Source organism: Chenopodium album, chromosome 6 (assembly GCF_948465745.1).
Source record: "Chenopodium album chromosome 6, dcCheAlbu1.1, whole genome shotgun sequence".
Lineage (NCBI taxonomy): Eukaryota > Viridiplantae > Streptophyta > Magnoliopsida > Caryophyllales > Amaranthaceae > Chenopodium > Chenopodium album.
Window position 1 is genome coordinate 69348854 of NC_137839.1, and position 72089 is coordinate 69420942.

General features: G+C 34.9%; 2 protein-coding genes and 2 pseudogenes across 4 annotated transcripts in view; 2 read left to right on the forward strand and 2 right to left on the reverse strand.

Moving 5' to 3' along the window:
* Positions 1 to 11340: 11340 nt before the first annotated feature.
* Positions 11341 to 11841, reverse strand: LOC145637120 (protein LIGHT-DEPENDENT SHORT HYPOCOTYLS 10 pseudogene; annotated as a pseudogene).
* Positions 11842 to 30764: 18923 nt separating this feature from the next.
* On the reverse strand, positions 30765 to 40530 carry LOC145637122 (senescence-specific cysteine protease SAG12-like; annotated as a pseudogene).
* Positions 40531 to 42841: 2311 nt separating this feature from the next.
* LOC145637123 (uncharacterized) lies at positions 42842 to 43471 on the forward strand. The gene has a single exon (XM_081688623.1). The coding sequence runs from the start codon at positions 42842 to 42844 to the stop codon at positions 43469 to 43471; it is 630 nt and encodes a 209-aa protein (XP_081544749.1).
* Positions 43472 to 60654: 17183 nt separating this feature from the next.
* LOC145636208 (uncharacterized) overlaps positions 60655 to 72089 on the forward strand; it is a 16266-nt gene continuing 4831 nt past the window's right edge. For 2 of the 3 annotated variants that reach the window (XM_081687700.1, XM_081687701.1), the window contains exons 1-6: positions 60655 to 61571; positions 66850 to 67013; positions 69525 to 69648; positions 69724 to 69856; positions 70198 to 70265; positions 70391 to 72089. The exon at positions 70391 to 72089 is cut by the window's right edge and continues 2220 nt beyond it. In XM_081687700.1, the coding sequence (XP_081543826.1) occupies positions 61414 to 61571; positions 66850 to 67013; positions 69525 to 69648; positions 69724 to 69856; positions 70198 to 70265; positions 70391 to 72089 (2346 nt within the window). In that variant the 5' untranslated portion in view covers positions 60655 to 61413. Of the gene's footprint in view, positions 61572 to 66849; positions 67014 to 69516; positions 69649 to 69723; positions 69857 to 70197; positions 70266 to 70390 lie in introns of those variants that run through there. The other variant, XM_081687702.1, reaches the window with a different exon arrangement.

The window sequence follows — 72089 nt, forward strand, 5'->3', positions numbered from 1 at the left end:
TTCATGGATCAAGAAATCTCATGCCTCACAAGGGAAAAGATACTAAATATGCATATTAATCAGAAGAGAATAACAAGCATATAGTTTTTAAAAAATGGCAAGGAGTCATTTGATTTATATTTTGATCGGTTTGCTAAATAACAAGCATTTTTTGTTCAAATTACTAAATGTTCAAAAAAGCAACCCTAACACATATGTTCGGGTTCTGATATATGTAATTTTGATTCGATTATTTTGGTTATATATGTAATTTTGGTTCACACTCTATATATAATGAGTGTTGAGGGAATTGAAGATGGCCACATTCTCTTGTCTTTGAGGGTCTCAAAGATATCTTGTTGTTGTAGATGTAGGGCTTGTTCACATTCACTTAATTTCAATTCAGTTCAGCTTTAATCAGTTCAGTTCATTCAGTTCAGCTCCAATCAGTTCAGTCCTAATTTCCCGGCCTTTCTCATAAAATATTCAGTTCAGCTCAGTTCAATTCAGTTCAGTTCAACTTAGTTCAGTAAATGTGAACAGGCTCGTACTCTTTGTCTCTCAATATATATATATATATATATATATATATATATTCCTTTTTCGGAAAATTTGTAATTATTAATCCCAACTTTGGACCATTTATTTTAATTAATCCCAACGATTGATTATTCCTGAATAATCCAAACTTTGGGGGGCATTTTCTTTCATCAGGTCAAATGACCGGTGACCTGATGAAAACGTAACTTTTTTTTAATTTTTACTTTAAATGCCACGTGTCGCAATTTTATTAGTAAAAAAAATTACAAAAATAAAATTAAAAAAAAAAAACCTAACTACCTGACCACCTCCATCCCATCGCAGCCCCACCTCCCTTCCTCCTCAACTCCCATCGTTAAACCACCATCTCCCTTCCGAGTGCCTGCCTCACCCATATCCTGACAACCACAAACAAAAGAGTTCCGACAACCACAAACAAAAGAGCTCCACCCAGATTCCGGCTACCACAAATAATCGAATCGTCGCCACACCTTGTCGAAGTCGGAGCCCGTTTGATGTCCTTGATGAATTGGGCTTCTTTAGCGACGCGTTTGAGAGCCATGAAATACATGATGACGCCGCCGTGGAGCAATTAGGCGTCAGATCCGGATCCCTGGGTCGTTTCCAGCAAGACGACGCGAAGGGGAGATGGTTCGTTTTCCAGCAAGGGGAGATGAGGGGCGTTTGCGGGATGGAGGAAGGGAGTGGGAACGCCGGTCAGCGATTTTGGGGATAGAAGAAGGATGGGGCTGGGTTCCGGCAGACGGGGAAGGGGAGAGGTGTACTGGTGGGAGTTTTTCCGGTGAGGGGAATTGAAGGGGAGAAGGGTGGGTTTTTTTTTTAATTTAATTTTTTTTTTTAAAAAAAATATATTTTGGACCAATCACATGTTGACACGTGTCCAATAACTTGGTATAACAGGTCATAGACTTTTGTTAACCAGTTTGGGTCTGATGAAAAAAAATGCCTTCCAAAGTTGGGATTATTCAGGAATAATCAATAGTTGGGATTAATTAAAGTAAATGGCTCAAAGTTGGGATTAATTATTACAAATTTTCCTTTGTTTTTTTTGTTTTCGGTATTTTTTTTCTTTCTTTGTTCATGATATGGCTTTTGGTTTTTCCTAAGATAGGGAAACCATTAGCTGCTTTTGGTTTTTCCTTAGTGATAAAGAGATCATTAGCAGATGTATACCTTTCCTCATATAAAAAAGCTTGCAAGAATAGTCTGGCATAATTAAGCTAAAGGAGAACGACATATGATTTATGTTATGGTCAGGACAAACCCTATGTATCAGAAATTCCAATCAAGCGACTTTTCATTTCAGAATTCTGGTTAAATTAGTTGTTGCATGTGGATTGTGGATTCTTTTTGAATAAAAGCACTTGAAGTTAATAAAGAAAACAGAGTTATTAGGGGTTTTTGCAACGTTCATGTATGTATTTTTTTAGTCATATATTTTCATAAATGAAGATCATAGTTGAGAATATCTACATCTATATTGTGTTCCATTGGAGATTATAGGTTACTTTCCATTCTAAACTACGCTTAGGCCTAGTTATTGCCCTTATTGGATTTGACATTAAATATTTTTAAAGAAAAACGATTTTTCATGGAACACATATATTGTAGAGAAACCATCAATCAGTCAATAACTATATATTAAAACAGACACCGGGAAAAAAAAAAAAAAAAAAACCCTAGCCTCCTCTCTCCTAAACTTTAGCCTCCATTGTCAATTTTGAAGGGGCTTCCATCGGATTTCATCGGTGGAAAGCCCCAATCTTTATTTTCTTTTAAGTTTTTTGTTTCTTAGGTTACAATAATGTATGTCTCCTTCGAAAGACAAGGTTTTTCGGACTCCTTCGAAAGACAAGGTTTTTTCGATCTCCTTCGAAAGACAAGGTTTTTCGGACTCCTTCGAAAGACAAGGTTTTATTTGCGCTTAATTTGATCTCTGGTTGTGCGGGGCTACTATTGATTATGGCTCAGATTCGGGTTACGGAATCAACACAAGAATTTACTTTCTCACAAAATTGCGAAGCGGCGACGGATCCACTCAAAAAGTTGTATGAGACAACGAACCGAGAATGTGCCGAATTGTTATATTTATGTATTTGGATTTTTAGCCCTTCCCTGATTAATTCTTGTTTGATTTTGTTAAATTCGTTTTCATTATCGTTAATTGTCAATTGTAGATGTCATATGGCTATTATTAATGAAATTTAATGTCCTTTAGGACTTCTTTCAAAAAAAAAAAAAAAAAAAAAAAAACAGACACCGGGAGTGATACGTATCACATCCTCTAGTGTTGTTTTTTTCCCTCCAAAGCTCCCCCTCCCTTTTAACCCTTTTTTTAATTTTTTTTTTTTAAATTTTGATTATATAATAATACCATTTCAAATCTTTATATTGCCTTTATGACAAATATATTCCTTTATTTTACTTCGTGTTCATAATTTTTCGAGAATATACAAGTTTATAACCTTGATAAACAAAAATTGTTTATCAAGGGGTGTATATGTAAGTTATATCTAACTTTTGATTAACTATTATTTTCTCTCTTCCTTCAACCTTTTGGTGTTTTCCTATTTTCTCTCTCCTCCTTCAACCTTTTGTTGTTTTCTCTCTCCTCCTTCAACCTTCGATTTCAATGGTGGAAATCGGAAACCCAAAGTCCCAAACCCAAAAACCACTTCTTCCTCCACGGTACCACCACTTATGACAGTTCAAAATGCCGCTGCGAATGAAAGGCTTTCTCCAAGGGGTTGATATGCCTCTAATTTACACCATTTTCTAGTAGGGTGTCTTCTTATTTCGCCGATGAAGAAGAAGAGGACTACAGGAAGGAGAGAAAACGACGGACGAAGAGGAAGGCTTTTGTGGGTTTGATTGGCGGAAGGCGGATAGACGGTGGTGGTTGTGATGGGTTTCGGATGGTGGTCGATGTGATGGTGGTGGACCAGATGGTGGCTATGGTGGTGCTGCCGGTAGAAGATTTGAGAAAAGGTGGGAGAAAGAAGATAAATAGTAACAAATGGTGAATTAATACCGTTAACTCCAAAAAACTTGTCATAGTGGCCCACAAACAGTATATATATATATATTAATAAGAAAAACACAATTTTCAATGCAATTATTTACGTTTAAACATAATTTGCTTATCAAAGTTATAAAATGGGGCTTGCTCTAATTTTTCTACACACATTACCTAAGTAATTATTCCAAATCCTTTTTAATTGTCTTTTAAATGTAGTGTTATTAAATTTTGTCAAAAAAATAATAATAAATTGATTTATATAATAGATGTTAAAGAAGTTACTTTAAAAAAAACTTAACTTTTTTTCCCAATTCCTCTAGCTAATATTTTATTTCAATGTAAATTTCAATATGACTATATATTCAAATTAATTATAATTTTGTTTCTAAAATTGTACTACTACGTATATATCATTACAAATGAAAGACTTATAGAGTATAGTATAACTGTAAAATAAATGTTGTGTTTGAAAATTAAATCATATGTCTAATTCTAGGGAAAGGTGAAATATCAATCAATTTTAGTCTATTGTTTGATTAATTTTTGAATTTTATTAAAAATGCAGTTATAAATAAGTATTTACTAATTTGGCCTCCAGACCTGATCAAACCAAGCCCCGCTAAATTCTCGGATTTAGGAAGCCTAAAAAATCCATTTTTGTTTAATTTTTTTTTTGCTTGCCTATATTAATATAGATTATGACATTATAATTTCTATATTTGATGTGTATGTTTTATCAAATTTTATTTGTTGGATATTCTTACAAAAATTAGACTTACCGTGCATGGCCCGGGCCTTAAGCTAGTAGTGGCAAATTACTAGTTTTCCTTTGTTTATTTCCTTACAAATAATATATGATAAATTGAAAATGAATGGAAAGGTGAAGATGGATGAGAAGAAAGTAATACGAGTCAAGGAGGAAAAAAATGGGGCTTTCTATTCTTTTGTTAAGGAAGATTAATTTTTTCCACCATTGAGAAAATTATTTTTTAACTCTTTAGAAACCAAAGAAAGAAAAACAATGGAATATATGAAAAAATCATTTTCCGTTGAAACAATATTTACATCATATGATTCATATCAAACACCCTACACCCTAGTTTATTCTCATTACCGCAATTTGTTACTACTTCCTCTGTTCTTTTTTTACTTGACCTGTTTATTTTATTACGCTTGTCAATGCAAAATTTTAGTGATCAATAACTTTAATTCTTCATAAGAAAAAATTATAAAAGTTGTATATTACGATAGTACTTATTGAGACAAATTAAAAAAATATATCATATGAATATATTTTTCCTTACATAACATTCACAAAAGACGGTCAAAAGAGAGGTGGTGAATAGTGTAAAACGGGTCAAGTAAAAAAGAATGGAGGAAGTAGGTACCAAGCAAGCAGTTAGGGGTATGCAAGTATGGTAGACCTGAAAAAAGACAAATTGTGTCATATAGTTTATGTAAAAGTGTGTATGAAATGAGCATTAGGGTATACTACCTCCATTTTGTAATAATTGCGATATTTTGTTACTTTGACTATATACCAATATATTAAAGACTTGATCGGGCCTCAATACGCTCCGGACTATAGATTTGGTGCAGCCAACACCTTGGACTTTAACTAGTTGCTAGAACACCATCAACTATGTATTGATTGTGGTGTAATGTGTGCCATCAATTACCCTTTATTATCGAAATGACACACGTTGCACCCAAATCAATAATTCTATTACTTAAAGTTCGGGGTGTTGGGCATAAGGCCAAGTTTGCTTTAGATAAAAAAAAAAACATATGTTATCAAGTCAATTTTTTAAATTAGTCTTTATGTACATTTTTATTATATAAACCTTTCATACTGATTAAAAATATTAATGGTCAAAATTGTGCATTGACATGTATGTTAGTCAAAGTGTTGCCATTATTATTAAACGGAAGGAGGTAGATGAGTTAGATTGTATGTCTTATTTGAGGCTTAAGGAGAACATATTTCCTTATACAGAAACTTTGTTATTACATACTTCCTTCGTTTCTTTTTAGCTGACACGTTTCTTTAGTCACGTTTGTCAATGCACAAATTCAATCATTTATATCTTTAATTATTGATAAGCAAAAGTTATAAAAAGTTGATATTTTGAAAGAATACATTGTAACGAATCTAACAAGATATCACTTGACATATTTTTCTTCACATATAAATCACAAAACATGGTCAAAGGGAGGTGTGTGAATAGTGCTAAAGTCAAAACGTGTCAACTAATAAAAAACGGAGGTAGTATCTCTTATACAGTTCAAACATGTCTTGTGGTGAGAAAAACCGGCGTATGAAAGTTTATTAATGTTATTATTATAGAATGATAAATTTGTTAGAAAGGTACTTATATATTCATTTTTTTGTGAAGAAGGACCTTATATGTTCAAAGTGGTAAAAAAAAGCCTTATACGTCACTTTTGTTGTGAGGAGGGACCTTGACATCGGAATATGGCCATTGATTTTACTTTTCCGGTATTGACCATCACTCACATGGCACGTGATGTTTTAATTTTTTTTTATCCAAATTGTCACCAGATTAAGTTTTTTTTTTTTATTTAATTGTCGCTAGGGATCTTTTTTTATTTACTAATCTGGTCAATTAGAGTAAAAAAAAAAATAAATCAATCTGAGCTTTGATTGTAAACAGTTCACAAATTGTATAGTTTGGTCCATGTCCACCCTTATATTAGAGGACATCGTACCATACATTTGGGCTATTAAGTTCCTCCCTTAACCCTTCAAATTAAGGCAATGTAAACATAACCACTTATAATGTAGGTTTTCATGTTATGTAATTCCATAATTGTTATATAGACCCAATCTAGGTATTTTTTAACGTGTGTACACTGCATTTAGCATTTACGTGCATGTGTATATTATAGATTTTTATATGATAAAATTTTGAATTGACATGTATAGAACAGTACAATACCGTTTCAACCTACTTACTAAATTAATTACATGATTTATAAAATTAAAAAAAAAATTAATCCAAAGTTTTGATGATCCATCTTGAAATAATTTAGAGTTAGGCTCCGTTCTCTTCACCTTATTTTGGTTGAACTGAAATTATTTTTATTGAAACAAAATTATATTTGCCTAATTTAAATTATTTTACTGAACTTAAAATAATTTTACTGAAATGAAATTATTTTTGCTAAACTTAAATTATTTTTACTGATTTTCTATTATAATTCTTCTGTAAGAAAACTGGATTTTACTGAACTGGACTTATTTTTACTGAACTGAAATTAATTTTACTGAACTGAACTTATTTTTACTGAACTGAAATTATTTTTACTGAACTGAAATTATTTTTACTTAATAAGGTGAAGAGAACAGGGCCTTAGTTTTGTACTCCATTATTTCTTAAGATATAATAGATTAAACAAAAACAAAACACAAGCAGAACTAGTGAAAAATCCGGATTGTTCTTCAAAAGTGGAATTAATTCAAAACTGAGTAAAACATGAGATTAGCTTTGTGCTTTGTGTTTATCCCTTTATTAGCTTTCTTAATTTTATTTGTTTCAGCATTATTTCAGGTTGCTAATAAAATTTTGTCTAATATACCTCCATCAGTTTTTAATCATCTTCATCATTCTCTAATTTATGGTAACATATTAAAAAAATTCCGGCCTAATTGAGAAAATTAAAAGCTCAGTTAAACTCAACTCGAGCTCGAATATAAATCTTTATGTCAAGCCTAAGTCAAACAGGTTAATATCATGTCAATTCATTCATATTATCAATTTATCAGAATATCAGTATCCTTAGCTAAGCTATATATAGGCCATCCTCTTCCCCTTGCTTCTAAATCTTTGACATTCAGGCCGTAGCAAAAGAATAGAAGGAAACTTAACAAATGAATCATCATTGATGACAAATTTTCCATAATCAATAATAAAAATGAACCATTATTGATGACAAATTTCTGGCCTAAATAATTTATTAAACCAAACCATTAATATTTGTTAATAACATTATGTGTTTTTTTTTTTAATTTTTTTTTTTGGCCTTTAGTTGTTGTTTCTTACATAGCAGCTTAGCCAGAGTACTCAGATCATACAACTCACCAATGCAAGCTAAGTCATCAGATAATCTCATACTAAGTAGATACTTTTACAACCCAAGGAGCCAATTCATGCAACCCTATCTTGAGTGTCAAGACAAATAAGTAAAATAAGAGGAACTTTTTTTTTTTCCATTATACTGATGAAATTTATAAACTCATGTTTTGTTATGATTAAAGGTGAAGCTGTTTATTCAAGCTAATTAATTAAATCAAGTTAATTTTCCTCAAAAAAAAATTAATTAATTAATTAATAAATCAAGTTAATCAAAAATTGGGAAAAATAATTTATGGATACACTTCCCTTTACACTCAAAAAAGGAACAATGTGCCTACATAATTTGTATTACAAAAATCAAGTATATATGAGTAAAATTACCATCAATGGGGTAATTAATCACAAAGGTGCATGGGGAATTCCCGGCCCATTTAAATTAAAAACTACTTCCTCCAATTTATTTAAATGCATCATTTTCTATAGATAAATGGAAGTTTCAATTTATATGCATTACTATGTCATATATATATATATATATATATATATATATATATATATATATATATATATATATATATATATATATATATATATATATAGGGGAAGACTCTCGTGAGAAATTTTCTTATGTGAGAATTTTTCTTATGTGAGAACACTCTTTATGTTCTAAATTTTTACTCGCATGTTCTAAATTTTAAATCTGATGTTCTAAACTTTTCCTTAGGTATTCTAAATTAAATCAAATGTTCTAATTTAGTACTCACATGTTCTAAACCATAAATTAGTTAAGTTCGATGTCATAAATTTTAAATAACTTGTTCCAAAATTTTAACTTGTATGTTCTAAATTTTAAAACGTGTGTTTTAAGATTTTTAATTATATGTTCCAGATTTTAAATTGTATGTTCTATTTTTTTACTCGTATGTTCTAAATTATTTACTCACACTTTCTATATTCTATACCAGTTTGTTCTAAATTTTTATTCACATGTTCATAATCTTAAGTCATATGTCTAAATTTTACTCATATGTTTAAAATTTCATAAAGCAAATTTTATAAATTTTTAATCACTTGTTCTAATTCTTAAATCAGATGTTCTAAACATATTACTCACACAAATGTTCTAAATAATTACTCATATGTTCAAAATTTTAATTTGAGTCACATGTTCTAAATTTTAATTCACATGTTCTAAATTTTTATTCACATGTTCTAAATTTTAAATCAGTTCTCATATAAGTATGAATTCTCACATATAGACCTATTCTCACCGGATCCCTCCCCTATATATATATATATATATATATATATATATATATATGTGCATCACTTACCAATTGGTTGTTGGTGTAGTGGTGATTGGGTCTACACTTGGTAGGGAGGACTCGTGTTCGATCCCCCGCAACAACAATCGGGAGGGGACTGGAACCTAACCACCCAGAACTGATCCCCGAATCCGGATTAGCCCAAAGGGTGAACCGGGTAGAACACCAAAAAAAAAAATTATATATATATGCATCACTTGCCTTTCTAACTAATAAATTCTCTATATCTATATCATATTATATTACATGGACCCTCTTTATTTTTTTGTTTTGCTACATTTATCTCTACTCCAAAAATTGCCTAGGACTCCGTAATATCAAAAGCGATGCAACTAAAAAAAACTAAGGAGTTATAATATATTGTTATATGAATTATTTTACATTTCATGACACCCAATGCATCATAGTGCTTATCATTAATGAGTTTTATTATGGTTCTTCTATAACAGATAAAGTTAAGCAAGATTCATCATCAAGAAGGATGAAGGTCCAAATAAAAGGAAAAATTAATAATTTTGAAATATTTAGTAAGATAATCGGTAATGAAATGAACTAATGATGCATTGAAGTATAATGGGATGCAAAGAGCTGAGGAATAGTCATTTAGAACTATAATGGGATGCAAAGAGAGTGGAAATTTTGTAAGATTTGCTACTTTATGAAAATGTTGTTGTATTTATTCTAATAGTTTATGCACCACCTATTCAACTAGATCTATTTTTAATGGAATTCTTTTTAGACTTAACATGCTTAAATATGATATAAAGCATTAACTCTATTGGTAGGGATTGACTTATATTGTACTGCAGGGGTTTATTGTATCATAGATATTGTGTGCATGCATTACAAAATGTTTTGGTTATGTATTATGAAATATAAATCAGCTTATGAATAGGAGTGTAATAAGTAGAGAATAATATCTTATATATGTGTATGTAACTTAACAAGTTATTGACAATATGATATTGTTGCTATAAGTTCATGAATTTACATAAATATGTATGTATATGCTAAAAAAGTGTTGGGTTTGCCCCCTCTTCATTCATTTTTCATTGTAAGAAACTTCATCGTAGCATATAATCATACAGGATTAGTCTGATGATAGCAAGACTACTCATCACTTTTGAAGTCGCTAAGGGTTCGATCCTTACCAGCAATAAATGGTTTAATTAAGATCGAGTAGGCCGGTAGGGAGAAGTCAAGTAAAGTGTGATATTAGTGTGGGCCATGAAAGAGGACAACCCAAAGATTTTGTATATAATATCCGTGATTTTGTTACATTGATTTTAATTACTTGAATGAAATTTGTTCCTTTTAATTTTATTAGACAACTGAATCAAATTTAGGCTTCTTTACCATTTTATGTTTTGTACGATGTGTCTTAATATGTCTCAAATTAAGGTAAGCAACTTGCGACAAACTCACACAAATATACCTGACCACCATTGCTATGATAAAACACAGAAAATATAAAGGGGAATCTTTTAAACTTTTTGTCTCAATTAACAAGATTAATTAACAACACTAGAGTAGTAGAACCCATTTCCTACAGTATTAGACTTTCACTTTCAATTTGAAGCTATATATTAGTAAATATTAATCTCTCATTTACAAAAAATGTGATGCTAGATCAATACACTTATAGTTAATTTCGGGGATCAACCATACGTATAATTGCAAAATTTCGATACTAAACATTATATATGTTGAACGATAAGACAAGAAAAAAAATGACATCGATTGAAATAAGCAACAAAATTGTGCAAAACAAGTTTCCTAATTTAGTAAAGATCATCTAAATGAAAAGATCACCTAAATTTGTACTACACAAGTACATACGTATATAACAATACTATGTAATCACATGCATAACATAACATAAGATCTTAATAACAGTATTTTTCGCATGATAAGAGAGAGAATTGCTTATCTAACTAGAAATTCCTCTCTTAACAGTGAACAAGCACTACTTAATTATTTGGATTTATACACCTATAAAATATATAATTCATTACATAATTATGTATAATAATAACTATAACGTTAGCCTAATGTTCAAGAAATTTAATTAAATTAGGGTTTTACTCTGTTCAATTAATCCATATGACTTTTATTTCTTTTTCATTTTTTATTTTATTTTATTGAGTAATAAGTTCAATTTTAATGAATAGTAAATCTTGATCATGTCATTTATCTTGTTTGGAAAAGGGATTATTAATAGATTAAATAATTAAATTCAATTAATTCAACAGCTAAGAAATAAATAAAAGAACAATAAAAAAAAGGTTAAATATGTATTATGTCAATTTAAGATATATACAAAGTTATAATTTATAGATAAGATAAAGATGTTTATACCTTAAAACCGACGATTTGAAGAAGATCCATCACTTGTTTTTAAAACCTTTCTCTTCTTCTTTTTCTTCTTGTAAGGAATTCCTCTAGCTTTAGCTTGACAATCCTTGACCTCCCTTAGGTAAACCCGAATAGTCCCGTTTCCGAACGGATTCGACTCGGGTGACCCACCGTGCTCCTCGTAAGCAGCTCGTAGCCGTCCGATCAAGGCATCGAGGCTACCCCAAGCCTGCCGGAGCGGGCAGCTACAAGGAGCAGGAGGGTCAGGCTGCCCATAAAAAGTACACCCATGTAAGTGAACCTTAGTTTTTCCAAACTGATCAAGGTACCTAAGAAAATCCAGCACGTGATGGCACGTGCACTGAGTTACCGCCACGGGCGGTCTCATGTTATTAAGGTACTGCCCAAAAGTGTTCCAGTCCCTACGTTTCTGGGACTCGTAACGACTAAGCACTGGGGCGGCTGGTGGAGCACCAACCGCCCTGGCTTGGTTATCGGAACACATCATTGACACTAGTGGTGAGGGTTCGGATGTGAATTTTGTGATGGTCTCCATGGAGTCCATGAACATATATTATGTAGTACCTTTTAAAGAAAAAAAAATATAGGGATTCTTTAAATTTTATTTTATTTTTAGTACTATTTGTTTTGAAAAAAAAAGGAAAGAAGTGAGGAGACAAAATTTGGTGAATGAGGGTAATGAAGTGGGGGAAGAAGATGATGGAGGTCACATCTTAAGATTTGAGAGAGGGAGGATCAGACAATATTTGAATGGACCCCATTTTTGAATAAGAGGGCTACTTTTTTTGGTTCGTTGCTTTCTTTTCCTCTCCTCCTTTGTCTCTCATTTCATTTTTGTATTTGGTTTTTATGCCTTTTTTGTAATATCATTGTTGCTATACCTATAGCTAGATAGGAAGTTTATAGATGTATGAGGAGGATCAAATTTGTGTCCTTTTTGAGCCAATTAGGTGATTAGTTTTCGGTGGTAAAGGTAATTAATTAGGCGAATATTATTTACATATATAATAGGTCTTGTATCAAACGATATGAATATCAAACCGAATATTAGTTATTTAAGCAAAGTATGTAAATATTTACTAGGTATCTTATGCAAGAATTACCCATTGTAAAAGACGATTCATAATAAATTACCATTGCTATTGTACATAAAAAATTCCAATTAGTGATTCTTTTTGGCGTTTTAATTGTACAAAAACTTAGATTGGCCAAGGAGTCGTTCTAGGTTTTGGACATACAATTTACTACGTATTATAAAACATAAGAGCTAAAAACAAGTCTTTATATAATCATAACCATTATGTTCCTTAAAACACATGAGTCTCATTACTCTCATGCACCATAATAGCTAGTAGTTGCTTAATAGAAAAAGGATTAAATAAAGGCCGAAAAATTAAGGACTATATATAAAATTAAAAAAATAATCTAACGATCAATGTATTTTTTTATGATTAATATAAGTCTTTTTTTTTTTTTTTTTTTTTTTTTTTAAATGTGACACTATTGTAAATTCAAACTTATATTTAAAGAAAGAAATAATTCTAGCAATAATTAATACTTTATATACATATTATCAAAGTTACCCAACTAAAAAAACTACTAAGGGCATGTTTTGTTTACCTTAATTTCACTTATATAAAGGGTCTGTTCACATTTACTTAATTTGAGTTCAATTCAGTTCAGCTTTAATTAGTTCAGCTCCTAATTTTCCTCTCTCATAAAATATTCATTTTAGCTCAGTTCAGTTCAGTTCAAATCAGTTCAGTTCAGTTCAGTTCAAATCAGTTCAGTTGAATTCAGTTCAGCTCAGTTCAGAAAATGTGAACATGCCCAAAATCTAATAAGTTCATATTAATTCAAGAAATATAAGTTTTGATAAGGTCGGATAACCAAGTTCAAATTACAACTAATTAATAAGGCTTAATAAGATAAGTGAAAATCAGTTGAATAGATAAAGTGATCCATATCATAATATACTAAATTGAAGAAATGAGTTTAGTATTCCTCTCATGAGAAGTGAAGAGAGTTTTCTAATGTTTTTTCCTTTTTCTTACCTTTAAATAAAAGAAGAAGAAAAGTTTAATTTGTCATATTCTGTCTTTTTTTAGACGGATAAATTGCATACTAGTACAGACTTCAAATTAAATTTCCAATATTATTAGAGGTATGAAATATAATCAATACCTTATCTTTATGCATAGTATGTTTAAGAGTTACCCATAGATAAATAATTCAACCCACCACAATTCACAAGTTTCCCAACCCAAAGTCGCCTGAAAGAAAATTCACGCCATCATACAATCATACATCGTGGGAAAAAGTTTGGAAATTTTAAGGATGGTGGACCGTGGACTGTTTGGGCCAATTATTTATTGTATAGCCAATTAGATACACGAATCCAATGGAAATATTTCATCCAATCCCAAAGTTTGAGGACAAAATTTTTCACAGTGCTATAATTATTGCATTATATCATTCCTATGATTCCTAATACAACCCTACAAACTACCTATTGCGCTTAGAGGTGGGCATAGGCCGTACTGGCCCGCGGGCGGCACGAGTAGGGCACGGTGGTGGCATGGCCTGACACGGTGACTAAGGAGTAGGCCGTGCCATGAACACAATTTTAAAAAATTGGCACGGGCACGGTCAGGCCCGTATTTGGACCAGGGCGGCCGAGGCAACTGCCCAGGGCCCCAAATTCGGAAGCCCAAATTATGTGAAAAAAAAAAAGTAAAAGCAAAAGAAGAAAATGCGCAGGCATTGAGTCGAATGTATGGAAATTTTGTCTTCATTCTTGGAATGTTGAATATTCCAATTTCCAAAACCATAATCAATTACTCCCTCCGTCCCTGAAAGAACAACCCATTTGAGTTGATTTCGCGGGTATTAAGAAAGTTAAATAAATGGAAATAAAAGTATATTGAAAAGATAAATTTACATGGGGTTTGTAAAAAAATAGAGAAAGAAAGTAATAAAAATACATAGGGAAACAAAATTTTATATGGGGAAGCTAATTTTAAACAAATTTATTGCAAATTGGTGGGGATTTAAATGCAAATGGGTCATTCTTTTTGGGACTAAAATTAGACCAAATGGGTCGTTCTTTCGGAGACGGAGGTAGTACAACTTACAATCTTCCACTAATTAATATCTTCTCTTTAATATCCTTCCCAATTTATTCTCCAAATCAATTCCCAAACTAACAATATAAATTCCATATTTTCCCCTAGTCAGTAGTCACCCATAAACGTTTAAATCTTAATTGGAATAAAATTGTTCTTCACATTTTGTATTTCTCATCACTTTCCTATCATTTATGTAATTTGTCACTAGAAATTTGGATTTCTAGTTCACGACTTTTGATTTGATGCTCATAAATGAGCTCTAGACAATCATGAAATTGGCGACCAATAATCATATATATATTTGGGTAATTTTTCTAATTTCTTATTTAATTTGTTCCTAATTTTTGTTATTCAATTGGATAGATTTAATTTCCATACTTATTTGTGTGTTAATTTTCAATATTTTTAATTTCAATTTAGGTGTTAATGTTCAAATATTTATTATTTTATGAAGATTATACGAATTGAACAAATTCAACTTGTTGATTTCGTTATTTAATGTGTTTTTTTCATATTATTCAACTGTTATTTTAATTTTTACAAATCTATATACTCGTAATATTTGCCCAATAATAATAAATTAATAAATATTGAGGATTTTATAGATTGAACTGATTATATTATATTCTGTTTTCTTTTGTTTTTCGTGAATAATCAATTTACTTATAGTAGACACCCATTTGTGTCTCCCCAAAACCAAACCCAGTGATGAATACCTTTCATGTCATTTGATTATCGAATGAAGCAAAAGTGTGAAAAGTCTAGTGATGAGGATGTTTTTATTAAAATATCTCTTCTTTCTATTTTGAAAATATTCCTTTTTTTACCTTATTTATGAAAAACGTGCATTCCAATTTAGTTTGGTCCATGATAAGGGTCCAATAATAGTGTAGTTGGATGGGGCTTGAAAAGACCTTTCCAACGATATATTATAAGCCCAATTCCGATGAATAATGAGGAAGTTATGGCCAAAATACTAAACTGGGCCCGGTTCGGTTTTTATATGCGGCCCAATGATCTAGAGGAGGGCCTATTATTAATTGTCATTCCTAAAGCTATTAGGATTTATTATAGTCTTCTAGAATACTCTAGAAGGTTCTTTTAAACTCTGATGAAGTTAGGATTGATAATTATGTTTCAAAGAGTTTGAAATTGAATAAAACTACTCTTTTTTAGAATCGTTGTTTTGTAAGAAGTGAAATATATTCAGATTTTATTTTCGTGCATCATAATCTTTATCCAAATTTTATATGGTTGGATAGATCTTGAAATTATCTTTCCAATGATATATTATAATATTAAATCCGAGCTATAACGAAAAAGATATGATTGAGATATGAAACTCTATCCAAAACTGACACCCTTCCACTATTTCGGCCATATCTTTTTATCTACAAAAGATTTTAATCTGATTTTATTTGGTTTGGAAAGTAGATTTCACGAGCTTTCCAACGACATATTATATTATTTAGACTTTTAGATCAAAAGATATGATAAAAAAAAATCCGCAAAAAAAACTGTTTTGCAGCGCCGGACGCCAAGCCTTGCGTCTGGCGCCAGATCTGGCGTCTGGCGCTAGACTCCGGCGTTTGGCGTCACGCGCGTGTTTGACGTTGCGATCGTGTTTTATTCTTTTCGAAACTCTGATTCGTTTTTTATCACATCCGGTAGATTTTCTCTATAAATAGCCTCCTAAAATTCTGTTTTCAATCATCAATTCTTTAATTCTTCTCACCAATTTTCATCAATTCTCGTCAACTCTCATCAAGAATTTCGTAATTCTCTCTCCCTCTTTCTAGCCTAGCCTTTTACAAACACAATTCCTCATACATTAGATCTAGAAACACCTAGCCAAGTTCGAAGTTGCCTTCACCCTAGACGTGAAAGGTTTTAATATCTTAGGGTTTGGTCCCAAATCTCTCTTTCAATTATTTAATTTAATTGTTTGATTTTATATTTTCCTTGAAGCTACTAACGTGTGTATTTTGTTATTAGAAAGAGATACGAGGCATCCAAGTAAGTGCTTTAATTGTTTTCATTGTTATAATGATATAGAAATCATGTTTAGATTGTTATTTTGATTCCTAGTATCATGTTTAGGGTGACAACAATAAGTTCCTTATATCAATTATTATTTCTATGATGCTTCCTATTTTCTTTCATAATATCATGTTAGTATCATATTAGGGTTAAAGCTTTGATCTTTGATGTTTAGTGACATGCTAGGGTTTGTTATTAATCTTGTTAGTATCATGTCTAGGATCTGACAAGGGAATAAACGCGTCGTCAATTGTCTATCCCTAGATCAAATACAATTTATACAACCTAAACAAACCTAATACGAGTATAAGGCAAACATAGGGGTCGAGCCACAGAGAACGGATAAACACCACCAAATGTTATCGACAATTAAGCTAGTCCGGAATAAGAGATAAATAAACTAAAGTCTAAAGATGCTAAAACAAGAAATAATACATTAAGGGAAGTGGTTTAGGTATAGCATTCACTTGAACATAAACAAAGACATAGAAATTGAATTAATTATGAACTAAACATGCTCGAATATCGAAGTAAAGGATCCAATCTAGCCGCCTTCCGGGGTCAATTGGCTTCTCCTAACATAGCCTCTATGTTTCCACATTAGAACCATATACTAGGAGGTACTATTAAATAACAATCGATAGTAATGAACCTTAACTAAGTCAACTTCCGTTCCTTGTTAGCAAATATTCACCTTTAATCAACCAACAATGTGCACTTGCAAGAAGATTAAAGAATATCAAGCATATAAAGACTTAAATCACAAATAAATTAATCCTAAAACCTAGGACATGCTCAAGATCCAACTACACCACAACCATCCCCTTAATGGGGAAATTACTCACTAATCATGATAATAACAAGATTAATTAACAAATAATCAAGAATAAACATGATTAACAAGCAATACCAACAACCAAAATAATAATCAAAATAAAGCAAATAAAAATAGAGGAGAGAGAGTTAGAGATTCTCATTGATTGAATGTGAAAATCTACAAGCAAAATGATCAATCTTCCTCTTCAATATCCAAGTTCAACAATGGTGAAACCATTACTTTCTCTCTCTAAACTATCCTAATCCTACCCTAAACCTAGAGAGAGAAGCTCTCCTAAAACTAATTAGAGAGTGGAATATTTGGTAATAGTTTTTCCTCCCCTTCTAATTACCCCAAAAATGGATATATCTACTAAGCTAAGAATACTAAGTAAAAGAAAAGAAAAGAAAGTAAAAAGGAAAAATAAAATAAGAAAACTAAATATAAAAATAAAAGAAAGAAATAAGAAAAAGGGAAAAGAAAACAAAGAAATAAAAATAAAAGAAAAAGAAAATAAAAACAAAAACTAATTCCCACAAAACAACCAGACGTTCTTCTTCGAAATTGGCTGCTTAAAAATGGTGGAATAATCCCCTACTTCACACCCATCAAAATCCATCATCAAGCTTCATCAAAGAATCACCACCGTTCATCCTCAACGGCTATAATCGATCATCAAATCAAGGCCATTCGATCTTCATTAAAAACCATGTGTGAAGCTCGTGGAGTGGTTCGATCAAACCTCGGGTAGGTTCGACCGAACTACGGGTTGGTTGGGTATGTTTGACCACACCTATTCAATTTAGACAACTTCAAAAGTTTCTGACTGTTTTTGCATTTCGATCGAACTCCTCAATGGTTTGCCCGAACCATGATAATTCGTAATTGCTCTGATTTTTGCCGTTGCTTATGCGAAGTGGGGTTGCAATTGGTGGCTGATTTGTTGCTGTAAATTGGTGATGCGGCTGTTGACGGTTGGTGATTGAGAATTGTGGTGCGGCTGGTGGTGGATACGGAGGTGAGGTGGTGGAGAGATAATTAATGGCAGTAGGGGCTGCTCCTGAATTCTGATTGGTGGTGTTGGTGTTGGTTGATGCGGTTAATTGGTGGGCTGATTTGGTTGGTGGTTGCGTGGATGGTGAGAGTGGTGATGTGAGGGAGCAGCGGTGTGGTTGGGTTGTTGTTGCGGCTGCTGTGGTTGATTGTGGTGGAGATGGAGCAGGGGAACTTAGTTGTTGATGGTGGAGGTTGGAGCAGCAAAGGTGAAGAAAGGTGCGGTTGTGGTGGCTGTTCGCAGGTGCGTGGCTGTGTGGTGGAAGGAGGCAGCAGTGGCTTGATGTTGGGTGGCAATTGAAAAACCTTGACTTGGACCTTGAACTCGAGCCTACACACAAACAAACCCGAGGATAAAAGTGTGAAACCGAGACAAATAAAATAAAATAAATAAAAAGGAAATAAATAAAATAAAATAGAAAAAGAGAAGTAACACTAAACTAATAAAAATAAATAAAAGTAAAATAGAAATAAGAGAAATAAAACTAAAACTAATAAAGACATAAAACTATACAAGTAAATAAAATAAACTTAAAACTAATTAAAACTATGAAAGTAACAAAGGAAAGGAACAAAGGAAAGGAACAAAATAAAATAAATCGAAAGCAAATAAAATACGAAAATAAACTAATTCTAATAAAAACTACGAAAATAACTAAAACACGACAAAATTACCAAATAAACAAGAAATGTTATTAAAGAGAAAACAAGAGAAAGAAAGGGAAAATAAGATAAAATAAACACGAAAATGACTCTAATACTACTCCCTAAGAGTGACATAAATGTCACTCATCAGGATCTTGCTATTATTATGCTTTAACATGATTATTTTTAATTATTATGATTATAATTGTTATGATTATTATTATTATTATGTTACTTGATTATATTTATTGTTATTGCTTGATCACGCCTTTTATGCATGTTTAAAGGGAATTTGTATTTGTAATCACGCTTAATAAGATAATTAATAATCTTGTTTAGGGTTAATTTGATTATAATTCAAGTGATCGCCAATAATAGATTTATTTGTGCATTAATATTCAACCAACATAGATAAACAGGTTTAGGGTAATCCTAATGATTGCATGTTAGTCAGAAAGCGCACATGAAAACGAGAAGAATAAAGTAGAGGCCTATTATTAAGGCAGGTTCTTTCTCTTTTAGATTATATTTATACCTTCATCCCCGAACTTCCAGTCTTGGTTCCAGACCTATTGGAGTTGACGATCTCCTGGATCGTTAAGGGGTGTAACCTTCACCCTGTGAACGGTTTACAAGTTCCTAAAACTTGTTGGCGACTCTTTTGCTCTAGCTTCCTTCCCTTTGGACGCCACCATGCTTAAGTGTATGATTACAGTGGGATTCAAGTTTGGGGTAATGCTTGAAATATTCCCTACAGTTTTTGGCGACTCTGCTGGGGAGGATTTCTATTTGCTGAGGCATGTAGGAACTGGCGTCTAGAAAACAGAGCCTGTCGCCGACGATATGGCTCTGTCGCCGAGCGACAATTCTGTCGCCAGGCGACAAGGCTATATTGCGGCGACGGTCCGTGTTGGCTGGCGCTGCGTTCTTCCAATACCGAGCCAGAAATATGCGTTCTTATTTCGACCAGTTTTTAGCACTGTTTGCTCGATCCTACTTCCTGATTGAGTTTTTCTCACTTTTATGAAACCCATATGTGTTCTACATATGGACATAACCCTCTGGGAATTCATGCTCCATCTACCTGATTGAACGCTCTGTGCAACAAAGGGTACATCCGAGAATGTTGAATTCACCAAACCATGGAAGCGAGTTTAACTCGCGGGGTCCCATCCACACGCGCCAACCCTTCCAAAGGTAAGGCTTCCGCGCGGTGCATCCGGACTCATAACCATAGACCCTCTATGACTAACCCATATCCCGAACTTTAGAGAACTAGAGTCATGGTTAGGCTGCAAACTCATTGCATCATGTTGTAACTACTTGACTACTTGTGCATTTTATAACTAGTTTTTTTGCCCGAACAATGTTCCAAGACATTTCTTGTAATTTGATTATAGTTATTTTTCCTATAAATTCAATATTGAAAGTAAAGGAAACTAAGAAAAATTATGGTGAGAATAATTGATGCCAATCAACGGTTTTAATATTTTAATAGTGAATTAAATTTGAAATTCAAAACTAAATTTATGTTTACGTACTTATTAAATGATTAATAAATAATAAAATAATAATATATTGAGTAGTTAATAAAAGTTGCGAAATAAAGAGTGTTATAGTCAAATTATAAAACTACAATGCGTAGTTTAAATCATTCTATTAAGCAGAATAAGTACTAAGAGACATTGATAGTTTAATGGTAAATGATTCAAATTATAACTCAATTATAAATTTTCATTGATTTGTATTTAGTATAGATAGGTCTGGCAAACGAGTCATTCGGTCGAGTCGGTTTCGGGTCGAGTCAATTCGAGTTTTGTGTCAGCTTCAGGTCAATGGTAATTTAGTCGGGTTGGGTTTCGGGTCAACACTTTGGGTCGAGTTTGGATCGGGTCAGGTCGAGTTCAGGGCGGGTCATTTCATTTTAGGTCAATTCTGGTCGGGTTAGTCTTCGGGTCCAATTATCGGTTCAAGTTTGGGTCGGGTTGGGTTAGGTCAGGTCAATCTTCGTCTATGTCGTTATAGAAATTTTACCAATAATACTTCATCCATTCTTTTTTACTTGATCCGCTTTGACTTTTATACTATTCACCACCCATCATTTGACCGTCGTTTCTTATGAATTAGGAGTAATATATTCATTAAACAATTCCAACAATACTATATACACAATACTATATTGTTTCATATATATAATCACTATCATTGATTAATTGGTCAAAAATTCAAATTAGATACTATAGACACCTAAAAATGTCTCCCCGAAACCAAACCCGATGATGAACAATCTTTCAACGCCATTATTGGTCGATCGGGTTTAGTATTTAATCCCGAGAGTGCTAAAAAAATCGCATTTAATTAAATTCAGTTTTTAATAGTCCATGGATCAGTCTTGATGTTTAGTCAAAGCATAGTTTATTTTTAATTTTAGCCCAAACCTTTTTTTATTTTATTTAGTTTATTTATTATTTTTGCCCAAACCTTTTTATTTTATTTATTATTTTGGCCCAATTAATAAATAATAAATCAGAAATGATCCGAAATTATCAACTGACACTTTAATAGGCTGAATGAAATTAGGGCAAAAATGTATTTAGACGGAAAAATGGATGCAGAGTTTGTCGCGTCACGGCAAAATGCACCGCATCACGGGGCTCAATGTCGCGCCACGGTGGGATTTCCCGTGATACGGTGCCTGTGCTGTGACACAAGGCAACTCTGTGTCCTTTCCGCGTAAACCCTTCACGTGTTTTATCTCCCGTAACCTAATTACTTCCCCCGTCACACTATATTCCCCCGTGTCACGGGATTTTCCCCCATCTGACGGTATCTGACTACGTGTAGCGGCATGCTCTACCGTGTCGCGACATTATTTTTAAGGTTTTTATCTTTTTAGGGTTCCGTGTATTCCTTCTACTCATTTTCCCTATAAATGCCCCCTCATTTATGATGTACAAGGCATCAATTAACTCTCTTTTTCTCTCTTCTATGCTCTAGCCTAAACACTAGCCTACCCTTCTTCTTTCAAAATTCCCTCTTCAAGCACTCCAAGGAGTCCATACTTTACTCGAGGTTTTGTCCTTAAACCAAGGCGTGAAAGGTAGAACTGTTTGAGGGTTTGGCCCCAAATCAACTCTATTTAATTTAATTTAATTTAATTATTGCTTTATTATTTTTCCTTGAAGTTACTAACTTGTTTATTATTTTATAGTTGCAAGCAAACATAATCAAAGTAAGAATTATGTTCCTTTTATTTCTATTATTTTTCTAACGATTTTATATTGTTGGATTTATTGTTAAATTTCTTCCAATATTAATGTTAATTTTATTATATTTATTGATCACTATATTGCATGTTAAAAGGAATGTGTAATTGAAAATCACGCTTAATAAGATAATTTGGACAACCGGTTTAGATTCCTTTTTAATCTTGTTATTAATTCAAGTGATAACAAATATTTTAGAATTATATGTTGCATTAATATTAAACCAATTTAGCATAATAATAGTTTGGAGCAAATTGAATTTTTTTTTGCATGCCTTTGAGATCACATGAATCACTTTTCACTATAAGAATCGAGTAGAGGCCAATACAGGCGAATGTGACTCCATGACTCACTTCGTACCATCATCCCGCGGTCCCGATCCTCCTTTCGTGGTTCCGAACCAAATGGAGTTAGTAAATGAATGGGGTGTAACCTTCACTGGTCAATCGTTGTTGCCTATCGTTGTCCCTTTATCGTGGTTTCCTTTTATGATCCATGAACGGTTTACAAGTTCCTTAAAAACTTATTGGCGGCTCCCTACTTTCCTTGTCCCTAATCGTAATATGTCAATTCCCACTTCCTATGAGTGTCAAGCATATTCACCACATGCTTTAACGTAAGCGCACTTCGAACGACGCCTATAGATACTCCCACCGTTTCACATTAGTTGCAACATTTTCTATTTTCGGCAGTTTCATATTAGTTGCAACACTACTATATTTGGAAATGACCCCACCATTATTTTATAAATTCTCTCCCCCACTAACCCCACTTTCACAAATATCTTACTACCCCCGCTTCACATTACTCGCAACAATTTCCTAAAACGGTTGTTTCACATTACTCGCAACAAAGTGATTTCTTTCCTATTTTAGTAAGTTTTTTTGTATAATTTTACAAAATTACCCTTATTTTTTTAAACACCCTAATTAAAAATCCGATTTTATCTTGTTAACTTAAACTCTAACATTAATTAACTTAACTAAATCCACCAAAATCAATCCTCTTCCATCTAAATTACCTACCATCCCAATTCCCAACCACCTTCATCATTCTTCATCTTCTTCCTCATACCCATTATTTTTCACTCTCTTCCTTCATCATCAAATTCCATCTTCTTCCTCATTCCCATTACTTTTCTTTCTCCTCCTCCAACTCCATTCTCAAGGTTTTGGGTGTTCAAGGGTTCGTTGGCTGCTGGTGGTAGTCGTGATGAGTGGTTTCAATGGGTTTGTGTGTTCAAAGGTTCGTGGTTTTGTGGATTCAAGGGTTCGTGGTTTCTCAGGGTTGGTGGTGGGTTCAAGGGTTTTCGTGGTTTTGTGGGTTGGTGGTGGTCGTGAGTGGGTTGGTGGGTTCAAGGGTTCGTGGTTTTGTGGGTTGGTGGTTGTCGTGAGTGGTTTCTCTGGGTTGGTGCCACACTACTTTTTTTTTATTATTATTATTTCTATCTCTGATTATTATTATTATTATTATTATTATTATTATTATTATTATTATTATTATTATTATTATTATTATTATTATTATTATTATTATTATTATTATTATTATTATTATTATTATTATTATTATTATTATAAGCCTATAAATCTAGTCTATAATTTTCTTAAACAATGAGCCAAGCGTTATGTTGCAACTAATGGAAACGCAGGGAGTAAAGTAAATAGTGGAAAAAAATTTAGAGTAGCACTTAAAAGAAGAGTCTAAGAGTAACAATAACAATAACAAATGTTCCTAATCAAATGAAACTCTTTATGAATTACGAGTACTAAGTTACACGCACATTCCAACATTGTTATACACACAATGCTATAATGTTTAATTTAGGTTATTTTCGATAAGTGTTTATTCGAGTAAATCAATTAAGCATTTAGGTCATTTTAAATATTTGTTAATTTTGGGTCGGGTCATTTTGATTATAGTTTGGTTCGCTTCGGGTTTCGGGTTCGTTCGGGTCAATCAATTTAGGTCAAAATTGGATCGGGTCACTTCGGGTTTCGGGTCAATTTCAAGACAAGTTAATTCGGGTATCGGGTCAACTTTGAGTTAGGTTAATTCGGGTCAGGTCAATTCGGGCATCGGGTCAAGTTCGGGTCAACTCCACTTCGGGTCGGGTATGGGTCGGGTCGGATCAACTTTGTGTTCGGCCAATTTCGGGTTTACGTTTTCAGGTCAATTTCGAGTCACAGGTCGGGTCATTCGGGCCAGGCCAGATCTAGTATAGATGAATGGGTCTTAACATGTCACTACTCATGTTGTGCTACATCTTATCAAAGGAAGGGTGACACATGGCGATACCATGTTATACCTTTGAGTTTATATAATAAAACGTATTATAGATACCAAGTACTCCCTCCGTTCCCTTTTGATAGTCACTTTTGGTAGAAAATCACGGGAATTAATAAACATAAATAAAAAGTAGCAAAAGTACATTGAAAAAGTAAATTTACATTGGGTATGCAAAAAAGTAGAGAGAGAAAGTAATTAAAGTACATGAGAATGTAAAATTTACATGGGAAATTTAAATTTGCACAAATATTTATGCAAATGGGAGAGAATTTTTGGTAAAAAAAAAAATATTAATGGTACTTGAAAAAAACAAATGTGACTAACATTTTGGGTCATTAAAAATGGCATAAGTGACTATCAAAAGGGAACGGAAGGAGTAGTATTTATTTATAAATAATGATTTATGTAGCTTCTAGTGAAACGTTTACAATAATGAGCAAAATAACACTCATTCCCTTTACTCTTTTCCCGCTACTCCTCCTACTTCATTCTCCCCTAAGCTACAACAAATACACTGCACCCCTATAATTACCCATATATAGTCACCACCCGCTGCCGCACGCAAAGGCGGAGCTACATGGGGGGCTGGTAGAGGCTCGATCCTCGTAGCCTAGCCCTGTGGCCCATAATTTATTAACTTGGCCCCCCGCAGATTTATTGTATATGTATTGCAAATTTTAATATGGACCATGGTGCATATTAAAATATGTGCACCACCATTAAAAAAAGACCACGTATTTTACAATTTGCCAACACAATATCAACATCATTTTCTCTCTCCTCTCACACTTTCCTCATTTCTGATTTCTCTCTCCTCTTTCTTCTCTTTAAACTATTTTTCTCTCTCTTAAATTCATTCATAATTTTGTTTTTAATTTAATTTCTTCATCACCATTGTTGTTCACCCTAGATTGAGATCCTTCATCTCTTCCTCTTACAATTTCTAATTTCTAATTTCTCTCTCCTCTATTTTTTTTTTCCTAAATTCATTCATTATTTTGTTTTTGATTTAACTCCTTCATCACTATTGTTAATCACTATACATTAATAAAAAAGTTTATTTTCTTCAACCTTCAATTTGAAGCTTTGTTAATGGAGTTTTTCCAATGAAGTGAAGTTAAAAATGACGGATTTGACGAGGAAGGGGTGGTTAAGACGACGGAGATGATTATTTTCCGATGAGATTCCTTTATCTAATCACTATGGCTAGGTTTGAGTTTCAAAATTTGTAGCTTTCATATTATTTTGATTTTTTTATTGATATTTGTGTATTCTATTATGAACAATTCTGTTTTTGGTTATATTTTGGTATTTTGAACATTTTTAGTTAAAAATATGAACATAGAACACGTTTCCTATAAATATATATTTTTACAAACATATATTTTTGGATTTATAAACATCTTAATTATAATTTTGAACAAGTGATACATTATTTATGAACTTTTTATGAGATTTATGTATTTTGTAATCATTTTTTTTTAAAAAAAAATTGGCATTCTGTACTTTATAAGGAAAGTCCAGCAGTGTCTTTAGGTGCAGATGTTTTTAAGGGTGTTCAATGGTTTGTGGTTGGGGTTCAGAAATTTTTTTAGAGGGTTCAGAGGTTTTTGTAGAGTGTTCAGTGGGTTTGCGGTTGGGGTTCATAAATTTTTGTAGGGGGGTTCAGAGGTTTTTATAGGGTGTTGGTTCAGAAGTTTTTGTAGGGGGTTCAGAGGTTTTTGTAGGGTGTTTAGTGGTTTTGTGGTTGGGGTTCAGAAGTTTATGTAGGCGGGTTCAGAGGTTTTTGTAGGGTGTTCAGTGGTTTGTGGTTGGGGTTCAAAAGTTTTTGTAGTGGGTTCAGAGGTTTTTGTAGGGTGTTCAGTGATTTGTGGTTGGGGTTCAGAAGTTTTTATAGGGGGTAAGAGGTTTTTGTAGGGTGTTCAGCGGTTTGTGATGGGTGTTCAGAAGTTTTTGTAGAGGGTTTAGAGGTTTTTGTAGGGAGTTCATTGGTTTGTGATTAGGGTTTAGAAGTTTGTGTAGGGGGTTTAGAGGTTTTTGTAGGGTGTTTAGTGGTTTGTGGTTGGGATTCAAAAGTTTTTGTAGGGGGTTCAAAAGTTTTTGTAGGGGGTTCAAAGGTTTTTGTTGGAAGTTCAATGATTTGTAGTTGGGGTTCAGAAGTTTTTGTAAGGGGTTCAGAGGTTTTTGTAGGTTCGGAGGTTTTTGTACGGTGTTCAGTGGTTTGTAATTGGGGTTCAAAAGTTTATATAAGGGGTTTAGAGGTTTTTATGTTATCAGAAGTTTTTTGGGGCTTTTTTGTTACTTCTAGTGTCTTATAAGAAGTTTTTAGGAGCTTTTCTTTTGCTTCTTGTGTTTGATCTGAAGTTTCAGCCTTTCAGGTAGCTAATTTAATTTTGATTTTGATCTTCATCCTCTTCAATAGGAGTAGATAATTTAATTTTGATTTTCTACAAAAAAAAAATTAAGAAAAAAATCAATAAGACAATTATACAGTAGAATATTGTTTCAATTTTATAATTTGTTCATTTTTTGAGTGATGTTTTCGTGTGTTTTTCGTCTTTCGCCATGGTGGATTGCAGTTTTAGAAAGAGAAAATTGGTGAGAGAAGATAGAAAATACAAAAAGAAATAATTGAAGAAGATTTTTAATTTATGAGAGGAAGAGAAAATTGGTGAGAGGAGACAGAAAATACAAAAAGAAATAATTGAAGAAGATTTTTAATTTATGAGAGGAGAGAGAAAATTTTTAAATTGAAATAAAGATAAATATGGCGGATAGAAAAAGTGAACAGTTAGTTTTTTAAAAAACAAATTGAACTCCATGTGGTCTTTTCTCATCTGGGCTTTCTGTATTGGGCATAGATTGGGCATGGTGCACCTATTTCTAGGTGTACCATGGTGCACATAATACTAATTGATTATTAAGTAAAGACAAGTAGCACATAAATTGTCTTGCTTTAGTGGTAAAAAGGTAAAACTATTGCACAAGGTTGTTATTAAAATTGTCCCAAATTAAGCAAGGTAAGTAAGACAAAAAGAAATATATTGAGTCGCATTTTCTTTCTAAAAAGGTGTAAAAGTGGTGCAACTAATTTGAGCAATAGGGTTAACATATTTGAACTCAACATACCAATAATTACACTAAATTCTTCTCATTTTACTTGTTTTTTTTTCCTGTGTTGTTGTTGTTGTTGTTGTTGTTTTAAGACTTTTTCTCGAGATGTCTACCTTTGAACTTGCATAATATCATTTTGCATAATAGGGCATATACATTAAAACGGTGTTAAATTGTGACTCGAAATCTAGTAGGGCTGACTTTGAACGCTTATATCTCTCAAAATACAACTGATTTTGATATGATTCAAGTTGGAGGTGATAGCTTGGTTCAAGAGCTTTCCAACGATAGGTCATATGCTCAATTCCAATAAGAAACGAGAAAGTTATGACCGTTTTACAAAAATCTGACGAAGCTGGAAATTTGCAACGAGGCTGCGAGCTATAGCTCTATGCGAGTGAGCTATAGCTCGGCCCTATGAGGACTTGCTGCAGGCATGAGCTAGCTGCCGAGCTATAGCTCGGTAGTTAGGTTATTCTAGGATAATTTATGGAATATTTCCTAAAATTATATCTTTTCTATGACGGCTATTTGAGTATACTTGGGGAACAATCTTAGGGTTTTATTAGGGTTTCCTTGTGTTATAAAAGGACCCTTTAGTTGATCAATTAGATCATACCTTTCGAGCCATTAGATTTAAGACTCCTTGTATTATTCTCTTGTTTCTTTCTCCATTATAGTGAAGAAGCTCTCGAATCCCCCACCCGTGGATGTAGGTCTATTTTGGCCGAACCACGTAAATCCTCGTGTTTTTTGTCTATCTTCTTTATTGCTTTTCTCGTTCTTAATTTCATTGACTTGTTCCGCATTAATCAAACACGATTACACCCTAATTTCCTAACAAGTGGTATCTAGAGCCAAGGTTTTAAGGTCTTAAGGTTTAGGTGTTTATAAATTAGTTTGATTAAATTATGCCAACGAAATTTGATATTGAGAAATTCGATAGGCAAGTGAACTTTGGCCTATGGAAATTGAAGATGAAAGCCATCTTGGTTCAAAGTGGCTGTCACAAGGCTCTTGAAGGTGTATCCAACAAGCCTTCGGGCATGACGGTGGATACGTGGGAGGAGATCGATTTGAAGGCTCTTTCGGCAATTCAATTATGTCTCTTTGATGATGTTTTGAGAGAGGTTGCCAAGGAGACGACTTCTGCGGGTTTGTGGTTGAAGTTGGAGTCACTTTATATGACAAAGAGTATGACCAACCGTCTACTACTCAAATCTAGACTTCATGATCTTCGTCTAGAAGAAGGTAAACCGCTTAAGTCTTATTTAGATGAATTATTCTCTATTATTATGGATTTGCAAAACATCGATGTTGAGATCGATGATGAGGATATGGCTATTAGGTTGTTGTGTTCTTTACCGCCTACGTATAAGCATTTTCGAGATACTTTATTGTATGGTAGAGATGATTTGAGTTTGGAGGATGTTAAGGATGCCTTAACCCAGAAAGATTTAATTGACAATAAGTTGGTTAATAAATCTAATAATCCTGCTCAAAACAATGCTTTAGTTGCTCATGGTGGTAATAAGAATTTTGGTAAAGGAAAAGTTTGTAACTATTGTCATGTGAAGGGTCATATCAAAACCGAGTGTTGGAAATTTAAGAAGAAGAATGTGGAGAAGTCCAATAAGGACAAATCCGCTAATATTGCCAATACCGACGATGATGATGATTATGCACTTTAGGGTTACGAGCTTTGGGGTTGCGGTTTCTACGATCTCTTCATGATAAGTTCCCCTTTGAGATCTCTTGGTAAAACGAGAAACCGTGTGGATTTTTGGTATGGAGTCTATGATAGATTGATTTTGATTTTTGTTTGTAATAAAGTAGCAATCTTGGTTATGCATTAGATTTTGTTCTAGTTATGCTATTTCTTATCTCAATTTTGGTACTTTTGTGATTTACTAAGTACAATTGCAATTTAGAAATTCTTGATGTAATTTTTATTTTTCTAGAATTGCTTAAGTTTTTTTTTTTGGTTTGATTTTTGAGATGAAGAAGTGTTTGAAGAGAGTTTGGTCAATTTTGATAAGCATGCTTGGCGTCGGGACATTATACTCTCAATCTAGGCCATGTGATGGTTTTGTGTTCGGAGACGCACCGGTTCACAAGTTATGGAAGATGTCCGTTTGGTGATAGCCTAATGTGAGTAGGCTTATGGAGTTTTGTTTAAGGTGGAGGTTTTTATGTTTTGTTATGAGCATTACTTCTTGGTTTTGGTTCAAGGTGGAGTTACCTTGTTTTTTGGTTGATTTCAAGTCAAGGTGGAGATTGTTAAATTGTGACTCGAAATCTAGTAGGGTTGACTTTGAACGCTTATATCTCTTAAACTACAACTGATTTTGAGGTGATTCAAGTTGGAGGTGATAGCTTGGTTCAAGAGCTTTCCAGCGATAGGTCATATGCCCAATTCCAATAAGAAATGAGAAAGTTATGACTGTTCTACAAAAACCTGACGAAGCTGGAAATTTGCAACGAGGCTACGAGCTATAGCTCTATGCGAGTGAGTTATAGCTCGGCCCTATGAGGACTTGCGGCAGGCATGAGCTAGCTGCCGAGCTATAGCTCGGTAGTTAAGTTATTCTAGGATAATTTATGGAATATTTCCTAAAATTATATCTTTTCTATGACGGCTATTTGAGTATACTTGGGGAACAATCTTAGGGTTTTATTAGGGTTTCCTTGTGTTATAAAAGGACCCTTTAGTTGATCAATTAGATCATACCTTTCGAGCCATTAGATTTAAGACTCCTTGTATTATTCTCTTGTTTCTTTCTCCATTATAGTGAAGAAGCTCTCGAATCCCCCACCCGTGGATGTAGGTCTATTTTGGCCGAACCACGTAAATCCTTGTGTTTTTTGTCTATCTTCTTTATTGCTTTTCTCGTTCTTAATTTCATTGACTTGTTCCGCATTAATCAAACACGATTACACCCTAATTTCCTAACAAACGGCAATAATATAATTTATTACTCTATAATGAACTAATAATTTAGCCTAGTTTGAAAGTTATGAACACCTTATAATATGTACTCCAAATAAATATATACTTGTATCTCTATATATTCAATCATTATAGAAGCACCAAAAATATAACTTTTAAACACAAAAAGACAAACAAAATAAATTGTAAAAATAAAATAAAATAAAATAAAAAAATCTAGTGGCTCTTGAGCTCTTCCCTTTGGCCAAGTTTCTTCCATGCATATTAGTAAATCATACAGGATAAGAAGCGTCCAATGTGATACCACATTTATTCTGTCTTATGATAATCCTCATATATCCATTTTACCCCAACTTTCGCCCCCAATAATCAATCCCATCAGTACTAGTTCCATACCCGATAGCTGTAACAGCATGATATTAGACTATGTATATTATTGTTGTATTTATTATATTCTCACTTAGTTCTCTGTATCTACTCCTAGTTAGTTGTGTATAGGATTTTATTTAAACTCTCTCCAAGGAAGGAGAAGATCAAGGGATTATTTCTTATATGGTATCAGGCTAGGTTTCCAATCTCTCTCTACCTTTTCTTCTCTCTAGCCGCCTATCTTCTCTATTCTCTATACCCCACCTGTCACCATGGGTGATTCACCGAAAAATCCCCTGTATCACCCTGCTCTTGCTCCTCTCAACATCAAAAGCTTAATTCCCATTACGTTGACAATGGATCGCTCTCAATATACCTCTTGGGCAGAGCTGTTCCGAATTCAAGCAAGAGCATACCAGGTTCTGGACCATATTATTCCCGCTTCCGACAAAGAGGCCGCTTCCTCTTCTTCCTCAACCACCGATCCCGAGCTCTGGGCTCGCATTGATGCTATCGTCCTTCAATGGATATATGTCACCATCTCCAACGACCTTCTAAACACCATCCTCGAACCAAATTCCATCGCTCAAGCCGCTTGGGAAAGGCTAAAAGATGTCTTTCAAGACAACCAAACCAATCGTGCCGTTCAATTGGAATCTGAATTCTCTCAAGTTGATTTGCAAAATTTCCCGAATGTCTCTACCTATTGTCAACACATTAAAATGCTAGCGGATCAACTAGCCAATGTCGGGGCTAAGGTCTCCGACCACCGCTTAGTCATTTCTCTCGTCCGTGGCCTCCCTAAAGCATATGACAATGTGGCTGCCATCCTACAACAGTCCGACCCCCCTGTTACCTTCCAGAAAGCTCGATCTATGCTCTCATTGGAGGAATCCCGTCAAGCCATCCAAGCTTCTAACGAAGCCAACGCCGCTGGTTCGGCTCTCCTTGCTGCTGGGCAACAATCGCAGCCTCAAGACATCTCCTCTCCTCCGGATGGTCACTCTGCCAGACCTTACCACAAGAACAAACTCAATGGAGGGCGCGGTGGCTCCGGCAGGGGTTGCAACAACAACAACCGGGGTGGCAAAGGTCGGGGTGGTCGCGAACACGGTCAACATCAACAACAATGGCAGTGGGGCTCACAAGCTCGGCAATTCCCTCCTTGGGCTGCTTGGTCATCTCCACCATGGGCTGCTCCTCCATGCCCTTACCCCTCGACACCTTGGGCTCGCCCACCAACTAGGCCCCGACCTCAGCAGGGAGGTATTCTCGGCCCTAGACCGCAACAGCAGCAAGCTTACAGCGCTCAAGCTCCTTCGACAGTGGGTTATGCTCCTACCGATATCGAGGCCGCAATGCACACTCTTTCTCTCACTCCCCCTGATGAGAATTGGTACATGGATACCGGCGCGACCTCACATATGACATCTCATCAAGGTACTCTCTCGTCCTATTTTAATTTGAGCACTCCTCATAATATTATTGTTGGTAATGGCAATGGAATTCCAATTCGTGGTTATGGTCAAAAATCCCTCCCTCCTTTCTCTCTTAAAAACGTTCTCCATGCCCCCAACCTAGTTAAAAATCTGATTTCTGTCCGTAAATTCACTAATGATAACTCCATTTCCATCGAATTTGATCCATGTGGTTTTTCTGTGAAGGACCTACGGACGGGGACCATTCTTATGAGATGTAATAGCTCCGGCGAGCTCTACCCATTCACCAACACCGTCACTCAAGCCTCAAATCCCTCCACCTTTGCTGCCTTCTATTCTTCATTGTGGCATGACAGATTAGGCCACCCCGGGGCCCCTATCCTAAAGTCTCTCAAGCAGCAACAGTTTATTAAATGTAATAAAATTTTGGACAATAGTGTTTGCTCTTCTTGTGTTTTTGGAAAGCATGTAAAACTCCCCTTTTATCCATCTACTTCTTGCACTACTTTGCCCTTTGACATTTTGCATAGTGATATTTGGACATCTCCTAAATTAAGTAGTGTGGGCCATCACTATTATGTTCTATTTGTGGATGATTTTACCAACTTTCTATGGACATTTCCCATTGCTAGAAAATCTCAAGTGTACTCCATATTTCTTGAATTACATGCTTTTGCTAAAACTCAATTTGAACGTGATGTTAAGTGTTTTCAATGTGATAATGGGGGTGAGTATGACAATGACCCCTTTCGAAAATTTTGTGCTTCTCACGGAATGGTTTTCCGTTTCTCTTGCCCACACACCTCTCCCCAAAATGGCAAAGCCGAAAGGAAAATTCGCACTATCAATAACATCATGCGCACCTTACTTGCCCACTCCTCCATGCCACCTTCTTTTTGGCATCACGCCCTTCAAACGGCGACCTATCTTCACAATATTCTTCCCACAAAACTCCTTTCTTATGACTCCCCTACAAAAATCCTCTATCACCGGGACCCTTCTTACTCACACTTACGAGTTTTCGGATGTCTTTGCTATCCCCTTCTCCCCTCCACCTCCATAAACAAACTTCAATCTCGCTCCACACCATGTGTGTTTCTAGGCTATCCCTCTAACCATCGAGGGTACAAATGCTATGACATTTCTAGTCGGAAAATCATCATCTCTAGACATGTTATTTTTGACGAGACTCAATTCCCTTTTGCAAAAATTCACACTCCTACTCCTACTGACTATGATTTTCTATTTGATGGTCTCTCCCCTAATTTCAACCATCAATTCTATCATCAGCCCACTCCTCACACAGCAGCCCAGATGAGATCCCCCCCTCACTCTCCTACGACCCCTTCTAATCAGGCCCAGCCCACTCCTCTCTTCGGCTCCCCTCAATCTCCTACGCCTACTACTAATCAGGCCCAGCCCACTCCAATTTTCGGCTCTCCACAACGCCCCTCTCCAACTTCTCAGGGCTCCGCATCACCTAGGCCCACACGGACCCACCCCACTCCAATCCTCTTTGGGTCCCTCCTCGCATCTCCTACTGCTGGGCCCAATAGCAACGCCATCTCCCAACCAGCCCAAAGGCCTAGCAGGCCCCCTCCCCCTCCTTTGACCATCCAAACCCGCAGCTCCCATGGCATTTTTAAGCCTAAAAATATTTTCAACTTAAGCTCTATCTCCACTCCCTCCCCCTTGCCCCGTAATCCAATTGCCGCACTTTCCGACCCGAATTGGAATCATGCCATGATGGATGAGTTTAATGCTCTTATTAAAACTAAGACGTGGGAGTAACTACCTCGCCCACCTAATGTCAATGTTATACCCTGCATGTGGCTCTTTAAACATAAAAAGAATGCTAACGGTGATTTTGAGAGGCACAAAGCCCGTCTTGTTGTTAATGGCAGGAACCAACAGGTTGGAATTGATTGTGATGAAACTTTCAGCCCGGTAGTGAAACCGGCAACCATTCGGACTGTTCTCAGTATTGCTCTTTCTAAATCTTGGCCCATTCATCAAATGGATGTCAAGAATGCTTTTCTCAATGGTGATATCACAGAGACGGTTTATATGCACCAACCTCCGGGTTTGCGAGATAAGGATAACCCGGGTCATGTTTGCCTCCTCAAAAAGGCTCTCTACGGGCTCAAGCATGCTCCTCGGGCTTGGTATCATCGGTTTGCTTCCTTTGTGGCTACCATTGGCTTCTCTCATAGCACATCAGACAACTCTCTCTTCATCTACTCTCATGGGAAAGACTTGGCTTATATTCTTCTCTATGTCGATGACATTGTGCTCACCACCTCTTCTAATGATCTTCGGGTGTCCATTATGTCTCGGTTAAGTTCCGAGTTTGCTATGACGGATCTCGGGCCCTTGAGCTCTTTTCTCGGTATTTCGGTCACTAGGCATGCTGGTGGTTTATTTCTCTCTCAGCACTCATATGCGGCCGAAATTATTGCTCGTGCCAACATGTCCTCTTGTAAGCCATCCGCCACCCCCGTCGACACCAAAGCCAAACTAAGCTCCACCTCCGGCCCGCCTGTTGATGACCCCTCTCTCTACCGCAGCTTAGCCGGGGCGCTACAATACTTGACCTTCACTAGGCCCGATATCTCGTATGCCGTGCAGCAAATTTGCTTATATATGCATGACCCACGCAAAGAACACATGGCTGCTCTCCGCCGCATCTTGCGGTATCTCCAGGGAACTTTGAAACTCAGTCTCCATCTCTACTCCTCTCCTTCTACCAGCCTTATTTCTTACTCGGATGCGGATTGGGGTGGCTGCCCCGACACCCGCCGTTCGACTTCGGGGTATTGTGTCTTCCTTGGAGACAATCTAATTTCGTGGTCTGCTAAGCGCCAACCCACTGTTTCAAAATCCAGCGCTGAAGCTGAATATCGTGGTGTGGCTAACGTTGTTGCCGAGTCTTGTTGGTTGCGTAACTTGCTATTGGAGCTTCATTGTCCTATCACCAAAGCCACTGTCGTGTACTGTGATAACGTTAGTGCCGTGTACCTCTCCGGCAACCCTGTCCAACACCAACGAACAAAGCACATCGAGATGGACATTCACTTTGTCCGTGAAAAAGTTGCTCTCGGCCATGTTCGTGTTCTTCACGTCCCTTCTCGATATCAAATTGCCGACATCTTCACTAAAGGCCTCCCACAACTTCTTTTTGATGACTTCCGCAACAGTCTAAGCGTCCACGACCCTCCCGCTTCGACTGCGGGGGTGTATTAGACTATGTATATTATTGTTGTATTTATTATATTCTCACTTTGTTCTCTGTATCTACTCCTAGTTAGTTGTGTATAGGATTGTATTTAAACTCTCTCCAAGGAAGGAGAAGATCAAGGGATTATTTCTTATACATGATCTATGTCGTCGCCACACTCCCCATGGAAGACTCCACTTTGGTAGTTATTGAACTCAAACCCGCCACCATCGGTTCCAACCGAAATAGGTTGCTGGGAAACGGCTTTGAGTAGGGCACCCTCGTCTTTTGGTGGAATTGATTCATAGCCGTTTATTGTCACAACACTTGTTTTAGCTTGGCATTGACTCTGATTACCATTGAATGAAGTGTATGGGTACTCGGCTTCTGTTGATATACCTTGGTTTTTTTCGATGAATTCGAAAGCATTTGCCATATCACCACCACCACAACTGTGTTCTTGTACACAATCAATAAGTTCCTCCTCTGAAAGTGAGATTAATTGTCCTGTTTTTATTTTGTTTAGTCCTTCTACTGCCCCAATTGCAGAGAATGCCCAACAACTTCCTGCAATTTTTAAACAAATTATTTAAGTATTTTAAAGGAAATTTTGATAATTACCATCTTTTGTTGCTAACATTGAAAATACTACCTCGAGGTTTTTTTTTTTTTTTTTTTTTTTTTGAATTTTACCACCTCGTTTTTTCCAAAAGTTCTAAAAATCCCACCACTTTTGTGAGATGATGTCATTATGGGACCCACAATTTCGTTTTCCCTCTCTTTCCCTCATTCTTCCCTGCGAAATTTGTGTAATTGAAATAAAATTTGAGAGATGAAATTGAATGAAGGGAGTAGAAGAATACGGGAAAGAGAGGACAAACGTAATTGTGGGTCCCATAATGACGTTATCTCACAAAGTGGTGGGATTTTTAAAACTTTTGAAAAAAACTAGGTGGTAAAATTCAAAAAAAAAAAAAAAAACCTTGAGGTGGCATTTTCAAATTTGGCAACAATAGATGGTGGTAATTATCAAAATTTCCTATTTTAAATTTAAGGCTTGTAAATTAACGGTAACAATCAAAATATGTAACTTTTTTCTTTATTTTCAAACCACATTTCCCTTGGTCTTTTATCCCTGTAACAGCTCCGTGTTCTCTCCAATCAATTGAAGACGGGATGTTATCACCAGTAAGGTTTTCATACCTAAACCTATTTGTCATTAAACCACCCGATGTGGAGTCAAATTGCTTTTTATAACTGGTGTGAGTAGCTAAAAACTCCTCAGTGGTTAAATCAGTGAAGGCATTAGTACCTAATATAATGTGTATAATTTAGTTGATGGTGCATTACCATTAAGATTTTCTATACGCTCAACATTCTTTTTGAATATGTTGAAATGTTTCTCCTTCTCTATTTCATCCTTGTAGACTCGTCCATGTCGAGCCATCCAGAGCTCGTGCCTCTCTCTTATCAAGAAGGCTTTGTGATGGTTGGGAGGACGAGCCATGGCTTGGGTAGTACAAATTAAAAGCCCCAAGACAAGGACTAAGGGTCTGTTCTCTTCTGTTGAAATTCAGTTCAGTTCAGTTCAGTTCAGTTCAGTTCAGTTCAGTTCAGTTCAGCTCAGTTCAGTTCAGTACAGTTCAGTTCAGTTTAGCTCAGTTCAGTCAATCGGAACAGGCCCTAAGGTTCTGTTCTCTTCAGCTTATTTTCAGTTCAGTTCAGTTCAGCTCCAATAAGTTTAGTTAAGTTCAACTCTTACCTTAATTTCCTTCTCTCATAAAATATTTAGTTCAGCTCCAATAAGTTCATTTCAGCTCAGTTCAGTCAATCAGAACAGGCCCTAAGGCTACGCATAAGAGTTGGGAGGATTGCTTAGTAAAACTAGACCTGATCAATGGGCGGGCCGGGCCGGGCCAAGGCATAAAAAATCAGCCCATTTCTCGGGCCGGGCCTAGCTTCGGGACAAAGTTTTCATGCCCAAACCCGCCCAAAATGGACGGGCCCGTGCGGGCTTTTCGGGCCATTTTCGGGCCGGGCCAAAAAAATGAACTAAAATAGCTTTAAAATGCATTCCCAAGCCCGCCCAAAAAAATTAAAAATTCGGGCCGGGCCGGGCCCAACCCGATTCCGAGCCAGAAAATGCTGCCCAAAACCCGCCCAAAATCACGGTGGGCCAACGGGCCGGGCTTGTTTTGATCAGCTCTAATAAAACCCATTACAAGATTAAAAGAGTAAGAGTTTATTGTATGTAACGTAGGGTTCGTTATTCTTTTGTAAATGCTCTTACAATTAAGCTCTTAGTTTTTTTTTTTTTTTTTTTAGTTCCCTTTGTCAATTAAGCTCTTAGTTGGATATACAAATGTTATTAAAGTGTGTATCTTTTTATAGGCAATCTTTAATAAGAAAAGTACTCATATTAATTACCAAAGTCTACGTTGAAAATTAAAATTCATGCAATAGAAATACATGTTTGGCGTATAATTCTTATTCGTTGACTTCCCTTCCTGATTAAGTTGCGGGTCAAAGCATCTTGTTAATGTAAATTCTCTTTCGTAATAAGAATTAGCTAATAAATCATTAAACAATACGAGTAAAGTAAAGGTGTCCACTATAGACAATTAGACATTATTCTTAGAAATTGGCAAATGTGCATATTGATAATTTAGAAATTATCCGTACAATACTGCAGAATGTATAATTAATGTTCCATACATGTATAATGGTATAAAATTGATTTTAGATTAGCATTTTTTTTTTTTGGTTAATTTACTTTTCCTTTTGCATCACTTACAATTTACAAATATGTAGAGATGTCAATTAAGTGGGTCGTATGGAGTTTTAGATTAAGTCATGTTTAGGTAAAAAGTGCGCTTAGGTTTGGATTAGTTAATCAGTTCATAATATATTACATTGCCAATTATCTAGCTTATAAAGATAAGTTGTTATTTACCATCAGAAAACCATAATAATTAGACACATTGATTGCCAAGTCAATTCATATAGATATTTGGGGATTTCCAATAGAATTTGAGTACGTTTCCATCCAAGTATTACTTCAAATAATGGATCCGAGACTAGTTTAAGGTGTTTTCAATATTTTATACCTCATAAATGATACCCCAAACTTGCAACTAAAAAAAAAATCGAAGGTAGTATAAATTATTTTCTAGGAATTTAAGGTGTTTGAGACTACCCTGACTTTGATCACAAAAACTTATAAATTATTACGTTTGATACAAATCTTGGTTGAAATACATAATTAATTTATATATTCCAGTTTAAGCGAATGGTTAAAACCTAAGATCGATTTATAATTCTATCAAATTATAATTTATATAAAATACAAGAAATTAGGAAAATTAATGTCGTGTCCAAATTATGAACATTCGATTAATGTTGCATGATCAATTCTTGAAATGGATTAAAAGGTCGTATAAAACCTTGTTTCTCGAATTTTGGATGTGATTAAGTGAATTATTTTTGAATAGTTAAACACGTCGCAAGGTCATAAGACCAAGAAATGAGGAATAGTAGTAAGTGAAAAAAACTTAATTACAATTTTTACAAAAAATATTACTCGTAATTGTCAGCTCTTTACAATTAAACACGGTTCAATATTGAATGCTGAATATCTGACCATTTAGTATAGAAGTGCCACAATTTTGTTCCCTTTGATTTCTTTGTTAGTTAAAGCTGATGGGTCTTTCTACTTTATCAACTTGGATAGCCCCGTTCCTGAAAATTTATGGACCCTAAGCATAATGTAAGAAAAGGGCCCCTTATATAAACAAATTTTTTTACACGCAATAGTTTTAAATATAAGACAATGAAAATAGCTCATATTATTTGAATAGTAAGTCTCCATACACAATACTGGAATAATAAATTTGAATAATATTTCGGTAATTGAATAAATATGAAACGGTATAATTGAAAATATTAATATTTTGAAGCAGATGCTCGTAGAAACCGGAAAGATTAGAAGAAGTGAAGAGGTTATATTGCATTGTTATCACCACGACTCCACCTAATTGACATCTAAGTAATTTAATGTTAATTGCTAACTAAATACAATAATTATCTTTTAAAAAATAGCTTTTGTTTGTTTAACCAGTAAAAACTATAGTATTTGTAAAAAAAATAAAATAAAATAAAATAAAATAAAATAAAAAAACAAGCAAACAAACGAACAAACTAGAGTAAATATAATTTTTTTTTTTAATTTTTGAGCCCTAAAAGGGCCCTAGGTGGTCGCACTCGAGGCCTACCCCTCCGTGTGGACCCTGAACTTGGAGCTCCTAATCTGAGAATCATCTAGACCTTATGTCATGATAAATATATTAATCACATTTTAAATCTTGTGAATTTAATTTGTTTGATAATAAATGTTGGAGTCATGTTAAGCGTGGGGTAATGTAGTTGCCCACGTATTTGCTAAGCTTAGTCCAATGAGCTAGCTAGGTAATAGGATTTGGGTTAGTGAGGCATCAAAGGTCATTTTGGGTGTAGTTTCGATGGGTGTATGTGAGAATTTTATGTCTTTACTCTACTATACTTGACTACGATTTATAGTCAGTGTCAAATAAGGCTTGTTGGTCTAGGAAACATATACAATTCTCACAATTTAAACATTATTTGGGCCTTCTACCAAATCACAATGGGCTTTCAATATGTAATATTTTCAATAATAGGCATGGAGATTATTTAGGCTTGTATTTTATCAAATCACAGATTGGACGTTTTATCATTCATTATAATAGTACTAATGTACTGTTAGTCTGCTACCATGGATGATAGAAGGTCCTACGTAGTATGTACTAATCTCTATCCTATTCTTAAGCATTGTTAATACTAATATTATTTTTGAACGGGAAGTAATAATATCATTAAATAATAGTCATACGGCATCTACAATAATAAAGATCTGTAAACCAAAGATTCAGAGAAAATATAATACCATCAAAATGTTTAGTGAGTTGCGACCTTGAAAAGAGAAAAAATGCTCTCTAGGAAAATTCTCCAAGAAACCCCCAAGGAAAACCATGGAGTCCTTCCTTCGTCTGAAGAAAGGGACCAAATTGATCGATCAAATAAAAAGCCTAAACGTAAAATCACACAACTGGTATTTGGTGGCAATGGTCCCCAGGATGAAGAAATGGCTGAAGGGAATTCGGAGGACATGTCTTCTGAACAACAATCTGAACAAGGGTTCCTTGACCATGCTAATCAGCAGAAGGGTGCTGCCTCCTTTTGCAACATGCTGAGAACAGGGCATGATGGATCTCCTCCGCAGAAGTTTATTGATTTTAGGGAAGAGGAGGAGGAAGCTGATATCTCTGATGATGAAGAAGATATCCCTGAAGATATTATGAAGGATGACAGATGCCCTGTGATCCAAATTTCTAAGGAAGAAAAGAGATGTCTGAGACAACCTTGGATGACTTCTCTGATTATGAAGTTGTTTAGTGGGAAACTAGGATACATGGGCTTAATGCGCCGTTTAAAGAAAAAATGGAACATTAAGGGAGAGCTTGCGTTGACAGATATTGGTTGCAACTACTACATAGCGAGGTTCTCAAATAAAGCTGATTATAATTATGTTCTTACTCAAGGACCATGGCTGCTAGATGATAACTACTTGACAATTAGAAAGTGGGTTCCAAACTTTGTCCCGGATGATGCTCCGATCAAGGTCCTTACGGCTTGGGTACGTATTCCTAATCTTCTTGTTGAATATTTTGATATCAATTTTTTAAATAAAATTGGATCGAAAATTGGCAAAGTGATCAGGGTAGATAAAACTACTGCTCAGGCGGAACGTGGTCAATTCACAAGGCTTAGTGTTGAAATAGATTTGTCTAAGCCTTTGTTGTCAAAATTTTGGCTAAAAGGAAGAATCTGGAGGGTTCAATACGAAGGCATCAAAATGGTTTGCTTTAAGTGTGGAAAGCTGGGTCATGTCTCTGATGATTGCAATACTGTCCAAGAGGATGAAATGCAATCTGAAATGGTAATCCATGACAACCATTTACATAACCATGTGCCTCGACCTGAGGAACAAGAAAATTTTGGTTCATGGATACTTGTAAAGAAACCTGGGAGACAGAGGAATACTAAGCCTGATAAAAATGCAGGGGTGGCAAAGAGTGGTGTTGGTGGTGCTAAGGTGGTGGAAAATTCTACAGTGGTGGCTAACCGTATGGGAGCTATTCCAGGAAAGAATAATCCCAACGGAATTGTAGGAGGAAATTCTGGTACTGGATCGAGATTCAATATCTTAGAAAATCAGGAGGTTGACTTTGAAGAGATTAATGGGGAGATAAACAAGGAAGCAGAAGATTTTGTTAACAATTCACAAGATAAAGATGGAAGTGTTTTTAACACGGTAAATTTGGGTGAAAAATCTCAAAAAGATAATTCTCCCGATTTATTTCACAATATTTTCAATTTAAATGATATGAAAAATAATCATTTGAAACTGAAAAAGATTCCCACAAAATCTCACCAAGAAAAAAGGAAAGTCCCCTTTCCAAGTCAAAGTATTCCCCTAAAAGAGACCTCTGTCAATTTTCCTCCTTCTATTGCCAAAAATACAGCCCCCCCTAAGCAAGGTAAAGAAAACTCAATTTTTACCATAGAAGCCAGCCCCAAAGTGAACCATCAAGCCACTGAAGCGAACAATCAAGCAATCTTGAAGCCGAACCATGCTGCCAGTGACAATACAGATGCCCTCTCTCATGTCTCGGCCCCCATACCCAATCACATTGAATGTTCCCCCCAGAGAGAACTCTTTAAGTGGGTCTGCCGATGGAACAGTCTTACGTGATCATTATGAACCCCCTGGTGCACGTGATGGAGGTTCATATGGATTCATTGCTACCACCAGTCTCGACCCCCCGGACTTGGTGGTGGCAGTGAACCCACCAATTGAAACCCAGCGTTTGCTGAGGATGCTAAGTCAAGCTTATGTGTCAACATTACCTTCAATTCCAGACTCTATGGAAGATTGACTCCCTAACTTAGTTGCTGATACTCTGCCTATAACTTGCATGATATGGAACGTGCAAGGGGCAGGAAACTCGAATTTTTTCTCTGCTTTAAAAGAGGCAGTTCGATTAAATAAACCTAATGTGTTAACCTTGGTTGAAACACATATGGGAGGAGAGCAAGAAAGTAGAATTGCTAATATTCTTGGTTATAATGGTCATGAGAGGGTGGATGCTATGGGCTTTAGTGGGGGAATTTGGGTATACTGGAAAACTGAGATTGTCACTATTAATCCCATCTTGAAGCAAAGACGACACATTACAATGGAGATCACTCGAGTTGGAGCCACTCCTTGGTATTTCTTGGCCATCTATGCTAGTCCGGATCCTATGAAAAGAAGAGAACTGTGGGATGAACTGAAATCCTTTGCTTCAACCCACAATAAACCTTGGCTAATAGCCGGTGATTTCAATGACACAAGATTCCCATCGGAACGTAATAAATCTTGCCATGAAACCAATCGTAGATCAGCTTTGTTTAATAACTGGATAGAAGACATGGAGCTGTTAGAAGTTGAGTTTGCAGGAGCAAATCATACTTGGGCTAGGGGGCGAACTCCGGAAACTCGCCAAAGTGCTAGGTTGGATCGTGCGCTGTGTAATGATGAATGGGCTATGAGGTTTGAAAAGGCATCGATGAAGCACCTTCCGGCTATTCAATCCGATCATTGCCCCATCTTTATCTCTCCTAATGGCTTTGTTCCGCTTCAAGCTGTGCATAGGCCATTTCGTTTCTAGGCAACTTGGATGACACATGAAAGCTTTAAAGAATTTGTGGAGAGCAACTGGGATTCGCAAGGAGACTTGGGGACTTCACTGTCCAAATTATCCTCTGAATTGCAGATATGGAACAGAGATATTTTTGGAAATATTTTTAAACAGAAGAGACTACTCCTAGCTCGAATTGCAGGCGTGCAAAAACAGCTGGCGGTTCGTATTGATAGAGGACTTATAAAGTTAGAATCAAAGCTTAGAAAAGAACTTGATGAAGTTCTAGTGAGGGAGGAGATCCTTTGGTACCAAAAATCAAGAATTGAATGGATAAAAAACAGTGATAAAAATACCAATTTTTTCCACTTAAGTACAATTGTAAGACGCTGGAAGAATAAAATAGTTGCCATTAAAGGAGAGAATAATCACTGGCTACAGGACAAGGAAGACATCAAAAGTCATATTGTTAAGTATTTCTCGACCTTATTCACAGAGGAAGGGGAACCAGAATTTTTTGATGTACCACAAGACATATTCCCCGAGCTTTCCTCGAATGATTGGAGCGGACTAGTGAAACCGTATTCAAAGGTAGAGGTTGAAAGTGTCATTAAGGAAATGGGAGCTCTGAAAGCACCAGGACCAGATGGGTTTCAAGCTATTTTTTACCAAAAAAATTGGGAGATAGTTGCGGATACAGTTTACCGAACCATCATGCCCGCTTTAGAAGGTAAATGATTACCGGAGCATATCAATGACACCTTTATTGCACTCATCCCGAAACTTGAAAATCCAAAGCTTGCATCTCAATTTCGGCCCATTGGATTGTGCAATGTTGCATATAAGATCATCACTAAGGTCATAGTGAATAGACTTAAGCCAGTGCTTCCTCACTTGATTTCAAATACTCAAGCTAGTTTTGTGCCGGGAAGACAAATTACAGATAACATTGTCATTGTACAAGAAGTTATCCATACCATGAGAAGAAAGCAAGGTGCAAAAGGCTTAATGGCTATTAAAATTGACTTTGAAAAAGCCTATGATAGGCTACGATGGTCTTTTATTAGAGACACGATGGTGCAAATGAATCTTCCGATTTTTATGATTGAACTCATAATGGAATGTGTCACTTCGGCCTCATTACAAGTCCTTTGGAATGGGGAACCTTCTCAAAGCTTTAAGCCGAGCCGGGGAATAAGGCAAGGAGACCCCCTTTCTCCTTATCTTTTTGTCATGTGCATGGAGCGCTTCTACCAAGTAATTGAAGAGGCAATTATTCAAGATAGGTGGAAACCAATTAGAGCAAGCCGAGATGGTCCTGCCTTGTCAAACCTCTTTTTTGCAGATGATATTATCCTTTTTGCAGAGGCTAGTGTCAAACAAGCCAATGTAATTCATGGATGCCTAGATCGATTTTGCAAGGCCTCGGGTTAAAAAGTGAGTCTCCCAAAATCAACAGTGTATTTCTCGGCTAATGTTGAGGATGAGACACAAAGGCAAATTGGTGCAGCTTTGAAAATGGAAATCACTCATGATCTTGGTATGTATCTTGGGATGCCAACCTTGACGAGTAGAGTGAAAAAAGAAACATTTAGCCATTTGTGTGAAAAAATTGATCGTAGACTTGCAGGATGGAAGTCTAAATATTTATCTTTAGCAGGGAGAATCACCTTGGCTAAATCCACCATTTCTACAATGGCTATTTATTCCATGCAGACAGCTAAGATCCCTCGTACTACTTGTGAAGCTATTGATAAAAAAACCAGAAAATTCATATGGGGAGGAAATGATGAAAAGAGAGGGGTTCACCTTCTATCATGGGAGGCGCTCCAAAGGCCGAAGAGCCAAGGAGGGATTGCCATGCTCTCGGCAAAACAAGCAAACGCAGCGTTCCTTACTAAACTAGGATGGCGAATGCTCACCGAACCAAATGCACTCTGGTCAAGGGTCTTAAGAGATAAATATTGCAAGGGACGATGTGATGTTGATATGTTTGAACCGAAAGCTGGGAGTTCGAATGTATGGTGTGGAATTTCTGAAAATGCAAAAGTGTTGGGAAAAGGTACAAGAGTTGCAGTTGGGAATGGCACTACAACTTTGTTTTGGGATCATTTGTGGTGTACGGATGTGCCCCTTAGTGATCTTGTTACCCAACCTCTGCCTATGGAAATAGCAGGGTCTACAGTTGCTGAAATGTGGAAGGAGGAGGTAGGTTGGAGATGGCCTATCCTTGCTCCTTTTCTCCCCACTGATGTGTTGAAAATTATTCAAAGCCACGAGCTCCGAATTGACCCAAATGTAGGGGACCTTGTTTACTGGAAAGATAGCAGTCATGGTAGATTTTCAATTAAATTTGTGCTTGCTATCATGAGACATGAGACTGATGTTATTGATGATGATTGTTGGGATGCAATATGGAAAGCACCAGTTCAACAACGAATTAGAGTTTTTTTATGGCTTGCTTGCCATGATCGCATCCTAGGGAATCTAAACCGTCTTAGAAGGAAAATGACTGACGATCCAAAATGTTTTATATGTGGTGCAAGTGAGGAGAGCACGTTACATATTATTAGAGACTGCCCTGCTGCCCGTGGTGTTTGGAAGAAAATAATCCCCCATTGTCGTTTGCTGAATTTTTTCCAAGGTACACTGAAAGATTGGCTCCAAAAGAACTTGAAACAAGTAGATGTGCTTAATGGTGAATGATGGGCTACTTATTTTGGTATAGCTTCTTGGTGGATTTGGAGATGGAGAAATTGCTTTGTATTTAATAGAGGTGATGAAATTCCCCTCGATATTGGTGCTTTTTTACACATTAGGTACGATGAAGCGCGAAGGGTGCTGAATGATGACTTCGAAGAACAGCTTCGTAAACATAAAAATCGAGTGCAAACTAATGTCACTTGGCATGCTCCTGCCCCTGGCTGGTACGTATTAAATTGCGATGGTGCGGCCAAAGGCTGTCCAGGGCCTGCAGGAGGGGGTGGGATAATACGAGATCATGAGGGGCGCTTTTTCTCAGCATTCACAGCAAATTTTGGTAACTTCTCAGCCTTCAAAGCAGAGGTTAAAGCACTTACAAGAGGACTAGAGCTGACCAAAAATCTTCAAATTCCACAGTTGGAAATCCAGATGGACAACTTGGCTTGTGTACAAGCGTTACAGCAGCAAGTGGTGCCCAGGGGTGAGAATATTCAAGCACTCCTCCACTATCAGCGTTTTCTTAATGACTTGGGATGGAAAATAAAGGTGACTCATATTTATCGTGAAGGCAATAGAGCGGCGGATTGGTTGGCCAACCGCGGGGTCATTACAGACTCTCAGTTGTTTATTCTCACTATTGTTCCGTCAGAGTTGGGTCGTATCTTAGAGGAGGATGCTAGGGGTGTGGCTATACCACGCCTAGTCCCTCCGTATTTTAGTTGTTTTCTTTTTGGTTTGTTTTTTGTTTTTGCGTTTCCTTTTCCTGCTTAAACTGGTTTTTGTCATGTTCTTTTGATTAATTATTTAATCTCAGTTGAATAAAAAAAAAAAAACTGATTCAGAGAAAATATCATAAATTCATAACTTTTATAATCAAAATCATAAATAATTTGCATATTTGGCATAGCTCATACTCCGCTGCTTCAAGCTTGACGCGAACAATGATTTTCGATGTCTTTGCATCTTTCCAATAGTTGAGACCTCCGTAATCTGCTGATGTTTTGATTGACCGGTTGATGAAAAATCCCAGACCCATAGGTTTCCAAATCACCTTCCCAGTTATTATAAGAACCCTAAAAATAAAATTCTCATCCATGGATGATCAAAATCCCAGAAAATTGGGAAAAACCCAAAAAATTGGGATAGACTCTCACAGATGGAGAGAACAAAACAAAACAAACAAACTAAAACAAAAAACTGAATTAAAGAAAAATGGTTGGAAATAATCTAATTTTCAGAGAAATTAGACTATTTCCGACCTAACGGCTAAGAAAACTAAAACTCTAGAAGAGAGAGAAGAGAGGAGAAGGAAGAGAGAAAAAAGAAAAAGTCATTATACTAATATTATTACTATGGCTTTTCTACCTAATTTTAATACTAATATATATTATGATGCTTCATAGAATAATAATTCTATTGCTTCAAGTTCAAATAGGTGAACATATATCTAACCCGAGCACTAATGGCATTATCACCAAGAGTAACAACGTCCCAGCAAATATACTAGCAAGACGCCAAGACCCTATTCTTTTGGGCTTTATTTTATGGTACTTAAGTTTAGTTCAACCAACTTCAGCTGACTTCAGTTTAGCTCAGCTTACCTCAGCCTACTTCAGCTCAGCTTACCTCAGCCTACTTCAGTTCAGTGAGTTGACTTTAGCTCATCTACCTTGAAATTATTACTTCACTTCAGCTCACTTTAGTTTATTAAGGTATTATTAGTAATGAATAGTTCTTCCTCTCAAAAATTAAAAAAAAAAAAAAAAAAAACAAAAAGAAGTTAGACATTATAACATACGGAACGGAGGTTACATTAAGAGAAATTAATTAAAATTTGATTTTCTTACTAGTACTAGTACAGTAGTACTTATTGCTAAGGGTGTCGGTCTAGGTTGAAACCCGTTGGATTAACTGAATTGCTCGTAATCTGAATTGAAATAAATTGAACTAATATTGACTTGTAAACTAAAATTGACCTGAATTGAAAGTAACCTAACATATTGTTATTAACCAATAAATTAGTAACCTGAACTGAAATTAACCTGTAAGGCTGGTAACAAACTGGCAAAATCTATGAACTGGACTAAACTGAATTGTAATCAAATCATTACTTGATTAAATAAAAAGAAAAATAAAAGGATTGTTATCATGCTAAATTTTGATTAAATAAAAAGAAAAATAAAAGGATTGTTATCATGCTAAATTTCATCAAGTAAACTTGAAAAAAAAAATTAAAAAAAGGGAAAGAAAAAAGAAAAGGGAAAAAAAGAGATAGAGAAGTTGGATTGAGGAGCAACCTAGAAAGGGAATTGGCGGGAAAGATAGAATGGGGATTGCTTGAGGAAGAAGAAATTAGGTGTTGGTTATAAAAAGATGATGACGATCAATACCCGCTCAACCCAAGCCCCTTCCCCACCCCTCTCACCAACAACCACCTATAATCGAGAGTATCATCAATTGTTTCGTGCAAATCTTAATGGATCTCTAAATCTCACTGTTCGTTCCGATGATGATTTCATTGCAACAAGCTTGGTGGATATAAGCAAGTTGGTACCAAGCTGGTTTGGGACTTTGGGTACACCATCGGATCTCGAGAGGATACTCGCCATAAAACCGATTTTGACAATTTGGAGGTTAGGGGAAAAATGAATGTTAAGTAGTTATTATGTAATTTGTTAATTCGTAAATAATTTTATATAATTTGTGTAGACACCAAAATTTCCTACTTGTTCTCTCTAAAAAATTCTCCTCTAATCTGTTGTTTAAGTTAAAATCTCTCTAATTTAGCTTTATTTTTAAGTTATTAGCTTATAAAAGCATCATATAATTAAGTTATTATTTTATTTAAGTATTGTTACTATCTTTAAATGCTATAAAAAATACAAAAAAATATTTTAAGTTCAAGTATTGTTGTTATTTTAATCTTTGTTAAAAAATTAGCTTAATTGTTTAAGTATTTCTATTCTATACTAAAACCAAAAAAGGGTTTGTTTCTCAAGATTTAGTTTTTTTAAAAAAATAAAAATAAAAAAGGGTTCATTAGCTTTATTTTGCACTAATTTCTTTTAATACCTCAAAATTCCAAAAATATCACTTAGGCATGTTCTCATACGTTGAATTTAAGTTCAGTTCAGTTTATGTATAATGATATTGCTAATGATATAAAGCCAAATTTCATTCTTTTAAGCTCTTATTAGAACGACAATAATAATAATAATAATAATAATAATAATAATAATAATAATAATAATAATAATAATAATAATAATAATAATTTCGTTCCAGCTTTTACTTTTTTTTTTTAATTGTGTTAAGTTTTTACAAAGTGTTTTGTGTTCTTTTGTCATAATAATATTTTATTTTTTTAATTAAATAGTATATGTTTTTAAAATGTTTTGGATTTCATGTTTTTAATATATTGTCCATAAATATTATAATTATATAGTATACTTAAATATTTTAATATGTTTATTTGTATATACACATATGTATAATAATAAATAATCAAAGACCACTAATCCGTAGTTAAAAATCACTAAATAATAAGTTCAGTTCAGTTCAGCTGAGTTCAGCGTATGAGAATAGGTCCTTAGTCTCTTTTGTTTCACTTTAATTAAGGAGTTATCATCGTTTAATCCTTGATAAGTAAGAAGGGTTATCCAAAAAATTGTTACATCTAGCTCAAGGTATTATCTTTATTACTTTCTTAATTTCCTTAATTATTCTTATTATGCTAACTAATGTGTTTGTTTCCATGTGATGTTACCAATTGGGGTAATGACGATATTAGGTGCTAAATTAGCCTTAAAACTTTCATTACTCTACATTAGAAAGCCAAGCCTATTGGTGAGGTGATAGGTTATAAAAGAGGGGGGTTAATTGCATTTTGCATTGCGTCTCTTTCTAATGTATTTAATATAAAAGGTTCATACATTTATGTGTTTGTCTAAGATATATTTTTAAGAATAATTTCCTTCTTAAAGTGAGCTTAAAGACCTAGGGAATTAGGAGTTTAAGTAAAGGATGTTCAAGAGTAAAGAGAAATTTACCACGTCCCAAAGATGGCATATAAAACAACCCTTATGCACTAGGCAAAAAAAGCATTTGCCCACCGGTTCAAAACCCCCTTTTGCCACCGGTTATGAACCGGTGGTTTTTTGGGGGGTGGCAATAATATTTTAAAAAGCCACCGGTTCAAAACCGGTGGCAAAAACAAGTATTGCCACCGGTTTTTGATGTGAACCGGTGGCAATAATGCCCTAAAAAAACAAAAAAAAAAAAAACAAAATTTTGCATTTTTTTCACTTAAAATGTAGCAGACAGGTATATAAATACATAATATACATAAACTACGTATATATTCATCAATAATTAGTAATAGTACACTTTTTAAGAGTGAAAAAACTAAATTTATAAGTACAAACAAATTATTCATACAACAATTCCAATTTAAAAGAACTAAATTAATGAAATTACACCAAACAAATGGTTAAAACATCAGCCTAGTCTTCAAAGTATTCTTCAAAGGATGGTGAAATTCTGTAGAGCATCAATAGCAGCAGCATTTCCTATTTTCTTGATAAACAAAAGATGTCATATAATTAGTATGGATTAGGCTAATTGGCCTAATTTCTAAAATTAATCTTCTAAAAAAAAAAACAAAAAAACCACCATAACCCACCACCCAGAACACAAGACCCCCTACCACCACCAACCGCCACCCCACACCACCCCAACACCACCAGCTCCAACCCCAGCCCAAACCCTCGCCCAGAACACACGACCCCCCTACCACCACCAACCGCCACCCCACACCACCCCAACACCACCAGCTCCAACCCCAGCCCAAACCCTCGCCCAGAACACACGACCCCCCTACCACCACCAACCGTCACCCAACACCACCCCAACACCACCAGCTCCAACCCCAGACCCACCCAAACCGCATCCAAGCCACCAAGACCCATCACCGAAACCCACCACGACCCATCACCCAAACCCACCACAACCCGTAACCGAACCCACAACCAAACCAAAACCCTACCCAACGCCACACCCACCACGACAGCAACCACAACAGCCGCAACTAAAACCCTACCCATCGCCAAAACCACCACGACAGTAACCAAAAAACAAGCGAAAATTTAAAAAAAAAAAAAACCAAAAAACATACCTTTATAACCAAAATTGGTTTGAATTTGGTTTAATAAGGTCAAATTCGACCATGAAAAGTCTAGATCTAGAAATTTCATGGTCGAATTTAACCTTAAAAACCATTAATTTTTTAACACCACCAACCACAAAAGTTTTTAACACCACCGCCGGCGACGAGAGAGCTTTGAGATGAGAAAGGAGGAAAGAGAAGTGAGACGAGAGAGGGGTGAGACGAGAGAGAGAGCAGGAGAGAGTGAGAGCAGGAGGAGAGGGGAGGGAAGAGAGATGCTGAGAGAGGGTTTAGTTAGGGTTAGGGGTTTATAAAGGGGAGGGGGCGGTTTTTTTTTTTTAAACAAAGCCACCGGTTTTGAACCGGTGGAATTAATATTTTGACCACCGGTTCGGTTCAAACCGGTGGCAATACCCTTCCCACAAAATCCCGCCCATTTTCCCTTATTTTTTTGCCACCGGTTTTTAAAAACCGGTGGCCATTTGGCGGTGCCAAATTCAATTTTTCTACTAGTGATGTCCAAAAACAGTCCCATTTCTTTAGCTCAAGTGATAGAACTTTTCAAGAGCTTTCCAACCGTATCTCACAATAATTTTTTGATTTTTCTATGACTTTTTTAGTTCAAGCTATCAAAGAGATTAAAAAGGCACATTTTTTCTCTTAATTGCTTTTTAAAATTGTAGTAATTTAGTTTTAAGAAACTAATGGTGTCATGGAACCTATATTACTGTAGACACCCATTTGTGTCTCCCCAAAACCAAACCCAGTGATGAGTACCTTTCACGTCGAATCACAATCGAATGAAGCGAAATTGTGGAAAGTCTAGTGTTGCGGATAGTTTTAATTTCTTTTCTTTTCTCTCTGTTTTTGAAAACTTATTTTAATAAAATAGCCAATCTAGTTTGGTTGGTCCATGATATGGGTTCAATAGTAGTGTAATTGGATGGGGTTTGTAAAGACCTTTCCAACGATATATTATAAGCTCAATTCCGATGAATATTGAGGAAGTTATGGCCAATTTACCAAACTGGGCCCGGTTTGAGCCTTATATGCGGCCCAATGATCTAGAGGAGGGCCTATTATTAATTATCATTCCTAAAGCTATTAGGATTGATTATATTCTTCTAGAATATTCTAGAAGGTTCTTTTAAATCCTAATGGAGTTAGGATTGATAATTATGTTTTAAAGAGTTTGAAATTGAATAAAACTACTCCTTTTAAGAATCCTTGTTTTGTACGAAGTGGAATATATTCAGATTTTATTTTTGTGCCTCATAATATTTATCCAAATTTTATATGGTTGGATAGATCTTGAAATTATCTTTCCAATGATATATTATAATATTAAATCCGAGTTATAACGGAAAAGATATGAATGAGACATGAAACTTTATCCAAAACTGCTACCCTTCCACTATTTTGGCCATATCTTTTTATCTACAAAATATTTTAATCTGATTCTAATTGGGTTGAAAGTAGACTTTAAGATCTTTCCAACGACATATTATATTCCTTATTTGGACTTCTGGATCAAAAGATATGATAAAAACAAAAACGCGTGAATTTTTGAAATCAGCGCCTGGAACCAGGCTTGGCGCCTGGTGCTAGCCATTGGCGCCTGGCGCCAATAAGCTGGTGCTGGCGCCAGCTCTGTTTTGCGTGCGCCAACCTCGTTTTGCGTGCGCCAAGTACTCTGTTTTGATATTTTATCTTTTTGGCTGATTTTCTCTATAAATAACGTATTAAAAACTCTATTTTGATTCACCTACAATCAGTTTCATTCGCAATCATTAATTCTTGAATTCTCCTTTAATCATTCACCAACTCTCATCAAGTTTTCTTGATTATTTCATCTCTCTCTCTTTCCTTTTCTAAACTTTGTTTTCAAATACAAAATTCCGCATTCGCAAGACCTAGAAACACCTAGCCATATTCGAAGTTGCCTTCGCCCTAGACGTGAAAGGTTTAATTTCTGAGGGTTTGGTCCCAAATCTCTCTTTCAATTATTTAATTTAATTGTTTTGATTATTATTTTCCTTGAAGTTACTAACGTGTGTATTTTGTTATTAGAAAGAGGTACGAGGCATCAAAGTAAGTACTTTATTGGTTTTTATTGATATTATGATGTAGAAATCATGTTTAAATTGCTATTATGATTCCTAATATCATGTTTAGGGAAAAGGTTATAATATCAAATATGTTTATTATGATTCCTGCGATGCCTTTTATTCTCTTCCTAATATTTATGATTGTTAGTATCATGTTAGGGTTAAAGATTTGATTTTTATTGCTTAGTGACATGCTAGGGTTTGTTATTAATCTTGTTAGTATCATGCCTAGGATCTTGGTATTTTTATTATGCATGCTTTAATATTAACATGAACATGATTATGATTATAATTGTTATAATTTATTATTATTTTGATGATGATTATTTTATTTATGATGATTATGATTATTATTATTATGATATGATTATTAATTATTATTCATGATATTAATTATTTATTATGTTGCTTGATATTTATTGTTATTGCTTGATCACACCTTTTATTGCATGTTTAAAGGGAATTTGTACTTGTAATCACGCTTAATAAGATAATTAATAGGGTTAATTGTGATTATAATTTCAAGTGATCGCCAATAATAGATTTATTTGTGCATTAAATTCAACCAACATAGATTAAACAGGTTTAGGGTTAAACCTAATGATTGCATGTTAATTAAAAAGCGCACATGAATACGATCAGAATAAAGTAGAGGCCTATTATTAGGGCAGGTTCAATCTCTTTTAGGTTGGATTTGTACCTTCATCCCCGAACCCTTATTTGGTTCTAGACCTTATAGAGTTGACGATATCTTGGATCGTTAAGGGGTATAACCTTCATCCTATGAACGGTTTACAAGTTCCTAAAAACTTGTTGGCGACTCTTTTGCTCTATCTTCTTCCTTTTTGGACGCCACCGTACTTTAGTGTATGATCACAGTGGGGTTCGAGCTAGTGGGATTAAGGCTTGAATTTATTCCCTACAATTACACTATATTATGTATTTTTCATTTATGGAACTTTAATTATTAAGAGTTTTCAGTAAATTTAATTATATCTAGAAATGACTTTAGAAATAAGAATTTTTAACAAACTTTAATTCTAAAAGACGTTTTAAAAATCTTTAATTTTATTTTAAAGATGACTTTCGAAATAAATGATGTCTTAAAGACTTTAATCTATTTTAAGACGACTTCAGAATTAAAAGTTTCAACAAGATTTATTTTCTTTACTCAAAGACGATTTTAGAAATAAAATCTTTTATAATTTTGTGAACCTTCTTATTTCAAACCCTTTTGTAACACAAGAATGAATCATAACTTTGATCAAGCATGAGGTTAAGATTAAATATAGTTAATATGAGGTTTTGGCCTCATTTCCAAACATGAGGTTAAGATTAATTATTTAGTTGTATAAGGTTATAACGATTATCCATCTCCATCAAAATAAGCTTATATCCCATTATATATAATTTCCCGATGGATTAATTGACAATCGCATATGATTAAATAGTTTGTTGTTTCATTTCATTTGGAAGTAAGGCCTTGCTAGGTGTCGTGTTTTATTTGGTCAATTCCATTAAGCCTAAACACATAGCCCAGAAAACCTTACAAAAATTACCCTTGAGTTTTTTTTTTTAAACCCAAAGTGAGATTATACAGTGAACCCTTACAACTTCACTCCAAAAAAAAGAAAACCTTGACCTACTAAAAAGTCATCAATTGTGACGCATTTGTTGAATTGTCTTGTTCAAAAGACATTTTTGGTGATCACCAATCGGGGTGATTTTCCTCAACCAAGGTGGTTCATTTTACTTTTATAAGTGAATCCGTCAAGAATCACTAAAATCCCACTTACAAAAATGACGTTTACGTCAACTAACCAAAATTAAAAACCTAATGGAATTGGTTACTTAAAACATGACATCTATCCGAACTATGAAGGTTTTGATCCGTGAGTGAATTCAAAATCTCACTATGATCGGTACGTAGTGCAACTTTGGTGCTCATACCTACCTTGTATTTTGTATTAATTATTATGTTGTTTTATGTGATTAACATGTCTTAAAACTTGTTTTTTAACAACGCAATATTAAGAGCCCGTTCCTTAGAACGGAAGGGAAGACGAGTTCCAGACGTTCAATTCTCTTAACCTAAACCCCGAACCCTGTGCCTTATTTATTCTTATGGAGTTAGCAGTTGATTTTTTTTTTATATAGTTTTCTTTCTTAAAATTGACTGTTTTAAAATTCGTCCTTATTCGGATAAAAATAAGGTGGCGACTCTAAGTTTGCAATTATAAGTCTTATCAAACACTTAAGTGGAACCTTTATAAGACCAATTTTAATTTTGTCCACTAAAAACCAGGTACCACAATTTGTTAAATACTTTATCTCTTTATTTAATTGCATCATTTGAACATTTTCACTATTCACACTTCTCTTTTGTCCTTCTTTTGTGATTTATCCGTTTGAAAAAATTATAATTAAATATTAAATTTTTATAATTTACTTAAATAAATAACTAGTAATCATCAATGAATAATAACTAATCAATAATCCATCAATATATTTTAATAACAATATACTTAATGTCACACTAAAAAAATTCGTTCTTGGTTTGATAACGCTGACAGGATAAAATCGTATATCCTAATCAAAATAATTATCTAAGTCCTCTAACTAAGTAGATAGGAAATTAGGGTTGAACCACAGGGAAACAAGTCAAATGATACCTAATTAATTAAAATAATCTAAATTATTGAGTAACCGATTTATTGTTGTAAAAAGAATTAAACTAAGGAGATTAAAGTATAGAGTAATCAGATAATAAAAGCCTAGGGTATAGGTTCGCCAATAAATAGTATTCTAGGGTAAAACACAATATCAATCATCAATACATCAATTAATCAGATCATAAAGGGCTTTTGCTACGCATTACAATCACAGAATTAATCTACCGTTATTAAATCGCATCTCTCGAATCTTGACTTAACCATTTATAAATTAACTTGTCTATTGAAACTAAGCCTAAACATCAATTCTCATCTTTCGAATCTCAAATCAATATTGCATAACTCATACGATAAAACCAGGCCTAATCTAATTGCATAGCATTAAATCAATCAATAGGAAATTAATCAAGCATTGACAATCAACAATAATAAATTACCCCTTCATATTATTTATGGATCCCCACAACCCTAGAAAATAATCTACTCGCATATAATTAAATTTAAACTAATCAAAGCATGATGAACAAAAACAAATAAATTATGGAAATTAAAAGGGAAGAAATCGTTACCAAAATTAACGGAAATAATGAATTGTATAAAAACCAAGAGTTGTAGAGAGAGAAACAAGGAGTGGAATGTTGTCAAGGTTTATTTCGTCAATAGGGTGCTTTCATCTTTCAATCGTGTCAACTCTCATCTTCTTCTATCAAGAACTTGCATTTGTGGGTTTGCAAGTTTCAATTCGCTTCCCTAATTTCAACTCGCAACCACTGTCCATTTCAAGTTTCTCGGCAAATTAAAGGTTGCAATTCTCGGGTCATGGTAAGGATATGGTAAGTTTTCCTTGGTGTTTTAGGCTCTGATGTAACAGGTATCAAGCAAGGCATTGTTTGAGTTCTCGGTCACTTCAGTTGTCCTCCAATGGTGGTCATTGCAAGCCGTGTTTATGGGATGGATTATGCGTCTTGCCTCAGCTATAGTTCATAAGTTTTTCCTTTGATTGTTTATGTATGTGGTTTGATGTAGTTGGTTGTAATGTAGTGTTGTTTAGCTCTTATAGAGTGTAATTTCTACATTTCGTATATGTACTCACCGTCAAAATATATATATATATATATATATATATATATATAAATGAATAAAATTAAAAAATTGACACCACTATGAAAGTTCCCTTACAATATAAGGAACCAAAATATGGGAACCAAAATATTTGATATTGTACATGTGATGGATTTTCTACTAGCAATAAGACAAAAACTTATCTAGAAGGTCCAAATTGATTTTATCTAAGTATTGTAAGCTTCAATTAAGTCAACAAGATATAGGAGGTCAAGTAGCATTACAAATTAAATCTAAATAAACCTAAACTAAGATTTTATACAAATCAAGGTTAGATCTAATCGTCAACAACGCATGTGAGTTGGTGAATCTTATAGCATGGTTGCAATAGAATATTCAAGTCTTTTACCTTACAAGCGATCCGTTGGGACCGTTACACCATATAATATAAAAGTAAATGCATAAATATGGGCATGGCATCGTTTATAGCAACTCAGTAGTAACAAACTAGTCTTTCAATCTTTCATGTAAAGTAAATTCAGTCAAATTAAAGCTTCGATGATGTCAAGGTCGCTGCATGGACCACCAAAATGTTACTCATTCCGTTACAATTTACTTACCTTGTACGTTATTTTGGAGGCCTTTAGTATAGTAATTTTAGATGTAGGAAACGGATTCAATTAAGGGCCTGTTCCGATTGACTGAACTCAGCTGAACTGAACTGAACTGAACTGAGCTGAACTGAACTGAACTGAACTGAACTGAACTTATTAATTAGTGATTTTTAACTACGGATTAGTGATCTTTGATTATTTATTGATTATTTATTACTATACATATGTGTATATACAAATGTACATATTAAAATATTTACGAAAAATATACTATATAATTATAATTATAAAATGTATGGAAAATATATTATAAAATGTATGGAAAATATATTAAAAACTTGAAACCTCTAAACATTTTAAACACATATACTATTTATTATTATTATTATTTATTGATGATTATTATTATTTATTGATTATTATTATTAGTATTATTATTTCAATTATTATTGTTATTATTATTATTATTATTATTATTATTGTTGTTGTTAATAATAATAATAATATTATTATTATTATTATTATTATTATTATTATTATTATTATTATTATTGTTTTTGTTGTTGTTGTCGTTGTAATAAGAGCTTAAAAGAATGAAATTTGGCTTTATATCATTAGCAATATCATTAGACATAAATTAAGAGCTGAGCTGAACTGAATTGAACTGAACTGAACTGAACTGAACTGAACTGAGCTGAGCTGAACTGAACTGAACTGAATTTCAACGGAACAGAACAGGCCCTAAGTGTTTTCATTTCTAATTGTTTGGTATGAGTTAAAAGTAACAAATACCCTTTTCGGAGGGTAACAAAATCCCTCAATTTGTTACCATTGACAAACTAGTGAAAATAAATGGTTTCTTTACTCAATCACATTCTGCTCAATTTGTTTCCATTCCACTAAGATGCCAAACGAATAGTAAAAGTAACATTTATCATTACTCTTTCCCTACTTATTTGAATCCTTTTCGTTTCATATTTAGAGTTGGGGGTCATATTGTATCTCGGCTCCCCACTGATTTCTTGTAAATCGATTGACTTTGTAAGTTTTTGTTATTTTTATATAATAATAATAATATAAATATATATATTGTTCAATCTCATGGCAACACATGTTATTTTGCTACGTGTCATCAATTTTGCTCACAGTGACAAATAAGTTAAAATATATATAACGTGTCATCAAGACAAGTTATCATCTTTAATTTTTTTTTTTTTTTTAAAAAAAAACACCACTTAAGCTCTCAGTGACAAACAAGTTAAAATATATATAGTTTAATTAAAGTAATAAATTTATAATGATACGGGGATCGTCTGGACTAATAACTAGGTATCTAGGTTTACCATCAAAACCTAAAAATATCAAAAGTTAAATGTTTTGAATAATATATGCATCGATACTAATCCGAAAACATTTTACATAATAATGTATATGTTTCTGTATATTTGTTGGAATTTGAATTCACCGAATATTTGAATAGCTCAAACATTAAACTATTGCAGATAATTAGAAATGAAAGAGTATAAGTTAAGACTATAACAACAAAATTGATTAGTGAATTGTGAAAAATATAATTTGTGACACTACTCCAATTAAATTTTGCATAAACACCTCAATAATTTGTATATTGGAATAAAAAAATGTCAAAGTTATTAAATTAATCCATCTATATATCCCGAATTACTTGTAGCATTTTCCTTATACAATTGTTCAGGATTATTACTTATATCACTTAATTATGTATGAGTATTAATTCCTCTGCTTTCCTTTGGTTACTCTATTATGACTTTGTGCATATTTGTCAATGCATGACTTTGACCCCTAATATCTTTAATTGTCAATTAGAAAAATATAAAAAGGTTAACAATTTAAAAAATATACTACGTACATTGAAATGAATTTATCAAAATCCAACAAAACTATATTTTTATACATAATTAATGCTGATGAAGTGAATTATGTGAGTAGTAAACAACTTTAAAAGCTTAGAGATGCTTGCATACCATTGCCTTCAAGGTATCTAAAGACTATTACAATTATGGGTAGAAAGTTTACATCAAGGAAAGATGTTATTATTGGTGAGGGAATTGTGATGCTCCAAATTCATATATATAGAAAATGATGTAGGAGAAAGAAGAAAAATGAGGCTTTGAAGAGATCAAAGAATTGTTTTGCAACAAGCCAACAACCATTATACTTATATCCCTTTGCTTATGTAACATACGTTTTATGAATTTTACGACATAAAACCTTGCTAAATTGTTAAATTTACGACATTAGTGCATCATACAAGCTCAAATTTTAATACAATGAATAGATAATTGTTATACTGGTGGATAAAAAGTAGCTCTACAGTATGCTTATAAATATGTTTTGTTAAATTGTTTATCATATTAGAGCCTTGTAATTACACAAGTGAAAGATTTGTAGGTGTGTAGAAAGAGCAATAATGACAATTATGTAGTTGAGATTTGAAATTAAATCTTGAATATCATTTTAAAATGTTGTTAATCAATTAAACTAGTTGACATCAACATGTAAATCAAATTATAATGTGAAAAAAAATCCTAACTTGTAAAATCTCATATGTAACTCAAAAAACTCAAACAGACTAGACTCGCTACCACCCATATGGCCATAGATCCACACTACGACCATAAAATCTTTTCGAAAGATAGAAGAGATTCCCCCGACCCATGAAAGAAGGCAAAATGTTCCAAGTCATAATTTCACAAAAAAGATGAGCTCACTTGAGCATTACTTTTCAGCACTGTCTCTACCATAACCCCACATTTATAGTACCATATACATTATTCAGTTGCTGCAAATACTCAAATATAAGGCTCCAAAAAACACAAAGTAAAAACAAAATTAAATCCAAAATCAAAAATTGATTAAGAAGGAATACCTTGTACCTTGTAGAGTTGGCAATAACAACAACTACATCAACAACCCCATTAAAATCATCAGCTCAGCAGCTGTTGCTTTAGAGTAGAATTTGTACTACTTTTGCTTCTGCTATTTTGCTCTTTCCATATACTATAAACCAACAAATCCATCCTTCAATTTGCAGTTCAGCTGCTCCTTTCTTGGTACCTACTACTTTCTCTCTCTTCTTCTCATATTTATTGCATTGTTTGTTAAATCTTAATCAATTTCCCCACTTCGTACAGTAATCCATCATTACCATCTTTTTGATTCATTCAATTTCTGTTTATCCCTAACAAATTATATTCTGGGGTTACTTCAATTTCTGTTTTTCTCATTTAAATCATCTGGGGTTACTTCAATTTCTGTTTTTCCCATTAATTTCATCTGGGGTTAGTTTAATTTCTGTTCTTCCCTATTAATTTCATCTGGGGTTACTTCAAATTCTGTTCTTCCCTATTTAAATCTTCTGGGGTTACTTCAATTCCTGTATTTTCCCATTAAAATCATCTGGGGTTAGTTTACTTTCTATTTTTCCCCATTAAAATCGTATGGGGTTTACTGAATTCCTGTATTTTCCCATAAAAATCATCTGGGGTTAGTTTAATATCTGTTTTTCCCCATTAATTTCATCTGGGGTTTTATCAATTCTTGTTAAAATCATCTGGGGTTATCCCCATTTTGGCGTCGTAGCTGTTATCTTCTGGGGTTGAAGAAGAAGATGCCGTTGGTGAGATTTGCAGTGAAAAATGAATATGGTTTGGGAGTTGAAGAGCTTTACAAAGATGCAGTTGAGTCTGAAGATCCTAAAGCTGTTCTTGATGGTGTGGCTGTTGCTGGCCTTGTTGGTGTTCTTCGCCAATTAGGTGATCTTGCACAGTATGTTTCTTCTGCCTTTTATATGCTTTTGTTTTTCTTCACTAATTTAGTGTTGTGGATTTTGTAGACTTTAAGTTTCCATTTTTATATTTTAATAAATATTATGGTAGACTTTGTTTTGTCTACTATATACATGGAAATTAATCATGTTATAATATGAAATAATGGATTTTGCTAGAAATTGTAGCATTTATTTTCATTTGGTTTTGGCTAAAAGAGAGAATTTTTGGCCGTTGAGACTTAAGACCCGCTTTTGTTGTCAGTGTGCATGTGTAAATTCTGGGTATATTATTGAAATGCAAATGATGATTTACCTTTGAAAAACTTTTACTTTGTACTCGAGTATTGATAAATTTTTAGCTTCATTTTCTGCTCTGGATGGGATAGGGTGGCTGACTGTCTTGGGTGGTTGCGGCCATATTGAAGTTATGGTTTGTTGAAGCATTGATGGTTGGAGGTTAGGACGTCAATGAGAAATTGATTTGTCCCTTTTGCATGCAATTACTTGAGCTTGGTGGTCCTTTGTAGGATTGTTGTGGTATGGGAAGCTAAAGCTTTGGGGTTTTGACAGCTGTTTTGGGAGTTACAAGTAACTTTTCTGTCACCCGTTTTAGCAATGACATTTCAGTTTGAATGCAACAGAGCTCATGAAATTTGCTTCGCCTGTGGGTGAGATAATTCCAAACAAAGTAGAAGTTAGAGATTGCTGATATGCTTTAATGAAAAGCAAAGAGGTGGAGTGTTTGCTTGATTTCATTTTGGATCATTGTAGTGATTAGTAATGACAGTTTGTTTCAGAAGTGGTAGTCAATAGTCATGCTGTAGTTTGTTTTGATGCGAGGGCTAAGTCTGTTATAGGAGTTCTCTGTTAAATTGACTTATTGGGATGTGGTGTTTGGTGGGAGAGGATGACAAATTTAGAGTTGTGGTTGAATTTGTGAACAATCTGTTGTCCCATCTATAATCACTTGATCTTGGTGGTCCTGTTAATGACTGAATTAATATGGGAAGCTTGGTTATCCCAGATTAGCTGTCCTAATATGAATGTAAAATCTTACAACAGCAAAAAAGAATGTATATGAAGGCGAGAGGATCACAGTGTGATATAATAACTTGCTAGGAAGCTTTGAGCTTTTGGAGGTTTCTTTGATTTTTTTCCACCTCAAAAGTTAAAACATTCATAGCATATAGTGCACTGCCCCTCATTCCCTCGAACACCTTTAAGAGGCAAATAAGGCAACTATCATATCGTGAGATGCAATGATGTCATCTAAAGTTCTATTTAAATTATTATCCAATTTTGCGTAAAAGTCTCAAAGTGTAGGGGTTCTACTGCCTACCCTCATTTCCTAAATTTAGCCGTGATAAAAATAGTATCTAATTTCGATTTTTGTAAATGCCAGAACCATTTCCTAAATAGAGCCATGATCAATATTGTAAGCAAAATTCAATTTTTGTAAATCTTAGAACAATTAAAGATACAAGAATTGCCGAAGCCCCTTCTCTTTTGTTTTGGTGATTGATAATGTCAAAGAAAAATCTTTTGACTACAGAATAAGGTATGGAGACAAGGTGGGCAAAAAAGAAATTTTAGATTTCTTGAGGTTCTGGTAGTCTTACAAAGACGAAGTTGGATCATTGTATAACCACAATTCCAACCAACTCTATGCTATAGAATTACCACAAAGCACAGAAATTCAAAACAAACTGATTTTTATTTTGATGTGCATTAGGTTCTTTTGTTGACAGGATATGTTTTGGACACCTTATAAATTTTAACTTAGATTTTTTTTTTTTTTTTTTTTTTTTTTTTTTTTTTTACGCCAATTTTAACTTAGATTAGGAATAGCCTATGGGAGTCAATTTCCTAATTAAATAATCAGGGTTATAAGTTTGATTAGTTTTTTCTCAGATTACACTTGCTAGAAGATACAAAGAAATTATAGTTTAGAGATTAGTCTGAACTATGATTAACAAGAAAATGATATATACTCTGGCTAAGTTGCTATAACCTAGAGTCATGAAATAATTATTTTGCTTATTAGTGTAGTTGCGTCTTGGCTTTGGAAAGGTCATGTGAATGAGAAAGGGGACATGCTTGTGGTTTTGGAGCCCAACTTGAAATGAGTTTGGTCTAAACCATCTAACATAGATTTCCTTTTGAAAGATTCACTTCATCATCTCGTATAACCATTACGGTGAAAAGGTTTACAATAACTTCATAGGCTAAGTCTATGAAATTGATCTATTATGTGAATATTGAGTAAAAATCTATGCAATTGAGAAGAATGCAAATACACCTCTCACAGATAGGCCACGATACAAGTCGTACCACTAGATTAAATTGGTTAACCAGTATACCACACTGAGAAAGATGTCATAGAAGAATTGAAAGTATAGGTATAGGCAAGAGTCTAAAGTTGACTAATTGGAAGAGTTTACCCCTTTGTTATCTCTTTCCTAGATACACTAAGAGTGTTCATTAGTTTCAACAACCCATCTTTTCCTTTTGAATTCATTAAGAGGGTATGTTGCGTGTAATGGAGTAATATGGATCAGATTAAGTATATATTTTCTTAAAATAAGAAGGATTAAGTATATAATACTGAATGTGCAATTGTGCAAATTTAAATTTCGACCTGGTTCTATTTTCTAGATTTTCGGAAAAACGCAATATGTACAAAAAAAACATGAACATAGAATTTTATTCATTTTTTGTACATTTACTTAAAAAAAGTGTGCACATTCAATAGAAAAAAATATGCATATAAAATCCTTCTCATTCTTATCAATGTTAACATTTCATGAATATCTAAATCTTAATATGTTACGAGAGCTTATTCTTTGTAGAAGAAGTTGCCTAGGAAAGCAAATAAGTTCTATATTTTAGGGAAGATAAAGCATCTTATGGACTTATCATTGAGTTTTATCAGTTGAAGTACAAAAGAACTAGGGTGGGATTCTTCCTTTAGTTGTTGACAGAGTAGGGCTTTGTTGGGCGCTTAAGGAAATTGCATCAGCTGATGCTTATTCTCTTGAGTCATGAGAAGTCTTACTCTGTTATAGTAATTAGTTTAAATGATCAGAGTTACTGAATTCACTCAAACCTCCCTCTCCCTGGTTTTGGGTTTCGGGTTACTGAATTCACTCAAACCTCCCTCTCCCTGGTTTTGGGTTTCGGGTTGGTGGCATACACCGTGGAGTAGCCTTGTGCTCTATAAAAGAATTTCTTGTCTATGAGACTTTGAGTAATGTAAGCATAGATGGAGAAGGAAAAACAATCGTTAACAAGATCAACATAGAGATGGGTGATAAGTTATCGATCCACAGTTTTAAGCAAATGCTCTACATAAAACTAAAGATCAGACCATGTTAGAGAAGACAGTTGAGGCTTGACAACTTCCACCCCAATAACAATTGAATCATACAGATGTGTTTTCCTTTAACATCCAACAAAGCCCCCATGAATATGTAATGAATTGACTTTCGGTAACCGGATAATAACAATGTATTGCAATAATTAATGGGAAGGAAGGCTTAAAGCTTGATTAATTTAAAGATAGAGGAAGGTTACAATTGATAACTTGAGGCTATCACTCTCACTAGTAGCTTGAGGCCACCACTCTCTCAATGTCATTCACTCAATTTTTTGGATACCTTCCTAAAACTCAGATTACTCTACTTGTACTAAGATGGTCATGGAAGACCTTGAAGCTTACATGTGATACTTAGCTAAATTAGAAAAACATTAATCAACACAAAGAAACTAAGTTGCTTTCTTTCCTTCTCTTCCTTTTAATTAGTTTTGTCTTCTTCTTAATTGGAGCTTCCATAATTCCTTAGAGTGCTTGCTGCTGCTGTTGCTTTTTCTCCCCCCTTAGTTGACTTACCTCCTTCTTGTATAGACCCTTATGGGTGGTTGACTTGGCTGGACACCTTGACCATGTGGATCCATGACAATACCCCGCCCCAAAAGACTCACCTTGTCCTCAAGGTGGAAGTCGGGAAACGCTGATTCAAGGACTCGCCATCTTCCGCCTTGATTAATCGAAAAGATAAGGAAAACACATCTGTGTGATTCAATTGTTATTGGGGTGGAAGTTGTCCCTCGGTTGTCTTCTCTAACAAGGATTAAGTACTTTTATACAAGGTACTTGATCCCAGAAGCCTTTGAAGTAAATAGTAGGTTGTAAATTGCGATGATCCTTACAGTAAGCATTTTCAAACTGAATCTAGACATGTGCTCAACCATATAGGTTTTGTGACCAAGAGCAAGGTGAAATATGGATCTCTAAGATACTTATATACAACTATAAAAAGAATCTCAGCATAATTTTGCTTAGATGGGGTCTTGGGAGGTGAAGACACACCCAAGTGGCAATCTTACCTATAACAAGTTTAAAATGGTAAGGGGGCTGTTTCCCTGAAGTGGTGCTATGATAAATTTGCTAATGACTGTTTCATATTTGGCTATCGTATTGTTCCTGACTGTTGTTAATGGTAGGGAGACTGTTCTCATGCACAATTTCTGACTAGATGTAAAATTGGATAAACTCAACCTCTAAAATCCCTTTGTTCCTAACTTCCTATGTAGTCCATAATCGGATTTTGGTGTTGTGTTTGAAATTGTGTCGGATCCTCCTCACACTCCAGTTTTTGTAAATTTTCATAAAGAGACTATATATTTGGGTGGTGTCATGTGGAAGTGTTGGAGTATCTGATACACAACAGCTGACGTACAGCAGGGTGTCGAAGTAACATAGCTGTGTTCTTATTGTGAGGGAACATGATTTATGTTTTACATCTGTGTACCGTGCTATTCTTTCTCTACAGAGACCACTATCACCCAGCAATCCAGCATGAAATCCTGTGTTCAGCCCATAGTTACCTAATTCACTAATCCCCTATTAACCGCACATGGCAAAAGGCAAATTAATACATGAAAGTGATACATTTGGATTTTGGGCCTATTTGTGGTGAATTGTGTACCCCTACCCAATTTCTTACTGGCGATCTATATCACTGGTTCAGCCTATTACCTTACCAATTCAGACTTGATTCCCTTTCTCATCTTTATAATACAAGTCTGGAAGAAAGAAAGTAAAAGACGAATTCACTGCTTTCAAAAGTAGTATAGCAGGTTGTACTGAAATGATTCGTGCTGTTTAGCAGGCTCACCCATAAGAAAGTGGTGTATGTCCTTTTATACTACTAAATGGTCACCTATTTTGCAGCTGAAATTCTGACTTTTTCTCCCTCATCTGTTGTGGATGTGTAGGTTTGCAGCTGAAGTTTTTCATGGTTTGCAAGAGCAGGTTGCCTCCACCTCATCTAGAAGCCGTAAATTGGTTAATCGTGTTCAACGGATTGAAGCTTCACTTCCTTCACTTGAGAAGGCTATACTTTCACAAACAGACCACTTGCGATTTGCCTATACACCTGGTATGTTTCTCTCTTATATATGTTGTTTACTGTCTGGGAAATAATAAGTTCCCGTGAATCTGATTTGTCCCCAATCAGCATTTGGGTTCTTTAGATATTGTGGATGATCTGGTTCGAGTATCAAATCTGTTTGTGATTGCATCTCTGAACCTATTTACCGTTACTCTGCAGATTTGATATTATGTTTGATGTGGGTGATCATAATTTTAAGTCACATATTTATGTCAAAGCATAAGGGCACATTCTTGGAAGAAGTTCAGTTTTATCATTTGGGGGGGGGGGGGGGGGGGAATTGTTTTAGCAAAGCTGACCACTATGACTAGATTATTGTATCAATGTATCTATTGAAGTAATAGAAAATTTCTATAAGGCATATATTGAATAGTTGTCTGACAGTAGTTTACTAATTTGTGAACTTATGTATGCTGATTTTTCGCATATGGTTGGATATGGGAAGGTTAGGAAGCTGACAAAAAAGAAAGTTTAGAAAAGAGGGTAGGCTAGTCAACTAGCTTAAGTTCAACACTCTCACTAGAAAGTACAATGAAGGTCCTACTTTTTAGGCTTTGTCTTTCAAGGTGTTTCCTCACCACAAAAGAGGGCACTTTCACAAATTAGAGTTATTATTGTGGAATAAGTAGACTTAATAGAGTAATTGTCAACATTTAGGGAGATAGAGCTTGCTGGTCTCTTTAGAATTGTGTGAAGGATAGTATTGGAGAGTTTGCTTCAAGAATTCTAGCTGAGAATGTTCTAGTCTTGTTTAAGGTGTCTATATCATGATCAAAGTAGATGATAAATTACTTTCTACCCATTGGGCCTTTTTAATATGAGCCTTAGTATGCTTCAACATGTTTTATGGGTTGCCCAAGATCAAAATGGCAAGAACGAGAACTCTTACGTTAAGTTAGAATACCCATCTATCCCTCATAGAAACATAAACTTTTTTGCATGTTTACAAACTGAATTTATGATTTTAGAATACAGCTGGTTATGTTAAACAAAAGGGATTTAGAACCCACTTTCTTAAGCTATTTGTGAGTAGTTTGGCATCTTGGGGACTCATCTCTACTCTATGCGGGAAAACATTTCTCCCCACCAAATGTTTTTCTTAAAGATAAGTTATCAATTTGAGGACAATCTATTTTGTTCAGCTAGAAGAAAGAGGTGGGGGACAAAATATGGATTGTCTTAGCTTATTTTCCTTTTTATGACGTGGGCTTCCTCGTATCAGCTGCTGTACAATGCTAGTTTTCTTATTATACCTTAATTTTCTGAGGGTGATGTGGTAGCAGAGAGCTCGACTTACATTCTGACTACTATGACTAGATTATTGTATCAATGTATCTATTGAAGTAATAGAAAATTTCTATAAGGCATATATTGAATAGTTGTCTGACAGTAGTTTACTAATTTGTGAACTTATGTATGCTGATTTTTCGCATATGGTTGGATATGGGAAGGTTAGGAAGCTGACAAAAAAGAAAGTTTAGAAAAGAGGGTAGGCTAGTCAACTAGCTTAAGTTCAACACTCTCACTAGAAAGTACAATGAAGGTCCTACTTTTTAGGCTTTGTCTTTCAAGGTGTTTCCTCACCACAAAAGAGGGCACTTTCACAAATTAGAGTTATTATTGTGGAATAAGTAGACTTAATAGAGTAATTGTCAACATTTAGGGAGATAGAGCTTGCTGGTCTCTTTAGAATTGTGTGAAGGATAGTATTGGAGAGTTTGCTTCAAGAATTCTAGCTGAGAATGTTCTAGTCTTGTTTAAGGTGTCTATATCATGATCAAAGTAGATGATAAATTACTTTCTACCCATTGGGCCTTTTTAATATGAGCCTTAGTATGCTTCAACATGTTTTATGGGTTGCCCAAGATCAAAATGGCAAGAACGAGAACTCTTACGTTAAGTTAGAATACCCATCTATCCCTCATAGAAACATAAACTTTTTTGCATGTTTACAAACTGAATTTATGATTTTAGAATACAGCTGGTTATGTTAAACAAAAGGGATTTAGAACCCACTTTCTTAAGCTATTTGTGAGTAGTTTGGCATCTTGGGGACTCATCTCTACTCTATGCGGGAAAACATTTCTCCCCACCAAATGTTTTTCTTAAAGATAAGTTATCAATTTGAGGACAATCTATTTTGTTCAGCTAGAAGAAAGAGGTGGGGGACAAAATATGGATTGTCTTAGCTTATTTTCCTTTTTATGACGTGGGCTTCCTCGTATCAGCTGCTGTACAATGCTAGTTTTCTTATTATACCTTAATTTTCTGAGGGTGATGTGGTAGCAGAGAGCTCGACTTACATTCTAGTGCACCAGAATAGAATACAAAATGAATAACATCCCTCAGCTTGAAAATGGTTCCTTATAACCTTTTTAAAGGGTTTATTTCCTCCCCCAAAAATATATATTTAAAAGAATAAGAAGACACCTTTTCTTGATTGGTTTTCATGTTTAACTTGATCCTTTGGAAATTGTCTCAAGGGTTGCAGTTTTGCAGGCTCTGAACGGCATGCTTATATCAGAACTGAGCGAAATCTATTTGTCTGTGATGACTTGCCACATTTTATCATGGATTCATATGAAGAGAGCAGAGAACCTCCACGCCTGCAGTTACTTGACAGGTGAAATTGGCTTAAGAAACAGCTTGTAACTGATTCTAATCAATGTGCTTCTTATGCATAGTTTGTTGTCCTCAGATTTGACTCTGGTGGCCCTGGATCTTGCTTAAAGAGATACTCAGATCCAGCTTTTTTCAAGAGGGCATCAACTTGTTCTGAAGTATCTATCAGTGAGAAATCTCAACGAGAAAGAAAAGTTCGGAAAATCAAGGTACATTTTTTTTTTTTTTTTTAAATGTAAAGATGAATTCACATAGAATTAGTTGGTATAAAGTACTCGTTTTTATGTTTAGTCTTTGATGAAATTTCAGAAAAATGACCATCTTCCAGTCATCCAGTGATAGTTACCTCTCTGTGAAAATGGTTTTGCTGATTCACGAACTACGTGTATCCAGATTTTCACAATATTTTGCCACTAAATTTCAGAATTTTCATAAATGTTTATGTAAAAACAATTTTAGTCTAGTCTTTAGGAACTTATTGATCCGATTTTCAGTACATTTATATTAACTAACATATCAAGAAACCTAGTTTAACATCCATGCTCTACAGAAAAGAAGATCATGGCAACGGAGTGGAAATTTCCCTAAGTCTGCACCAACTCTGAATGGCAGCAGCAGGTAACCATTAATTTACACCTGTTTTTGTTAGCAAAAAATCATTGACTGACTCAGGATGCAACATGGCCATTTTTTAAAAATTATTTTAATTTTTTGAGCTTAACACTCATACTTCATGGTTTCAGGATGCAATTCTCTTCTACAGGCCATGGGCAATCTTCTCCGTCACATACAGGTTCCACTTTTGACATGACATTCAAATCAGATCTGGGAGATCAATCAGATTCACGTGGCTCAAAGGATGGCGTGGATTTTATTGAATGTGATTCTCATCCAACCATATCTACACAGCCTGATGAAACAAAGAATAAGGGATTCTCTTCTTTAGCAACGCACGCAAAAGTAAATACTAGTCGATCAACATACCCTGATGAGCAGCCTGCCATTGACAGTGATGATAAACCGTGCAGTCATGCTGTTGAGACTACGGTCCCTCGATTTTCTAGTGCCACCTGGGATGAGCTGCTGGAAACGGTTGAGCCTATGAAAGCTGATTATGAGAATGAGGATACTCAACAAGTGCTCGCGAATAACACTTCCATTCATGAGCTTGAGTTTGAGCTTGTCAATGGAGAGGGTGCCAATCAAGTATACGAGTTATCTGAACAACGAAGTAATCCAAGTTTTGAAGCTAATGTGTGGGACATGAGAAGAACTAGTTCTGGGAACTTTATGGAGCCAACTGGACTGAATGATAGAGTTGGGGAAGGTGATTTTTCTAAGAAAAACATCGACCTTCCAAAGCATCATTTGGAACCTCATCTAAAATCTTGCACTCCTGTGGCGGACTTGTCTGTTGACGAAAAACTTCCAGAATCAGCTATTAAGAGCAACTCAATAAGTGATCGAGTGTACAGGAGGCAGGGAACAGATGAGGCTGAAAATTTTCTTAAGGCTGATTTTGATATTGCTAAGAGGGAACTGGAAATGATTGATTCTGAACATGTTAGTGCAGTGGATGCCTTTACAGAAGGTGATAGTAATGTTAGAGCAATTGACTGGAATTTGCAGGAATTAGAAACAATCAATGCTGAACACGTTAGCCAGGTGGATTCCTTTTGTGAAGGTGGAAACAATGTAAAAGTAATTGAATGGAACGAGCAGGATTTGGAGACCGTCAAACCAGAACACATTGATGAAGGGGATGTCTATTCTGAAGGTGGAAACAATATGAAGGTTGTCGAATGGACCCACCCAGAATTGGATACAATTACTGCAGAGCATGGTAGTGCGAGTGCGATGGATAACTTTTCTGAAGATGGAAATAACACGAAACTAATCAAATGGAACCACTGGGAACTGGAAGAACAAAATGCCGAAAATTTTAGTCAAGTGGATACTTTTACCGAAGGTGGAAACAGTGTGCAAGTGATTGAGTGGAACCAGTTTGATGATATTGACAGTGGAACAGAAAATTTTGTTGATGCACTCAATACAATTGAATCAGAGTCTGAAAGTGATTTTGAGACCGAAATGAAAAAGGAAGTACTAGCAATAGGTTTTAAAGATGAGCTAGGAGAAAATGTGACAAATGGACAAACATTAAAAGTTACAAGTCACTACTATGATCATAAGGGAGGAGGCTTGGAAAATTTAGAGAGGTCAACTAGCTCAGTGTCTTCAGCCAATACATGGTCTCCTGACCGTACTTGGTCAGCCCATGACAAGCCAGAATCAACTTTAGGCATGAAAATGGAAGTTGCAACGTGCTTATCTGAGGAACAGTCTGTGCAAACCAGCCAACCAGCTCCCCTCTTCAATATTCCACAAGGCTTAGAAAATCTAGAGAGGTCAACTATATCTGTGTCTTCAGCCAATACATTG

What these genes read in the sequence shown, in the direction of transcription:
- LOC145637123 (XM_081688623.1), top strand. Translation starts at nt 42,842, where the DNA reads ATGGGAGGAGAGCAAGAAAGTAGAATTGCTAATATTCTTGGTTATAAT.